The 62,550-nt window shown below is 38.0% G+C and overlaps 2 protein-coding genes across 2 annotated transcripts; one reads left to right on the forward strand and one right to left on the reverse strand.

Moving 5' to 3' along the window:
- Positions 1–9,140: 9,140 nt before the first annotated feature.
- Positions 9,141–44,381, forward strand: LOC145767132 (transcription factor Dp-1-like). The gene is made up of 12 exons (XM_082578894.1): positions 9,141–9,255; positions 23,652–23,712; positions 29,771–29,925; positions 30,702–30,898; positions 31,200–31,256; positions 33,476–33,644; positions 39,851–39,994; positions 40,409–40,477; positions 41,563–41,711; positions 42,983–43,149; positions 43,292–43,399; positions 43,908–44,381. The coding sequence occupies exons 1-12, from the start codon at positions 9,253–9,255 to the stop codon at positions 44,180–44,182; spliced, it is 1,554 nt and encodes a 517-aa protein (XP_082435020.1). The 5' UTR covers positions 9,141–9,252; the 3' UTR covers positions 44,183–44,381.
- Positions 44,382–48,517: 4,136 nt separating this feature from the next.
- LOC145767001 (transcription initiation factor TFIID subunit 9-like) lies at positions 48,518–55,455 on the reverse strand. The gene is made up of 5 exons (XM_082578728.1): positions 55,262–55,455; positions 55,034–55,170; positions 53,036–53,173; positions 50,118–50,210; positions 48,518–48,917 (listed from the first exon to the last, which is right to left on the reverse strand). The coding sequence occupies exons 1-5, from the start codon at positions 55,398–55,400 to the stop codon at positions 48,855–48,857; spliced, it is 570 nt and encodes a 189-aa protein (XP_082434854.1). The 5' UTR covers positions 55,401–55,455; the 3' UTR covers positions 48,518–48,854.
- Positions 55,456–62,550: the final 7,095 nt, after the last annotated feature.

Raw genomic sequence — 62,550 nt, forward strand, 5'->3', positions numbered from 1 at the left:
GATGAGCCCAGCCTCATGGGCGAAACACGTGTCTATCGCTGTCTATTCGATGCTACAATCGGCTGCCAAAATAACTTAAACGTTTAATTGGAGGTCTTTATGGCTAGCGTGGAAGCTACACCGTTCTGGTTAGCGAAGCGTTACTGCTGCTCGCTGTGCTAGTGAGTAATCAGCCTTGTGCTGATAGCCGGGAAGAACGCCTTTCTTCACATAACCCACCCCAGGCACCTGCTGGTTTTGTTGGCTCTTTCTTTCCACAAAGATAAGAGTTAAACTGACTGGTAAAGCGGCGGTCGATTACTCAAGTGGCAAGAATACGGTGCGATACTGATGAGCCCAGCCTCATGGGCGAAACACGTGTCTATCGCTGTCTATTCGATGCTACAATCGGCTGCCAAAATATCTCTATGTTTTCTTGTTGTTAATTCCTGGCTGAGATGTTTGAATGTTTGGTATTGGCAAAACTCGCTCTTTTATTGCAGTTTTGTTTAAAATTAGGCAAGTTTTTTTTAGACTGAAAGCATCATTCCCAATATCGTGACGTCACACGTGTGCCAAAGTGGGGTTGTAACCCCCCCCCCCCCCTTGGCTACGCCACTGGCCATTGATATCCCAGACGTCTTCATGATATCCCAGTATGATTTTAGTTTAGACTTTATTCATTTCTCTCTCACTAATCACTATAGGGGAGGCCGGGGTACAGTGAATCACGGTACACAGTGAATCACCCGATCAAACGTAAAAAGTATATATTAAATTTTCTCTGTAATCACTGTTGCGTGACCACAGTAAAGCTTTCGTTTCACGTGCAAAACCACAGGCGGAGCATAGTTCAGCATTTTGTCCAAGATAGAATTTGTCAATTTCGTTAGTAAAAAGTAAAAAAATGATGTTGAAGAGTTTTGATCATATCTTTGTGCATGGTCAAACTTATGCAAGAGTGTTTATATAGAAAAGTACAGTTATAAGTGGGCATAAATAGGAATAAAACTTAAAACTAAACTCGTTTGAGAAAAGCATGTTTTTCTCATTTTTGTTTTGAGGATAGGCATAGTACACAGTGAATCATGCCTCAGTGAATCAATGGCGGATTTGATTCACTGTGTACCGGACTTTAGCATACTGTGATATGTGTATAAAAAGTTTTTTTTATTTTAGATACGTTTGTAACTAAATATGCCTAGAGCTAGAAATAAGCCAAGAAAAGTTGGTGCTACTCCTCCGGAGTTGATGAAAGAAGCTGTAGAACAGATCATCAAAAATAAAACTTCAATGCCGGGGAGGCAAGCTTGCAATCGGGGGGATGGCTCCCCCTTCCCCACCCCATGACTATGCCTCTGTGTAGCTGATGGATCTGTTCCTTTTGCCTATTTACAAGAAGAAATTTATGTCTCACTTTTAAAAAGTAACTGATTGTAACCGTGATTCACTGTGGACCGGCACCGGTCCACAGTGAATCAATTTTTTGTTTACATTTAAAATGCAAAATTTCAAAAACTAAAAGTGCAACAGATCTTGCATTAGAGTCATGTATAGTTTAGATCATGCGGAATCGTGTGACAAAATTTGATGTTTCTATGTTGATTTGAATGTGAATACATGCAAAAATAAACATTTGTGATTCACTGTGCCCCGGTCTCCCCTACCGGTAATAGGCTTACAGAACACTATGCTACATTGGCATACCTGGAGTGGGGTAGGTGGATTGGGCCATGTATTTCGTATTGGCTTAGTCTATAAAACAACATTGTTATAGTAATTGCTTTGACAGAGCAATGCAAAACATATTAAATGCCTTAATCTACGTCGTTAACTACTAAAACATTTTTAAGGGGGGGGGGGGGGCATGGCCCAATGCCCCCCCCTGCGTACGTCACTGGTGACAACTACTAACATTAAGCCACTGTTAATACGATATGTGTCCAACAAACGACGATTAAAAGTCTCCATCTAATCTGGTCAGTGTTGCCATTTCAAAATTGAAAAAGTTTTCTGTGTTGGTCATAATAAAAAAGTTAACTTCCGTGTACTTTATGTTAACGTCAGTGGCGTAGCTAGGGAATGTGCCGCCCGGGGCGGATTCAGATTTTGCCGCCCCCTTCAAGTAAAAGCATGTGAAAATGAAATTTTTTTAATTGACTTAAAGTGTAATAATTGTATGTTTTGAACCAGTAGCGTAGCCAGTAATTTTGAAAAAAGGGTTTTAAGGGCCGGCGGGCGAAGCCCGACAACGTCCTCGCCAAAGACGACACCCAGCGGCGGGGGGTCTGGGGGGCCTCCCCCAGAAAATTTTGAAAAATTACTTTGGATTTGGTGCATTCTGAGAGCATTTTCAACAAAAATGTGGGTATAAATCCCCTGGTATAAATATTCCTGTAAAATGGTGCTGTCCAGTGGCATAGCAAAAGGATAAGATCATGTTTTCTTGGGAATTTTTTGGTAACTTAATAAAGCTAAGTCTCTATGTTTTCTTGTTGCTAATTCCTGGCTGAGATGTTTGAATGTTTGGTATTGGCAAAACTCGCTCTTTTAATGGAGTTTCGTTTAAAATTAGGCAAACTTTGTTTTAGAGACATAGAGACTGAAAGCATCATTCTCAATATCGTGACGTCACATGCGTGCCAAAGGGGGGTTGTAACCCCCAGACCTCTCCTCCCCCTTGGCTACGCCACTGTTTTGAACGTTGCCATTCTGTTTGCTTTTATTTTCCGTGTACTTTTGCATTATCAACAAAAAAAACAAAACGTCCTGTCTGAAAGTGCCGCCCCCCAGACGTGCCGCCCGGGGCGGTCCGCCCCCCCGCCCCCCCTAGCTACGCCACTGGTTAACGTGTAATAAAAATGATTTAACTTTGTTCACAATTTCCATGTGTGAATTTTAAAGAAATGTTTGCTTTCTTTGACGCAATTTTAGATGTTTCAAAAGTCTAGAATGGTGGTGTTAAAAAATCTGGACTCTAGCCGACTTTGGTCATGTAAAGTGGTTTATTGCAGCAAATCAGCCAGACCAAGACTTGTTTAGGGTCTGATGCAGTTCAAAGTTTGTTTTTATTTATTTATTAGCCTATAAATAAAAAGTATAAAACTATTTGCAAATTTTGTGATTTTTTTGGTAGCCTACTACTGTAATTAACCTCGGCCTTGGGTGTGACGTTGCGTTTCTACGCAAACTACGTCAACAATTGATAGGCCTAATAGCAACAGTCACTAACTTATTACAATTCTTAGGCCAGCGATCGAGTAGTTAAAAGTAAAAGTTAGCAATACCAACTATATAGCCTACCTTTACCCAGGTTGCTTATAGTAATTATTTTTTGCAACATCGTTGATCAAAAAGTCATTTTTTTTTTTCAAGTAGGCTACACATAAAGTGATCTTGAAAGTAATCTTGATCTTCAAGATCACGATCTTGATCTTAATCTTCAAGATCACATAGTTTGGTGATCTTGATCTTGATCTTCAAGATCACCAATATTGGTGATCTTGCCCATCTCGGCTAATAACAAATAAAAAATTTTAACATTAACATTGGTAACACAAGCATTCAACAAAAAGATCAAATAAAATACCTTGGCGATTACATAGATAACAAATTAACATGGAAGTATCACATAGACAAAATTTGCGGAAAAGTAGCAAAAGGTTCATGGGCGTTGCTAAAACTCAGAAATTATGTCAATTCAATTCAATTTATTTTTCTTTGTCAGAATACAAAAGAAATGATATTGTGAAAAAGAAATACAGTAACAAAACCAACAAAAGGAAAAGGTGGCAAAACCATAATGGTTTAAGACGTGCATAAAAGGATCTAATATTGCGGTATATGCATCGATAAATATAGTTAAGCACGGCCACCAAACCTGATACATTAAAACAAGTAGATGAATAAGTTAAGTTAAGAATCAGTCGCCTCCTCGTTCCTAAAACAACTGGAGCGTCAATTCTTAAAGCAATGAGAACACGACTGAACCCAACAACATCACAAAAACAAACTAATACACACACACATATTGTAATTACATAAGGGACTATCAAAACAAGGACTATTTACAGGTTTTATACAGAAATAAAGTGTTCGCAGCAACGAAATTAAGTAGCTTATAGAATGCAGAACAAATACACAATATGGCAGCTCATTATTAAGATAAAATAGTTAAAAAAGCTTTGTTTTTTAAATTAATTTCCAGCACATGTAAGAGCATAAGAAGTATGATGATATAGCAGCGTGTTTTTCGTATTGCCAATAAGAGTTGAATCATCTTTTATAGCGTCAGTGAAGGATGGAGTGTTTTGGTATCGCTAATGAGAGGTGGAGATTCTTTGGTAGTGCCGATGAAGGATGTAGTGTCTGAGCTGTTTCAAGCATCTTTTCCAAACCAATCTAAACAATAATCTTACGAAAAGTCAAGCGATCCTCTGAACAAACATAATAGCTTATAATAATCAGGGGGTAGTTAGATGCAAGCTTGTAGTAACTTAGTGATATATTCTTATCTGGCAATATAAAATTATGCAATACAGTATAGTAGCTTATTCATGGAAGAGTAAAGATAGTAATCATCATCTTTAACTATTCGGGTGTAATATATGATAAGATATAGCCTACGTATATTAAGATATGTTAATGTATAATATAGTAATATATGTAGGATAAATTTACAAAAGTGGCATTTGGAAAGGCATGCTATGCCAGGATTTGGTGTAACAATCAATAATACAGTCAGAAAATTAAAGAGTTACAGCATAGGTTGTTAGAGGTTGATTTTCAGAACGCAAGTGCTTTTTCAGGTTACTGCAAAATATTGAAAAGGTTTCAATTTCAGTGACGGTTTTCGGGAGATTGTTCCACACTTTAACTCCACTAAACTGGATGGAATGTTGAGTCAGTCTTTTGGAGAAGTAGGGGAGGAAAAAGTTATTGTTGCTTCTGGTTGATATTGAGTGCAAGTTGTTATTAAGTTGAAATAGAGAATTAAAGCATTGGGGTAAGTGATTGTGTTTGAGTTTGAACATAAATTTTGCAGTTTCTATTGTGTATAGTTCGTCAATTGTGAAAAAATTATGGGATTGAGAGTGATTTGATTCATGTTTTGCAATCATTTTTATAAATTTGTTGCAAATCTTTTGAAGTTTATTTAAAACAGTTACATGACCATGCTTCCATACACTTATGCAATACCGGAGATTGCTTTCGATTAAGGAATGGTAAAGGCAAATCAGATTGTTGGTGTTTAAGTAGGACTTAACCTTGCAGATCACTCCAAAGTTTTTGCGAAGTTTTTGCAGTAAGGATAGCATATGGGGTTTCCATGACAAGTCTTCACTCAGCAGAATGCCCAGAAAACTGATAGTGTTGACACGTTCAATGGGTTGATTGCATATAGACAGTGTGTAAGAGAGGTTTGAAAGTTTATTGGTATTATTGAATAACATATATTTTGTTTTTTTTACATTTAGTGATAGCTTATTTGCTGCTAACCAGTTTGTTACTCCTGTCATTTCCTCATTCGCCATTTCAAAAAGTTTGTCATAATTTTTACTGCAAAAGAATAAATTGGTATCGTCAGCAAACATTATAGATTCAGAGTGTACTAAACATCTCGAAAAATCATTAACATAGATTAAAAATAATAGTGGTCCAAGGATCGATCCTTGTGGTACTCCGTAACATATTTCTCGTTTAGCAGACATTGAGTGAGATACTTCTACAACTTGAAATCTGTTTTGTAAGTAACTTCTGAACCAGTCATGGGCTATACCCCTAATACCAAAATAGTAAAGTTTGTTTAGCAGAATGTGGTGATCGATAGTACTTTAGATAGATAGATAGATAGATAGCTAGATTAGATAGATACACAGACACTTTAAAAGATGTGTATCACGCTTTGATTTACTGTCATTTGCAATATTGTATATCAAGTTGGGGAAAGGCCTGTGACCAGGCCCGGTGCTAGGAACCGCGGGGCCCAATTAGAAATGTGATGACGGGGCCCCTACTCTTCATAGCAAAATTTATGGGTGTTTATATATCATAAAATACATACCGGTACATACAAACTACAAAGATAGACATTTATTACTTGCTATAAAACAAATTAAAGGTAATGTGGATGTTTATTTACGATATGTTGTTTTACTTTTAATAGCAAAAAAGAAAAATTAGGCAATTAACCTTTAGTTTTTCAGAAAAAAACTTTTCTTGCCTTTTTATTAGCAAAGTCATTCAAAATAACTTCAAAGTCAATGGCTTTAGCAATCTCGCATTCTATAGAAAGCATTGACAAACTGTTAAGTCTTTCTTGCGCGATTGTAGATCTCAAGTACGTTTTAATTAGTTTCAGCTTTGAAAAGCTTCTTTCCCCTGATGCAACAGTTATTGGCATCGTCAAATAAATCCTCAATGCAATGAAAACATTAGGAAATGTTGTAAATCTATTGTTTTCTATCAAGTGTTCAAAGAGGGCATACGGCTTAATTCTGGGTTGAAGGAAAGTTTTTAGAGCTTCAAGTTCTTCAGCTAGCATATACCCATCAATATCTTTGTTTTTTTCTGTAACAATCTTTTCTTCAGCGTCCTGTCTTCTTGTGGTAATTGTTAAAGCGGCTTCAAGGTTTGATGTGTGCTCCCTTATTTCCTCCTTTCGCATATCTTGAATACAGAAAGATACAGAAAGACCCCCGCTAGCGCGGGTCCCCTTCAAGGTGCGGGGCCCAATTTGATCTAATCGGTCAAATCGGCCTAAAACCGGCCCTGCCTGTGACAATGTACATACATAACACTGAAATGAAAAAACATATGTACAAAGTTCATATGAATCAGTATCCGTCTACGTATTGTAATTTATTTACAAATGCTTCATCCATTCATCAGCATAACACAAGATATCAAACAAGCAACAACTTTTTATAAATAGATCAAACACAGAATTTGGCAAAAAGTCCATGCAGGTATTGGGACCAATGGTCTGGTCAGAGGTTCCAAGTAGGCTAAAAAACTTATCATTTCATTGTTTCAAAAAAGAGATCAAACGTTAATTTTACAAAACTACAGTGCATCGTAAGTGATATGTTATGGAAACCAACTTGCCAGTTTCATTATTATGCAATACAATGTTCAGTCGGAAACTTGATTAATCTCTGCTTGCTTCTTGGAATTTTGTGTTTAGGCCTAAGGTATCTTAAATATGTGCGAATGTTGAAGCGCGGGAACGTTTTAACGTTTTATTTTATTTTTCTCTTGTAAGCTTATTTCAAATGGCAAAATCGTCATTTTCGTAGGGTGGCAATTAACTAGTAGACCGTATGGTCGTCTCGTTGTCTCCCTGTCGGTAAGAGAACTTGTGTAACTTTGCATTGTGTATATTAATTACATATTTCAAACATGTACCTATGTTCCGGTTACTGACAAATAAAACATTGATTGATTGATTGACATCAACCAACTTAGGAAACCTGAATAAAGAAAACATATAAAAATTTATTTTTGAATGGCAACTCTATTTTTGTGTGTGATCCAGTGTTGTTCAGGATCCGGATTTTTGGAGTCTGATCCTGCCGGATTTGAAGAAATTTTTCGGATCCGGATTGGATTGGATTCAATTTTTCCCAAGCTGGATCCGGAGCCGGATTATCCGAATCCGAATCTGTTTAACTTTGTTTAGTTACGTTTTAATAAATTGAATGACATAAATTCCATGTAGTTGCTGTTCTTCGTTTCAGGGAAGCTAGCCTCCGTAGATCTGGCAGCACTAGTCTGATACCAATGTAACTGTACTCGCAGAGTCGCAGTCTGTCGCAGTCAGCAGAAGCAAACCAGCAACTAAGCAAAGGCAGGCATGCCATGCTAAGAGGTTGATGAAAGTAGCCTACCTCGGTACTAGAAAGTGCTGGCCGGTGCCCAGCAGAAGTTAAAAAGTTTGCCATATTAGATCTGTTGCTGTGCAGTATACTATTATGCTTTTAACTTGACGTTTTAGATTATATTCACATTATCAACTGTTGATGCTTTACTTGTACTCAACTCTGTGTTTAGGTCTGAGGAAGAATAGTTTTCTGAACGACTTACATTTCTGTATGGTTCATGGAAGTTAGCATGTGATTAGTGACAATTTATTATACAATTTATATTCAAAAACAGTATGCTTTTGATAAGTGTGTGCAATTGTGCATGCTTACACTGCTATTTTCTTTGTTTTGTTATTGTGGTTTATTATTGTGTTTCAGATTGATTACTGGTAGGCTGAGTGCTACTTTAATATCAGTATAAATTCATTATGCTGCAATTGAGACAAGGATGGTACGGTAGGGTAAGAAAAAAATGTTAGTGTAACATATGTCTGCTATAGGGTCTGCTACTATTCGGTGAGTCCGATTCGGTGAGTCCGATTTGGGGAGTTTGATTCGGTGAGTTCCTAATCTCTAACCCCTAACCCCAAACCTCTAACCCTAAAACGGCAATGATAATTAGGTTATGGTACCCAATAATTAAAAAAAAAAATTAAAAAAATCCCCCATTAAGGGATCGGACTCACCGAAACAGGCCATTCCGTCTGCTATAAGTATAATGCTAGTTTTCGGATATTCGGATCTGGATTGGATATTGCTTTTCCTATTACTTTTTGGATCAGGATTGGATTCGGATATTTCTAAAAAATTTCGGATTGGATTGGATTATCAAATTTCAATATCCGCACAACACTGGTGTGATCAAAAATATGAAATGTCTTGGCCTGTGCTTAAACTGCTAATTGTGATTGCCACCTGGTGCTTTGTCATTCATTTGCAAGATGTAATGTGAAGGTTTTCTTTTTCATTTTTTTGCTAAAACTTTGGGATATAGGTGGTTGTGTGAGATGAGACCCCTCAGCAACTACTTGTACAAAGTAAACATAATTTTTAAAGGTCACATTTCGAAATCAAGACCTACAAACGGTATTTTTTAAATTTATGATTGTCAATGACTATTTTCAGGTGTTAACTTACTTAATTAGTGCATATGGCTGTTCAAACAAATGCCCAATCTCAGGGTGCTGCTGTGTCAAATACTGTGTTGCCAAACAATGCTTTTGTTCCATCTGTGCAAGAGGTTCCTGCAAATAGCGTACTTCAAACGATGCTACCACCTTCAAATGTCTCCACTAATTCTCGACCTCAACTACAGCAAGTGCGACTTGTAAAAGCTGTCAGCAGCAGCACTGCCAACACTCTTCCACGTCAGCATCAAATTGTACGAATTATTAAACAGAGCAATGATATGGTATGTTTCACATTTTTAACTATTTAATTAGATTATGGTCTTACATGTCAGATCATAGATCATTAGCTATTAGATCGTCGACGTCATGGCACATGACTACGGAACTCAACTGTGTTTTCAAATCTAGTGCAAACTACTACTATCCATAGCGAACCTACAGCATCAGGCTAAAACGATTTATTTGTATCTACATTTGTGAAGATTATTATTGGATTTGCATTCAGGTTTGTTAGGGAAAGAATGACTTAGCGACTTTGTATAGTCGGACTACCATAAGCTACTGATTTACTGGTGTAACGGTCTAGAAGTTACTGCGGTCCAGAAGTTATCGTAACTTTCAGACTGCATAGATGCAGTCAAAAGTTATTGCCAGACCAACAGTGACTAACTGAATGTTGCCAGATTTGATGGTTGCAGCAGCTTCATCAAAAATAAAATGAAAGTTAAAACAAAACGTTGTGACAAAATCAGTGTTATGTTCGAATGAGAAATTGTTTGAAACAAGGCATTGCTTACAATGTTTGAATCATGGCAGTCTTCATACAGGCCTCAATGATAGCCTAGATCGTGCAAGTTTCAATTTGATTAAAGGCAAACTTGTTTGTGTTTAATGACAGGCTAAATTGTAAAAGCAAGCTGCTTGTCTAAGTTGTGGTTGATAAACACAGTCTAACTAAGCTTATATTTTACATAATTGTCTACTACTACTTACGTAGGTATGTAATTGGTAGAGCTCGACCGATATCACTTTTTCAGGCCGATACCGATAATTATGAAATTTTTAGGCCGATACCGATATATTTCAACCGATATATAGCCTATCAACTACGAAAAATTTGTTACCAACAAAGTTATTAAGCAACAAACCAGTCCAAGAAAGTTTATGCATTGGTTTCAATGGAAAAATCATTCTTAACGCTAATCACAAAAAAACACCAAACAAAAAAGAAACAACCAAATGCTATACTGTTTTGTGTTCAATTCAATAATCAAAGTTCAACAGTTTCAAATTGTAATTAAAAAAACATAGTTTCTCAGGATTCATGCCAAGAAAAGAACATCTTTTGTAATCGTAAATCAGTCCAACACGACAGGAGTTTCTGCTAGGATTCGCACAAAGACTGGTGTCACTACCACACCACTAGCCCGATAAACAGAAGCACAACCAAGCAGCACCAATTAAATAGGCAGCTAGAAGAGCGCCCTTCCACGTGCACAAAACAGGACATTCAAAAGCATACCCACGTGCGGGTCTGCTACTATTTGGTGATTCCGATTCGGTGAGTTCCTAACCTCTAACCCCTAACCCTAAAACGGCAATGATAATTAGGCTACGGTACCCGATAATTTAAATAAAAAAAATTGAAAAAATCACTGAATAGGGATCGGACTTACCGAAACGGGCCATACCGCCCACGTGCTGCGTGCAAAAATGGATTGTGTGCAGCCGCTTGCACTTGCACGTAATTAAAACGAGAAAGTTCAAATGCTTGTTTGAGCAACTTGTGTTTCTTCTAGAGCAGCGGTTCCCAACCTGTGGGTCGCGACCCCAACTGGGGTCGCCTGACAATTTGCCTGGGGTCACCTGAGGCCTTCTAAAAAGTTTAGAATTTCATTAGTTTAGAAATTTAGAAAGTTAACTCTTAACAATGGGCAGCTCACAACAGAGTGCATCGCGATTTTATTAGAGTCTAGTAAAAATCGCGATTTTACCATGGTTTGTCTAGTAAACCAGAACACTTTGGGCAAAATAATGCAGGTTGTCCAGAGGCAAACTTTTAAAACGTGTTTTTGATCTTTGTGATGAATTAAAAACATTTTCTAATCAAAAATCTAAACCACAGTTTGAAGCACTTTTCGGCGACTTCACAAAATTGCTTACTTGGTTGACTTCTTTGCAATCTTAAATGAGTTAAATTAAATTTGTCTCTCCAAGGACCAAATGCAACATGCCTAGATTTGTCAGAAAAGATCCGAGTATTCCAGTTCAAACTTCAACTTTAGCAAAAAAATTGAATGAAAATAGAATTTACATGTTGCCGAACTTATCTGCTTTCTTTGAGGAAAATGATATTGAATAGGAAACAATGACTAGAACAATACTTTCTGTCAAAGAACACTTCAAAATTCTTGAGGAAGAAATTTCAAGGTATTTTCCTAATTTATCTGACACACCATTTGCCCTTGCTAGAAGCCCATTCACCATCAGAATTGAAGATGTTCCTGAGAATGCACAAGAGGAGTTCATTGAACTCATTACAGTCATATCCCGTTCTGTCTGAGATCACATTGCGCCTGATTCTTCCTTTTCCAACAACATACCTAAGTGAAACAGGCTTTTCAAGCTTGTTGGTTATCAAATCTAAATACAGGAGCAGACTTGATGCAGAAAATGATCTGCGTTGTGCTCTTGCAAAGACTGCTCCAAGGATTTCAGATCTGGCTAAAAAGAAGCAAGCACAGCCTTCTCACTGAACAAATTGTTTTGTTGATTTGTTGTGTTGTTTATTTAGAAGTCAAATTTAATACACGTATAGCCTAGTAGCCTACTAGTTAGCTCCAAAAGTGCAGTGAAGGAGGATCAACCCAACTAATTTTATCCTTGGGGTCACCGCAACTTGGCAAATGTTATAAAAGAGTCACGGCACCAAAAAGGTTGGGAACCGCTGTTCTAGAGGCACGTATGACTGGTTTTGAGTGTATCGACAAGGTATGAAAACATACTGTAACTCATTTAAATTTTAAAAAAGTTCATTAAAAAAATGTGTCTGCAAAGTCTTTAAACTTCTTCATAGCCAATGACTTTATCAGCCATAGTTTTGCAGTTTACTTTGAAGCCTAGTTATAAAATATGCAAAAAGTTTCAATTTTTATAATATTCTTCCCATTTGCAGGTTTTCTCAAATCAATTTTGAAACATCATGCTTCCTTGCAATAGCAGTAACTTCTGGACTGCTACTGCGGAGTAGCAGTCCAGAAGCAACTGGCACACCAAAAGTGACAAGGGCTGCCAGACGTGTCGGCAAAGGATACAATTTAGTGAAAATTTTGGAACTAAGTTAAATTAACTTGTTACTCTCACATTAATGCATTTTTCAGTTAAAATTAATCAATGCTTAAAATTGTCATTGTGACTTTTTAAGAGCTTACAGATTTAGTTATTTAAAAAGAAGAATATTTGGCAACCATGGTCAGTGGTCACTCCTGAACAGCTCTGATGTGCATTTTTGGCAAACTTACTAACTTCAAATTTAAAAGGACTTAATTCAAATTTGAAATGGCTCGTTTCGTCAGTGCTTTTTACTGTACACCGGAATAGATATTTATTTTGCCTTGGTGATAAAAATAACAGTGAAAGCAGACATGGGCAAACTACAACTAACACTAAGCCAAATCCTGCTAGCTAGGTTTTAATTTGGCCCAGTTGTAATAAATTAATGATCAAACCAATTTATTTTTTGTTATAATTCTTGTGTATAATTCGGTTTCTCTCTAAGGCAAATAAATCACTACCCTATCAATCTGTCATTGCAAGTTTAATTTATAGTTTCTTTGCATGTAAGCAGTATTGAATAGTTGTTTGTGGATTTTCAAAGACATATGACCTGTCACCTGTTCAAGTTGATCAGACTTCAAGCCTAAAAGTGTTGTGCTTATGTGATATTACAGCTTTAGTGTTACATGCTAAGTAATGGTCTTATTATCGCATCGCTAGATAGCTACTGTAGTTAGATTAATACAAGAAACAAGATAATGCATTACAAACAAAAGGTGACGGTGCGTGCAGAGTGCTCAGAGCAGACACTTAAATATTATTCACTGAAGTCAGATCAGCTGTCGTAAGGCTTATGTAACATTAGAAAATTTCGACACAATTCTCAATGAACATGTGCAGGTGTGCACATCTCAGATGTTCTAATATTGAATCTGATCTCGCACCAAATTTTTATGCTTTGGCAGAAAGGTCATTTAAGAGCGTCATTAGTGCTGGAGTTAAGTTTAATTTTAATGCAGGTTTCTTGCTTTTTAATTACAGTTTTCAAATATAATGTCAACCTTCAAAAAATTGTTACATGAATCTTCTCTGCAATTCTGATGCTCAGCTGTCAAATCATCATATTTCAATATTCCCATTCACAATTTACTTGTTGACAATTCTCTGCAACAGCGTTATCTGTTAACTAATAACTAGGTTATTGTGATTATTACATGTATTGTTTGTTTCTTGCATATTTGGTAGTAAGTAATAAGTATGTACATAGGCGTCGAAATAGGGTGGGCCGGGTGGGCGGCGTCCACCCGGCCGTGAAAGGAGGGTGGGCAAAATATGTTTTGCCCACCCTGTTTTCATGACACTTATGAAGTGTTCGTTACAAGTATTTCCGTTTTTGTTAAACGCTGAATTATCTAACCAACTGCAGCGCAACTTCTTGTTTTACGCTATGTCTCTCGCTGCGTTAAAAAAAGCTGGCAATTCCTGGTGAGAGAAAGCCATGTTTGATCTTTTCTCTGAATGGTCTCACTTTCGTTACGTCACCATCAAACTTCAGTTCCGGGTCGTGAAATTTTTTTTGCCACAAACTTTTTGTCTCATTTGCATATTTCTGTAAGTGTAGCCATTACTGGTTACCGCGCGGCGCGCGTAACTGTTTTTACCGATTTTCGCCCTCCAGGTCCAAATCTAAACATTGAACTTGAAAAAATACGTAGCCTGGAGACACACCTAGTCTAGTCAAGTTTAAAAAAGTTGAGAAAAGAAATTGATTCTGGTCACTAGTCTAAAAGTAAGATTTTCCGAATTGTCTAAGAATTAATCCTAACCCATTAACCATAACCTTACTTTTTTTGAAAAGCTTTTGTGCACCGCAAAAATTAATGTAGGCCTAAGGAAAAAAAAAAGACTTTGATGGGCATTGAACCGATGTCCTCACGATTATAAGGCAAAGGACGAAACCACTGAACCAAATGCGCCAACGAAAAATTTCCAAATGCGCCAACGAAAAATGTTTGCATTCACACGGTATAAATACAAACTCTATGCGAAGTAGAAGGCACTTTAACATGCAGATATCCAATCCATGGACTTCTGTCCAATCCAACTACGAACCAATGAGATGCTACGTTATCTGTCCAATTGTGACCATTCCAGCATTCAGCCAGAGAATTCATTATTACTTTGAACTTTGTTTGGTAATTACAGAAGAAAAAAGAGCTATAGCAGAGGTGGGAATCAAACCCACTTCAATGTAATGACTACCACCGCCCTAACCCAATGTGCCAAGTAAACCGATGGCAAAGCATTGATTTAATGTAGCTAGAATTTGCGTTTTTCCTTTATTCTTCCTAAACACAACCTTGATGACGTCATGAACAGCGTAGCTTGTGATTGGTTCGTGGTTTATTAGAAATTTGCTTGTTAAAGTGGCTACCATGCGAAGTAGCAAAAAGTTCAAAAAATTTCGCTTCCGGGTCGGCGTAAGGGAGTATGAATATGACATCATAATGAACATGACATTAAAATAATCGATACGGTACAAACTAAAGACGTTCTGATACAATCGCTTTTTACAAATCTTTCCTCACAAAGTTGTTGCTGGGTATAAATTTAGGCACCGCGTGATGTTGTCATTTTATTATTGAAAAGTTAAACACGAAGCAAAGTCAAACATCTATTCATGCATTCTTAAAACCAGCTTCCAAAAGGCGTCGAGATGATAACGCTGAAGAAGCCACGTCCAGCATGAATGAACGTAGAAATGACATTGATGAAGAAAGCAGTGCTTTAAGGATGGACAGTGGTGAAATCAATGTCTCAGGCAATGCACCGGTGTCCGGTAGTTGTAGAAGACAGCATGAGCCATGGAATATCTACCTGGCACTCCGTTTGACGTTAGCATGCTGCCGGATCAGCTTCCGTCAGCACAGTCACCTGTCCGAACATTTTGCGGCAAATCCGAAAGCGCCACTTTAAAGATAACAGGTCACGAGTCACGCGCTTTTTAGGTCGCAAAGGAAAACATAAAAGAAGTTTGTTTAGTTTAGCAGCGCTCATAAGATCGCAAGGCACAAGAAAGCAAACATCAAACCTATTAAAGCTTACGACGCTAAACGCAGTTTTTGTGAGAAAGACTAACCATTGCGAATTTGCGAACATACACATTAGGGTGGATAAAAAAAAACGAATTTTTGAGTTCAGCTTAGTGCATCTGCCAAAAGATGCAGTTTGGGCTATCTTTTACATTGGTACTTGAAAAAACATTTTTTGACCCCGTTTGACCCCTATCCAAGAGCTCTCTAGTGACCGCCGAGGCAGAATTTGTTAAATTGGCTATAATTTTTTTTCTAGTGGGTGCAGGTTTGTGGTTTTAGTGTCTATCCCCACTAAATCAAGTCTTAGGAAGTCATTTCTGCAGTCTAAAATCATCTATGGGCTAGCAAAATGCCTTTATTCAGCAAAAATGCTTAAAAAAGTTGGAAATTTATTGTTTTTTTTTTAAAAAGGGCAAAGAAAAACAAATTCATAATGCTTCTAAAGGTATTGCTGTTAATACACTGAAGCAAACATATAAAAGCAAACAATTACCGTATGAAGTTAATTGTAAAAATGCTGCCTTTAATTTGTGCATCCAATTATCCATGGCATTACAGTAATGGACACAAAATGCATGACAACGGGTTCAGGCGAAATCAGTACCGTATGTTAGTGTTTTGTTGAGGAGCTTATATCAAATCCTGCAAACATATCTTTCTTAAAAGGAATGATGACAGACAGGACAGCCGCAATAGCCGGATTTCAGGGTTGATCTCTAAGTGGTCAAAACTGGGTTTTGACCATTAAGCGGTCAAAACTAGGTTTAAACCGGTCAAAACTGGTCAAAACCCTGTAATGAGTTGCTTGATCGTGTTCGCCAGAAAATCACTGAAAATGTGAGGGAGATGGTAGAAGGTGAGGGAGGAGGGAGAAGGTAAGGGAGAAGGAAAAGATGAAATTGACTGGTGAATGTTAATTCCAATTGTTCAATTGAGGTGTTCTAACTTACATAAAGTAGATAGGCATAGGTAGGCTTCAAAGAACGAATCATAAACTATCCTGTCTTTAATTTTTAAAGCATCTTAGAATATGCATTCGCATTGTTTTATTTTAACTGGATAAAATTTGATGGCAAATGTTTTTCATAAAAAAAATTGTTGGAATAAATTCTTGTACTTCAGTTGGCTGTGCAAATTGTTCATCGTTCTACCAAGCATTTTTTGGTTCATCAGAAACTTGTTTTTAGAATTTGAATTTTCTCAATAATTAAAATAACCAACTGATTCATCATCATCATAATCCATCGTCGGTTTGTTCCCCACTAGTGGGGGTGGCCGATTGTTTCCGCGCAGCAATTGTCTTAATCCCTTTTCTCCATTTCACCCTGTCCCTTGCATCTTCCTCCTTCAGTCCGACTTTTTTAAACTCATCCTTCACTTGTTGTTTCCACGTTCTTCTTGGACGACCGCGTTTCCTCTTCCCATCCACCTTTAGATCTAGTGTCTTTCTAAGAAAACTTCCTTCCTCCCTCCTTATCACATGTCCATACCATCTTACTCCATTTGCCCTTGCCAGTTGGTCTATGGTCTCTCTCATCTCTAGCATATCCAACAATTCTTCAGTCCTTTTTTCCCTTCTCGTTTTCACCCCACACATTGCTCTCACCATTGACCTTTCCGTTCTTCTCAGGATTGCCCGTTCACTCTCTCTCAATACCCATGTCTCGCTACCATATAGCATTGCAGGCCGCACACAGCTCCGATATACTTTTCCTTTCATCCTTAGTGAAAATTTTCTGCCATGCAACATTTCCCCACATTCCCTGAACTTTGCCCAGCCCAATCTTGCCCTTGTTGTCACCGCTGCTTCACATCCACCACTTCCATTTATCCGATCACCCAGATAACAGAAGTCTGTCACTGTTTCGATGCCATGGAAGAACTCATCATCATTAGGGTGGAGTGAATTTCACTTAATGCTTTGGATTTTGATTTAAGGTGTTGTAATGTTGTCTTTGGGCCTAAAAAATAACCCCAAACATAATTTTGGTTCTCCTACCCCTAAATTGACCCTCCTACCTGAGGTCAAAGGTCACACGAGGTCAAAATTGCTCTATCTCCACTTCTACTGGTGCTAGAAATCTGTTTAATGGCTTAAAAGATTCAGAAGACCCATATTTCTATCTGTTCTAAGAGAACTTTTTCTTCTATTGGTAGTAGAATTTTGACTAAACAGCAAAAATATAGTTTTTGTGGTATTTTTGCATAATTATAGCCTACAACATTATAGTTAACGAACTTCAACAGCCAAAATAGTAAATTTCAGCAATTGGTTGGATTGTTATTTGAGAATAAGTGTTTTGAACATCGAAATATTCTTATCTGCAGCATTGATGAGGAACTGAAACTACAGTAAGTATGAAATTAATGTTTTGATGCATGATGACATTTCAATGGTTGAAAGGCCTGCATGAAAATTATTGAGAGAGAGATACATTTTTTGTCAAGTCACACTACGTACAATAATAATTATTACACAAACAATCAAAATTTAAATTGAGCATGAACTAACCAACAACAACGGGAAGGCTGCGAAACGACCACCGACAGGTCTTCAAGTCAAGCAGCACCTAATGAAAATGTCATTACTTGAAAATGAAAATCCAGTTGCACTATTAAACACTCAAAAAATGTCACAAAATATTTTGCCTCCCTCATATTTAGGTCCCGGCTATGCCCTTGGTAACTATAACGAAAAAACAAGTGCCTTTGATGCAATCGTATTCAGCAGTAAAATTGCTTTTTGGTGTTGAAAGAGGGCATCAACTTCCTGGATTTGATCTTTTGCCAGATCACACCATCCCTTCTTTCGAACCCAGCCACATGCATGGAAGCTTCTGTTACGAGCTTCACATGACGCTTTATACTTACAGCTTGATCAAGTTCAAGCTTGTTTGTTTTAAAATTTTGTATTGCATCATCATTCATGACTTTGGTTGCGGGAGGTTCCTGTGACATGAATTTCATCAAAATATACTGTGTTGTGGTAGAACTCGGCATTGATATTGATCCCCAGTATGATAAATTTTCGAACAGTTACTGTCCTCTCTGCAATAGATTTCACCTTTGCACTTTCATCATCTGGAGTCATTTCAACATTTTTGCTTCTGCGTAGCGATAGCACAATATTGACAGCTTGCGATCGAATTGTATCATCATCGTCAGCCATCATCAAAAGAAGAATATTTTCGGGGTGAGCTGAGAAGCTATTACGTATCAAAGTTTTTGATGCAAACTCTCTTGCTTGCTTCTAGGGAAATTGGTTGATTCGTTTGAGCGTGCGAAAATAGTTGACAGCTACTTTATTAATTTTAGAGTTAAGCTTGACATCAAACCAACTTGGGAAGTAGACTTTTAAACAAATTCTACCAGAATTCTAAAATTTTGGCTTGGCTTTGTTTGGGAAGTGTGGTATCTCAAAATTCGACATGCAAGTGTCAACCATCTTGCATGTGACAAGCCACCTACTTCAAACTGTGCTAAGTCATTCTCAAGTTTTCCAGATATGACAGCCAAACAAATTTGGTATGCATAAAATTGATCGGAATTCAAACTTTCTTACTTTTTTTGGCGTTTGAGGATATTCAATAGAAGATAATGGCTTAAACGTAACCCCATGCCAATCAGACACTAAACCAATTAACTCTTTGCCAATTGGACCAGAAAACGAGTCGGAGTTTAAAGAGACTCCATCCAAGTGCAGAAATACCGGAGAGGTAGCTCGTTGGTATGCAGGACACAGATGACCTATTGCGAAGGTCTTTGCAGCAACTCTTCTAATGTGGCAATGCTGCCATGGTGTTTACCTGTCATAATTGCGGTTCCATCTTAGTCTATAATTGACAAATTGTTCTGCAGGTCGGTGTTTTCCAGTGCTTTGTGGATAGCTTTGTGATTCTCAAATAACAATCCAACCAATTGCTGAAATTTACTATTTTGGCTGTTGAAGTTCGTTAACTATAATGTTGTATATAAGCAAAAATACCACAAAAACTATATTTTTGCTGTTTAGTCAAATTCTACTACCAATAGAAGAAAAAGTTCTCTTAGAACAGATAGAAATATGGGTCTTCTGAATCTTTTAAGCCATTAAACATATTTCTAGCACCAGTAGAAGTGGAGATAGAACAATTTTGACCTCACGTGACCTTTGACCTCAGGTAGGAGGGTCAATTTAGGGGTAGGAGAACCAAAATTATGTTCGGGGTTGTTTTTTAGGGCTAAAGACAACATTACAACACCTTAAATCAAAATCCGAAGCATTAAGTGAAATTCACTCCACCCTAATCATCATGGCCTTCCACTTCATTCCTTCCTTTACTGCATTTCCCACAAACAAAACACTTCGCCAATCTTGTTGCGGCTCTCTTGACATTAGCACATCTTGCATGTACCCACTTTCCACATTCCTTGCATTGCATTGAATTTCTCATCACTCTCTCGCCACATATTCCACAGGGATCTACTTTGCTCTCAACAACTGTTCCTTCTGCTCCACTCACCATCACTTTTGTTTTTTCAAGATTCACCTTCATACCCTTGGTTTCAAATGCTTCTTTCCATTTCTCAAACTTTCTCTCCATTCCCTCCATACTATTACTTGTCAAGACCAGGTCGTCTGCATACAAAATTTCACTCAATAAGCCCTCCCTCACTCCTTCAGTTACAACGTCAACCACAATAGCAAATATCAGAGGTGACAAAACTGATCCCTGGTGTACACCAACCTTCACAGAAAACTCGTTTGAATAATTTGATCCAACTTTCACTTTTTTTCTTGCATCCTCATACATAGACATCACAGCTCTCACTAATACCTCCGGTATACCTCTTTTCCTCATTGCCCATTCCATCACTTTCCTTGGTACTCTGTCAAATGCCTTTTCTAAGTCGACGAAACACATATATAGTTTTCTCTGCTTCTCTCGGTATTCCTCCTGATTGAAATATCAAAAACAAACAGAGAAGTTGAATATTTTTTGTTCCAAATCCAACATTTAGGTTATGTTGATCAAAACAAAATATAGTTGAACATCATTACTAATAACATGGAGGGTAATACTTTTAATTCAATTGAAAAGCAACTTGATTCATACACTAAAAGGGTTTTAACCAGTTTTGACCAGCAATAGGTGGTCAAAACTGCCCGGTTTAAACCAGGTTTTAACTGGGCGGTTTAAACCGCCCCGGTTTAAATCGATCAACCCTGCCGGATTTGACTCTATTTCATTCGCACGAGTCAGAAGGAAAGAAAGTAGGATTCTTAGTGCAGAAAAACGACAAAAACACTCTAAAAAGAAACGCAAAAACTGCTTCCACTGTAGCTCTTAAAGATAAGGAACTTCTCTGGTCAGCTTGTTTACATCACATCGGTGAAATTGTTGTGTCACATATCTTTGAAGATTTAAAGCTAGAGGTTTCAAAATAACCAGAAATGAGCATCTTCATGAGACTCCGCAAGAACTGGGATCCTATTCCACAGTGGCCAACTGCTAAGCACACTGGATATCAACAGCTTTCCAATAACAACACACGATCTCATTCAGAACCTTAAAGATGACGTTGCTGAACTTGCACAAAGCAAATACAAGTTCATTTGAGGCGACTATAAATAACTTATGAACTTGTGCATTGCTTATATCAGTCCTGGTCTACAAAATGTGAAATTCTACCGTTCTGGGGCCACACACAAGGCCAGATGGATGGCCAAATTGATTCATTCCTATCAATTGGTGCTACTGGAAAATCAAAAAGCTAAGTTACCTAAGGGAACTATCACATCAGTTTCACAAGTGGCTAAACTGAAAGATCTCACGATTTTTATTTCACTCATCTACTGTATATATTGGCTTTGGTGTAGTGTTGCTGTAGATGCTCCTTGGAACTGTTTGACTATGTACAAGAACATTCTCAGATATGGAGCAGAGCATAAGTTGATATCAGATGCTGCTGAACGTAGCTTCAAACGTCAATTTTGGTATCTCTCTGCTGAGATGGTACCACTGGCACTGTTCAGCTCTGAAGTTCAGGAAGAGGAAAACATCAGATGGCTGATGAACTTATACATGTAAAACCTACAGATCCTGTTTTTACACCAGCAGATCGGTTTGGCACTGGCTAGCTACGGACCACGTTTTCCATCAGAAATCAATCTGGAATCAAAACTGACAGATTTTATCACAAAGGACTCTCGGTTCTTTTTCTCTGTTTTAGAGATAAATGATGATTTACTTCCTTTATCAGTAGAAAAATGGTCTGAATCAGAGTCATACCAGAAAGCTGTTTACAATGTGGCTGAACATGGAGTTAAACTGAGCACCGATTATCTACATAGTGCCAGAAACGAGGAACACTATCAAAACACTTTACAAATAGTGGAAGCTAGCAGAAAAGACACACCTAATTTGAGAAAGAGAAAAAACTAACATCCTCTTGCACAGATTAGACTAGTCGATCACATTGCCTTCTGTGACAAAATGTGTTAGGGCTACTGTATACATACAGATTCAATACCAGGCTTTCATGTAGCAAACTTACTGGCCTATTGGTAACTTTCTATGTGTATTTGATCTATTTCCAGTGCGAAATTAGAATTTTAGACCACTTCCGCTCACTGGAGTTGTATTTTTAGCTATTCCAACGCGTAAAAAGTGTGAATTCACAAACAACTCGTATAGACAAGCATATTCTTTTAATTCCCTGTACGATAAATAGTTGAACAGGCAAAAGTTTTATTCATATTATTTTGGTGAAACATACAAATTCTGCTGAGAAGCGTGAAAATACCGGTAATTCAATATTTACTTAATGGCAATCCTGAAAATTTAAATGGGATGGTGGCCCACATAAACGTGCCCCAATTCTACTGATTTTCGGACCAGCAAAGATTCTTGGCTAGTGGAACAACCTCACAAATCTACAAGTCAATAGTACAAAAAAAAGTAAAAAACAAGAGGGTTGTGTGCACACTACCCAGGATGTGTTCAATGGAATGCTTACTCAGAAGCCAAATGCAAGTTTTGCCTCTATTAAACATCATATAAACTCAATGAAGTTAAGTGTGATCAGATATTTACGAACATTGAAATACACAATATCTAAAGCTGTAATAAATGCAATAGTTAAGTTTACACTATCAAATAAATATATATGCAACATGCAGCTGCACTAACGTATGCTTCTGTAGTCTATTGGACCTCATATCACCTCAACCACCTCATTGGACTAGAGGCCAGTTTGCACACAAATGGTCACATCCTAGTGTGGTTTACCTAGGTTACACTTTTTTTAGTATTTTATTCATAAAACTGCCCGAAATATCTAAAAATGCCATTTCTTTCCCATAAAATGCCCTTTTTAGAGCAAAAATGTCATTGTGCAATTTTGGCTGCCCATGCATCATTTTAGACTGCAGAAGTGACTTCCTAAGACTTGATTTAGTGGGGTTAGACACCAAAATCATTAGCCTACACCCACTAGAAAAAGTATTATGGCCAATTTAAGGAATTTTGGCTCGGCGGCCACTAGAGCGCTCTTGAACAATATTTGTCATTTTTACATTGATTCAGTCGTTAAATCAGGGTAAAAATGACGAATTTTGTTGTCTGGGTAGTTCTTCTTTTTTAACAACGATTCAATGTCCAACAACATTGAATCGACATAAAAGCGACAATATTGCCAGCCGATCACACATGGATATATTCCATACAATAGCAAATCTTTCCACAAAATACAACAGTGGTGATTATGACGTGCTGACCTAATTCTGCGTCACTCTTCAATACTACATATTTTCGACAGTTAGGCTAATTCACGATCATTCTATTGCGAAATTAAATAACTGGCTAGAAAAAACCGGCGGCCGAATTGGCTGACTGAGGAGGTAGCACCGGCGGTCATTCAAGCACTGCTTAGCGGCCATGGCCGCCGGCTGCTTTAAGGCTTGGCTTCACGATACTCACATTGCCCACCAGTTATGAAGTCAAAAAGTTTGCCCATTGCTGAATTAAAGCAAGGAGACATACAAATAATATTTTGAAAATTTAATGCAATGTGAAACTGAAACATGAATTCAAAAACTTAGATTACTACTTGTCTAAATTACGTGATATTTCCATACATACCATACTTTCAAAATAAAAAAAATCTTACGCATACTGACAATTCTTTCAACTTAACTGTTCAACATTTGTACAGGTGTATCCCTAAGGTGTATCTTCGCAAGTGATATTGCTTTGTGTGTTCATCGTTTTTTGTTTTATATCTTTCATATTATGGACACTTTGTAATATATTTTCATATTGCAGAATACTGTTCCCAATGCCAATGTTATAAATGTGAGACCACCATCTTCAAGTCCCATGAAAGGTGATACAAAAGAAAATTTTTCGATTTAAATCAAAATTGTGACACTTGAATGAATATTAAGTTTTAATGTTTTGTCTCTGTTGGAGTTAAGTGTTGTCGTGTTGTGTTGTTAAGTGTTGTCGTGTCTGTTGGAGTTAAGTGTTGTCGTAGTCAAGGAATAACTTGATTATAATAATGTTAGCTTGAATTCTAGATTAGGCATTGAGCTGGGCACTTAAATTCACACTATTAGGAATTTTTCTTGGTTATCTTTACAACCATATGCATTAGGGTGTTTCATTTGCTCCCTTTATTTGAATTTTGATCTGTCCCTAAGTTAATTCTGTTCCATTTGGGAAAAAAATAACCTGGAAATAATTTTTAATTTCATGGCCCCCCGTTTATCCCCCCCCCACCGCGACTCTGAAATTTCTGCCTACTCCAATCGCCATAACTCAAAAACCACTTTAGATAGACATGGGTTGTTGGGTATCAAAGTTATTGGCATACCCCACTTTAATTCAAAAATGCTGCCAAAATAACAGTCTGAGCAAAAAAAAATTTTTTTTTTCATTTTTGCACAACATAAGAAAAGCAGTTAGCATGAATATTGAATAGCCAAACATACGATGTGAACAACCAAACATAAGTGGCAACTGACACAACACCAAAATTAATCACATGACACAATATTATCAAAAACCATCTATAAAGTAATAGGACATCACAATAAGTAATAGCACAGCAGGGGCTCACACAACCTCCATTAAGCAGGCAGCAACCTGGTGTGTTGTGCTTAGCGCATTGGTCTTCGCACCAAAGAGTGTTTACATTAATTTCAGCTACTGAAACCACTGTGCTGCTGTTTTCTTGTGCAAGAAAGGTCAAAATGATTGCCTCCATCCAGTAATGGGTAGCTAAAAAAAACTTTCTGATGTATTCAGCAGCATGTATCAAGATTCAAGATAGTCTGCAGCGTCCCTTGTGGTCTGCCTGTAGACACCATTTATTATAGGGGAAGTCACTCCACTGTCTTAAATTTTTAATGATCTAAAATTTGAAATTACCAAGTCTCCTGATGATACGCTGTACTGCTCAGCATAGTTTCCAGAGGGGTGATTAATTAGAGTTCATTGAACTCTGTCGTATTTTCCTGGAAAATTCACTGCAAAATCCAATAACCCAGGAGCTTTGCATAAAGCCGGATGGACGTCACAGCTGATGTACTCCATTAAGATATATCTTCTGGGAAAGTACATTGGAGAACTTCCACTTGGCACTGTTACTACCACTCAACAAACCTCAAAGATAAGAGGCTTTGTCAACTTCGTCACTCATGTCATGTGTATTCTCAGTGGTGGTTGACATGTTCATCACCCACTGATGCTCCATGGAATGATTTAAAGTTTTACAAGATGCTGTTCACTTACAGCAACATCAATAACTGTATTGCTCTGAAGGCATTAAAGAGACACCTTTGGTACTTGACAGAGGAAATGATTTCTGATCGAATGCTACAATGCATTGATACACACTCAGCCATCCCAAATGGATCTGGGTTTGAAAACCAAAATTTCCACAACACTTTGGGCCATCAACAAGGCTTGGTGATTTAGTTGGACAAGATTCATGCTATTTTATCAACTTGTTGAACCTGGACAATAAATTTTTGCACCTGCCTGTTAATGAATGGCATGATAACAGCATCTTAACAGAAAACCTGGTAAATGTCCTAGGAATCAATGTAATTAATGACTGTGCTGAAAGGTATATAAAATTAAGCTCAGACTTCTTGAGATCTTCTCGCAGTGAAGACCAATACCAAGACACCCTGCAAGTGGCAGAAAATCACAGAAAGTGTCAACCATTCCTTCGCAAAAGAAGCACCCACTGTTGATGATGCCCAACTGCCTCTTTGACGATTATATGCATGCATCATCAATCCTGATAATGTGTCAACCAACTGGCTTGGATACTATTCGTACTTGCAGTTTTTGAAAAAATGTAATATTTGCATTTTGCAGGATTATAGATAACTTAAGCCCGTATTCTAAGATCCAACTTGAGTTCAAGCTGAAACTCAAGTTTGACTTGGTCCATGTTGGTATTACCATAGCCCAAGTTCAACTTGTGTTCCAGCTTGAACTCAAGTTGGATCTTAGAATACGGGCCTTAGTATCCTATCCATGTCCTACTTAATGAGCGTTAGCTGTTGCTGTGTTACTATTCATGATTCATGTCCCACTTGTGTTGTCGTCATTGAATTTTTATCCTCCAGGACGGAAAAACATCATTGAAGCACAGCACATAGTAGGCAATTTTTGCAGAACTCGCTTTGGAGTTGCCTGTAACACAGTGGTTTCAGTAGCTGAAATTAATGTAAACACTCTTTGGTGCGAAGACCAATGCGCTAAGCACAACACACCAGGTTGCTGCCTGCTTAATGGAGGTTGTGTGAGCCCCTGCTGTGCTATTACTTATTGTGATGTCCTATTACTTCATAGATGATTTTTGATAATATTGTGTCATGTGATTAATTTTGGTGTTGTGTCAGTTGCCACTTATGTTTGGTTGTTCACATCGTATGTTTGGCTATTCAATATTCATGCTAACTGCTTTTCTTAAGTTGTGCAAAAATGAAAAAAAAAATTTTTTTGCTCAGATTGTTATTTTGGCAGCATTTTTGAATTAAAGTGGGGTATGCCAATAACTTTGATACCCAACAACCCATGTCTATCTAAAGTGGTTTTTGAGTTATGGCGATTGGAGTAGGCAGAAATTTCGGAGTCGCGGTGGGGGGGGGGGGGGGTAAACGGGGGGCCATGAAATTAAAAATTATTTCCAGGTTATTTTTTTCCCAAATGGAACAGAATTAACTTAGGGACAGATCAAAATTCAAATAAAGGGAGCAAATGAAACACCCTAATATGCATATAACACTGTCACTGTGTTAATCATTTTAATAGCTGCCAGCTTGTCACGAATGAATTGACTTTTTTGAGTAGCCACAAAAATTACCAAAATGTTTTATGGTACAACATTTTTTTTGTATAGGGTCATTCCACATCAAATCACCCAAAAAAAATGAAATTTTTAACACCACCATCTCCAATTTTCCTCAAATTTGGTTTGTGTGTGAGTTCTGGGTAAAAAAGCATGAATTTCAAATTTTATCAAAATCCAGCCAGTGGTTTTGGAGATATGGGCCTGTGAAATTTCGTATTTTGGGGGAAAATTGGGGTACCCGGCTTATTTCAAAATGCCATTTCTCAGCAACTACTGGGTGTATTTTAATGAAATTGGTGTCATTTTGCAGGAAATTGGTCAAGGATTTCATTTCTGTGGTTAATTTTTAAAAATAAGCATGTTTGGGGGTAATGACCTTTTGACCTTTGCTTTGACCTTGATTTTGACCTTGTGGATCACGTGATACAAAAAACTTGTCTACATGAAAAATATTCTTTGGCACTATCTCTATAACATATGAAAAAATGGGAGAGGTAATATTTCTATTTTAGCCATAATTTTCACTCAAAGTTTGCATGTCTCATGATTTTTCAACAAATTTTCTTAAAATCACCTTCAAAAATAGTATATATGGTATGTACAAATGGAACGATATGCACATTGCATCATCAGAAAGAATGGGTCCAAAATGATGATGAGGGGTGTTTTTTTTTTTTTGTAAAATAAGCTTATAACATTGGGAAATGATGGCAAATGGGGGAAGGGGTAAAATATCTCAAATTCTGATGATGTAATACATAAACGCTCCCAATTAATACTGCATAAAAATGAGTTAAATGACACAGTTTAGTCAAGACACAACAGACAAAATGTTAGGTTCTGAAAGTTTTCCATAGACAGCAATCACTGAGCTGACCAGTTTTTACACAACCTGTGAAGTTTAATTGTATCGTTTTTGGAAATAGTGTAACGACATCTGCCAGATGCAATCATGGAAGGAGTTTCAATGATACAAAAAATGTTATTAATATCGATCCAGCATTTATCAGCAGAGGTAGGCCAGTAGAAGATTCTGGCTGGACCATGAGGATGCATAAAGTTTACATGATAGTCTCCAAACTCATCAGAAATGTCTTTCACCAAACCTATCCACGGTTCATAATCATATATACAGCAGTCAGCACACATATGTCTGTTTTGCGATGTTGATAAATTCATTCAATGCTTCAAGTGCAAGGTCTTCATCTCACTGACACTATTTCAGGCAGATTTTTTTGAGCACTGAGTTTGTACGCGAATAATTTTGTTTCAGAAATCGGAACAAATCTATGGAATTTTAGTGTTTCTTTTATTGTCTTTGCCAACGAGAATCTTTTTTTCAATTTTTCTTTGCAAGCTTCAAAATCCGGTCAGGCTTGACATTGAAAAATTGAATTCCTTGTATGTTGGGCCCTACTAGACCTACTAATTAAGCGATTAGTTTTTGTCAACTATTGCTATTGTTACATTCATGAAACGTCAAACAACGTTGATTTGCCGTTAAAGTAGCAAAAGTGTCCAGCCGCGCCGTTTGTCTCCACTCTGCTACTGGTAGCCCAGTGCTTTAAATCAAGTAAATTGCGCAAACCTGTGAGGAAGTTCATTTGCGGCAAAAGTCTGACCGCAATTTCCACTGCTTTTACATCGTTTTAACATCGCCAGATGTTAAATCGGTGTAAAAACTGTAGCATTGTTCTTCAAAGGAGTAATTTTCTCCCAAACAACGTTATCAATTAACTCTGCTGCCAAAATGCTCTAAATTTGTCGTCTCAATCATCACAGTTGCGTTTGTTACGTCACTGATATTAAACTCGCAAGTTTCGTCCCGCAACCCGCACATACCAATCACAAAAAATATGCGGAACTGAATTACCAGGACCAGACGTTGTTGCGTACCAATTATATTTATTACTTGTTTCCAAATCGTGTTAGAGGAGACATAGACTTAAATGTAAAACTAGGCTAGCCCAACAACCTAGCAAAATCGCCCTTTTGTAAAACGCACAAAATAACCTTAATGACGTGACAGTATGTGTTCGCCCGCCCAGCTATTTTGAAAACTCGGCGCCTATGGATAACGATATACCTTATCAGACTGACCATGCTATAACAGTATGGCGAAATCAATTTCTCATATTAAAAATGAAGCTGGTACACTGTTGTTGCAAGAACAGCAAGAATTATTCTACAATATAAGGTTTAAGCTAACCGGATTTTATGAAAATTTCACAGATATTGTCCTCTTTGAATGAAAACTATCGCTAAACTAAAAATATTACCTCTCCCATTTTTTCATATGTTATAGAGATGGTATCAAGGAATATTTTTCATGTAGACAAGTTTTTTGTATCACGTGATCCACAAGGTCAAAATCAAGGTCAAAGCAAAGGTCAAAAGGTCATTACCCCCAAACATGCTTATTTTTGAAAATTAACCACAGAAATGAAATCCTTGACCAATTTCCTGCAAAATGACACCAATTTCATTAAAATACACGCAGTGGTTGCTGAGAAATGGCATTTTGAAATAAGCCGGGTACCCCAATTTTCCCCCAAAATACGAAATTTCACAGGCCCATATCTCCAAAACCACTGGCCGCATTTTGATAAAATTTAAAATTTGTGCGTTTTTGCCCAAAACCTAACCACAAACCAAATTTGATGTAAATCGGTGATGGTGGTGTTAACAGCACTGGGTGAATTGAGCTGGAATGACCCTATAACTGTTGATGAGTCAATGAACTATAAATCCAGTACTTTCAAATTTTTAATAGATTGTTTGCCAACTAGCATTAAACTGCAAATAGACCTTGTTATTTTTGTATCAGGTGTTTGCATGTAATGGTTCCTAACAGGAAAGTTAAAATATAGGGATCTGTGAATGCTTTGTATTCAGGAAAAAGTACATAAATTCGTACACTGTAGGCTATTTAAGAAGAACGTTTTGAAAATTTAAATCAGGGTTACTCTTAAGCATGTGCAGACTTTATTATTTTTGGAAAGGGCTCTTGACTAGTTTTGAGCTTGAGGGCATATTCATTGTGAGTTTGTCTTACCTGAAACAACATTAATAGGTGGCGTGGCAACATTTTTCAATCTTCCTGTCAGTGGATCAACGAAGGTCTTACCACATGGCACCAAGTTGAAAGTAGGAGATACTATCACGATACCAAAGCTTAACCTAGAACAAGATAAAGAAACGACTGATTTGTCTGCTGGCCAGACTTTGGTACGATTTTCATTGCAGTACTATACTGTAAAAGATCTTCCTAAATTAATTGCATTAGCAGAAGTGTTCAACATATGACTTCTTTATGAATGATATGATAGAAGTGTTTGCTTTTTTGTTTGATAAGTAATACCTAATATAATAAACCATTTTAGACTACGCAATCATGAACTTGCTCAGTAAAGCAGAACTGAAGGCTCTCTAGTCTCTATAAAATGCTATTGCTGTAGTATTATATACTAATTACTATATACTGTACATTTACCAAAATAGTGTCCTAGATCCTGGGATTTAAGCTACTTTTATGCTGATTCCTGAATTATTTGTATCTTGCAAAACGAAGTAACACCCAAAGTTTAACAGGGTAGTTCTGAATATTATGGTGTTACTTGGTGTTAACCGTTTGAACATCAACATGAAGCAAATTATTCATTTTATGATAAGTGTGCAAAAAAGTTAGGAAAAAACAGTTTAAGAGAAATATAAAACTGTAGAATCAAGCAAATTATCCCCTGCATTTTCTAGCAGTGGCTTCTTTGTTTTGAGAAAGCATTGACACCCTGGGATAGTGAAAGAATGGACCTTCGCCCCTCGCTTGAAACAGAGAAAAGGCAAATCCAAAGAAACATGTTTTTAAACATCAACCTATCGGCATATCAATATGTATAACACTGATGTTTCACCTCGTCATTATGATAAAGTTGTATGCTGTAAATATTTTTACACTTTAAATCAAGATTTGAAGTGGGTAATGAGCTGTCAGTTGGTTGTTTCAGGTTGCTTCAACCCCCACTAAGCTTTTTCGTGTTGATGGTTCTGCAAGTCAGAGCCCGGCGTTTTTAAATCGGGTTACTGCACCCAACAACCTGTCTTCTACTCCCCAAATAGCGACAGTTATTCAAGCCAATACCTCCTTTGCTCAAGTAGCATCACCGGACAGATTATCCACAATTTCCCCTTCGTGGGCTCAAAGGTAAGGGTATTGTTGTGTAATACGGCTCTGAGCTATCAACTTCATACCGGATATACAGTATATACTTTTTATCATTTTCTTACTATTGTTTTAGTTAATTGCTGAAGATTCAATTGGTTTCAAGGATTTTGCTTGATGTTGATTGTTGACACAACTCTTTTTTTCTTTCTTGAAAATTGACACAGTTTAGGATTGTAGCTTGATTTGATCAAGTGTACGCAATGGCTAAGCCTACTCCATGAAGTCTTAAAATAAAGGTTTTGCAATGTGAACCTGATGGCAGCTCTTTTGTATTATCCAGTCCCCTTCGTTACAAGAGACCTTCTGTTTTCAATGATACAACGCAAGGCTCTGAAACGTAAGTACGGTTGACGAGCATATTCGCGTGATTTAAAGTTAAACAAGTATTGTTGGTGCATTTATTTTGTATAGTCTTGTTACTTCTCTAGTGCAGTGATTTTTAACCTTTTGTCTTGTTGGCTTCTACCACCTTGAAATCGTCAACCAGTTCACCTGCTCCTAGAATGGCCGAACAGTAAGTCATCTATGATTCGGAATGCTTGTTGAAGCCCGGTAAACAAGCATAGCTTCTTAAGTGGTTTTATGACTAACCTTGAATGATTCAGCAAACAGCATTTCCGCACCCCTGGAAACAGGCCTCGCACCCCTCAGTGATGCGTACAGCCGTGCACCCCTGGTTAAGAACTCCTGTCTCAGTGGATAATTTTTCGTTCGTTAAACTTCCTGACACATCAAAATATTGCAAGGAAACTTGCATCAAGTTTTGGGTTTCGGCGAAGAGACACGTTCCGATAATGCGGTTGGAATCTACAAGTTGGACCACTGCAGAAAAGACAAATGTGCTCTGCCGACAAGGCCGGACACCAATGTTACTTGAGTGTTTTTCAAAACATCTCGTGTCTTTCATACTCAAACAGCTGTCACCCAGCAAGCAAATCAGCTATTTTTCATCGACTGATGTTGAATCAATGTAAAATGGGCTAATTTGCTGGCTGGGTAATAACAATTTGCAACTTATCTCTACGATCCACAGAAGACAAACGAAACAACGTGTAATTTAGTTAAGTGCCACTTTAAAGTTTTGTTTTAAGCCTTTTCAGAAGGCCAACTCATTGGCACAACAGCAAATCTTGTTGTACCCGGAGCCCTTCTCAATTGATTAAACGTTTTGTTGATTGTTTATTTTTACCTATCTGGCTACAGGGCTACTCAATGCAAAATTAAAAAAGGTCAGCGATTAAAAATGCGGTTTTTCCACTTGAATGTTAAAGCACCAACTTGAACTACGGTTGCGTCATGTAACTGAAGAGAACGCATATTGAAAGCCAATGTCGAATGCAGTCTACGTGGCACCATGCTTTATGTCATAGCTAGCACCTATAATTCCAAAGCAGTTGTAGCCTACAGATTGAACAAAAAAGTAGGCTTTGATAATTTTTAGGCATTTTGGTAATTGCATTTCAACAGTTTGTGTTATCAAAAAAATACCGATTTCATTAAAATGCATAATATTTTTTAACAATCGTCTCTCAACTAGCGACTCTAATTCAAAGGTTTTGTTGTGAATCGATATACTATGTTGTTGACGTGTGTTGTTAATAACATGAAAGACAATTTTTCAAAATAGCGTAGTATTTCAGGTAAAATCAAACCGATTTTTTTTAGGAATTGCTTTTTAAAAGCATAAATTTCATTACGACACTTACTCTGTCACTGCAGTTGCTTCCAAGTCTATTTAGAGTAGTATACTTCGCAATGTATAATTATATACTTCACAATATATCTACATTGTGAAGTAAGCAACGATCATGCTGCTAAAAGCGAAACTCAGTCTTAGTATGGTCTATTTCGAGAAGCAGTAAGTTAAGGTTTCACTGAAACTAAATTACCATCTTCCTGTGGTGTGTTCGGCCTGGCCAATTTCCTTTGTTTTAGTCAGAATTGTTCGGCATGAAGCTCCCAACCTAACGCATTGGTCAGCTTAACTTAGTTGTTATGTTTATGCTTGGGTTCTTGCATTTTTTTTTTAATCTTGCCATCTGTTTGTGCTGAAGGAAGCACAGTCACGGTCTATTGCCCGGTCTCCGCAGTCCGTAAACTGCGTCTTCAAGGCAAATCATATTATGGTTGAAAAATAAATATGTAAAGTTTTGACGCGGATGAAACGTCAAAACTCAAAAGTTGATGTACAAAACTATATTTCGAAATATATACGGTACTACAGCGCTGTCGAAGGCAGAGAATTTATTTGGTTCGCTGTGTGAGCTCTGATTCGACGTTTGAAAAGGCACTGGTTTGATACCAATCAAGAGCATACAACTGTGTCTTTGGCAAGGTACTTAGTGGCGTGCCTAGAGGTGGACACGAAGATTGGGTTTCCTGGATTTTTAAGCTAAATCTTCAACTACCGGCCATAAGCCTGAATACGACAAAAATTTTTGAACGCTTACCTTTAAAGTATTTTTTTTTTTATTGTCTCTGCATGATCTTGGATCAACAGAAAAGACGAAATAAACAGTTCCTTTTTCAGAGTATTTGTTCTCATTTTAATTTCAGTAAACGGCGCCGAACTCCCACTACCGAGAAGGGCAGCAAAGGCTTGCGGCATTTCGCGATGTTGGTATGCGAGAAAGTGAAGCAGAAAGTGACAACAACCTACAACGAAGTCGCCGATGAGTTGGTGACAGAATACAGCGACTCCCAGCGTCACCTCTCAGAACAACAGGTGACAAGCAGTCTGGCACCATTACGTTTTTTGTATTTAAAGTTTTATTTGTTATAATGCTGAAGTTTAAAGCTACAGGTTTTAGTGATGATGACTTATACTTTAATCAGCCTGTTAGTATGTCTTTAGCCTGGTGTTGTTTTTATACCACCCCAGGCTGAAGCTTTTACCTGCACGACTCAGCATTGCGGTTATCTAAAGATTGTAAAAGCTGCTTCAACTTGAAGCGGTGTGACTCAGGATTATTCAAACCTGAGCCCAAATTTAATATTTCTCAATTTTACCTTAAACCCAAAGTCGCAAGCTATAACGATAATTTGAAGTGACTGTGAGTGTGAGAGAAGATTTTCTTTTGGTAGTTTGCAAATGAAGCGTTTTTTTTTACTTTTAACGGACCGAGAAATCAGACCACCCTATTGTATGTTCTGGGTTGTTGTGACCTCTGATTATTATCGTTTGACCCTTCCACTCAACAATTTGCAATGAGTCACATGAGTGAGGTGCGCTGTCCAGTCAAATCCCAGCCTGCAGACGTTGAATAAATGTAAAAAAGGACGTATTTTCTGCCCGTAATTAGGCTTTTTTATGACTGAACTGTTTGAAGTTGTAAACAGACAGCCACGATGTCATTGATAAATCTGCAGTGCTTGAGAAGAAAGATTTTAAATTTCGCTTCAAAATGAGTGATACAACGCCCGAGTCGTTGCCAAGAGAGTGTGACGTCAGGCGAACTTTATATTGCCGCATTTTCTTTGTAATCCAGCTTCAGAAGCTTCAAAATAATGGTCAATGTGTGGGTGGGAACCTGCACATTCTTTCGCCGAGCGTGAACCACGTGATGAAATTATTTCTCGTTTGGTGTCATTTCGACATTTTGTAAACTTCGATTTATGTGACGTTCAACCACCAGACCAGCACTTGCATTTTTCGTAGTTTTGCATATTTTCTTGTGTTTTCAGACATAGTTCCATCGATTGAGGATAGATCCAAGTGATGTTGCTTACAACTTCACTAACATTACTTCAAAAACAATTTGTTTGTCTCCACTTGTTTCCCAATGACTTACCAGACAGCACAATCATGTTTACATTGATTCAACGTCTGCTGACGTTGAGTTGACGTTGATCAACTCCAATCTTCAACCTCCTGAGCTCTATTCAGGCAATGCCTTAACTACCATAAGCAGAAATGTTATCCGCTGTAGACAGTTATTTGCAATGCATGAGGTCTTCTGCAAGCTGCATGTAGGAATGTTGGATGCATTCAATAGCCTGCAAACAAAACGGACTGTTTTATTGAAATAAAAAGGTTTGCTGAATTAGTAAATTAGTCCTTTTTTTTACATCTACGTCTACATACCTGAACGGGTACCGTTCCGTTGCATCATCAAAGGTAAACGCTGAGGGTTAGTTACAGCAAATACGATGCATAATAAACACAGGAAATTATCATAGTCTAGTTTTGTGAATGACTTTGCATGGGCTGTCTGACAGTTCAATTTGCAGCGCAGACCACCGTTCTCTTTAAATAAGAATTACTCGGAAATCAATACCGGCTCCAACATTGCTTGACGAAGTGTATGTTTTAGCCACATTTTCTCACAGGTTCCACTCTCACACTGACGTCAGTAAGTAAATTTTTGCATCTATTTCACATACCATGACGTTGCAGTAACTGATATATCAGTTGTCTTAAGCAGGTGTTTACTTGCTTGGCGATTTTCCGTGACAATCTTCAAATACTTGGCGTTGTTTAAAATGAAAATATTTAGAAAATTCCCTCAAGAGATAAAGAGTCTCTTTTGAAGAAAGTTCTCTGGCGAATTGGCCACACCATGGTTCTGTTTGTATGTTATCCCAGCTACTTTTGAAGGCTGGGAAATGAAATAAAGAAGCAAACTGACACAAGCCAATTCAAGCCTAAGTCACACGATCTGTCCTTTTTGCATTAATTCAATCTGAGCAGACGTATTTCACCAACTGTTAAGCGCTACAGCATGCACAGAGGCTTCAACTGAATGTCAAGTGTCTACTGTCTAATTGGGTGTGCAGGATCACCATTACAACGGCACATCATTCATTCTGTCAATACTAACTCAAAACCTCCAACACACGTCTTGCAGAAGTCATTTTCAACTTCAAGCAACATAACAAATTAGTATTCTAGCGTTTATTGCACGTCTTGTTATCAAAAAGCACAATTTTATCGCACACATCTTTATCCCCAGGGCAACGGTATAATTTTGTGCCCGCTAACCACCTGTCTTTGCTTGTATGACGTCATTTTTCTTTGATCCAGGCTTTGCAAACGAAAACTTCTACGCACCGCAGCCCAGCGGTTAGTGGCTGCGGTTATGCAATGACCAGCGTTGTCATGTTGGTCGTCATATTTGGTTTTCTTCATGTGATGTCAAGTATCTAGCCAACAAATGCAAATCGGTCCTTCTTACATTGATTCATCGTCTGTAGGTATTGAAGCAATGTGAAACAAGCTTTGCTTACTGGGAGGTGTCTGTTGTTTGCTTATCGTTACTGTTTTGACAATTTCTAAAACAACCCGATGGTCCATTCAAGTATGGAAGCCAAGGCAAGCAAGAAATGTTTACCATCATAAGAACTCGCAAAGAAATCGAGTTTGAAACCATTGTAGCTATGTGTTTTCATTCACATAAATTGCTTCGAGATACACTAATGCTGCGTCGAAGTTATCGGGATTCTTTGAATTCATTACTGTTTCATCAATTCATCACGCAATAGCAACAGATAATGTGGTGAATCAGCTTCTATCTTGGAGGGCTGTAGTCATTGCTTTCGACAGTATGGTTTAAAGCTGTGCAACTTCTAAGCGACATTTTCTCTGTATTGCGACCGGATGTCATGTGTGGTATTTGTTGCTTCGTATGGCAATGTTGGCTGCAGGGCCAAGATATTCATAGTTTCTGGACCATCACATGTGTATGCAGCAGCTACACATTACACAATAATCTTTTGCATCTGGAAGCAACAAGAAACTGGAAATGAATAAGTCACTGTGAAATCGACGGTTGCTATTTGCTCGGCCAGTTAAATACTCTTCAACTAGCGGCAAAGGTGTGTTACTGTTCAATTGGTGAAAACTAAGCCAACAGTTTAGTTACACGTTGTCGTTGACGGAAGCAATGAACCAGTAAATACAGAGGGTTGTGTTGTCAGCTCGTCTGGGCAGGTGTATAAGTATATGTCAATAAAAATAGCGAGTTCTTACCAGAATTTACTGGATTACCCTGTATGTTCATTGTTTAAGCAACTTCCGGTGTATATCTAAATGTCGTGGAAGATCATGATAAAAGATGTTACTTGACATCAAAACCATAACTGTAGGTTAGTTTCGGGGGAGGAGGGCATAGTCAAAGGCGGAAAAGCATTTCTTTTGTTTATCTTACCATCATGGAGTTGTCTTCATTGTAATTTTGCCACTTGCTTGACATTTATGCGTTGCAAGCACCTTTTCATTTATTCATTTGCATGTATTTTTGACCTACCTGGTAAATAGCTAATTACGTGATTTAGTCTTAAACAGTAAAACACGCTGTGGCTCTTGGGTATGCATTGAGTGGTGTCTCTTAGATTCCTGAAGGCTGACAACTTGGGGCTCGGAACTATTTTCCCGCCTTTTCCATTCCATTCTATTGTAGTTGGCAACAGCGAGCAAATTATACAAGAAAACTCTACGAATGAATGAGTGTCTATTCAATTGGCTGTTTGGTCATTTTACGTCGCTTTATGATATTGTGACATCAAATCGATTTAGGATCGACTAAAAGTTTTATATTGTGTGGACTTAAGAACTTCTTTTTCTCTTTGAGCCAGCAACTTTTGTTACTGAATGCCTCCGGGTATTGTGTAGATGACATGTTGCCTTTAATAAAGCTTTGAACTGTTTTTTCTGCTTTTTTTAGGCTAACAATGAATTCACAACCGCAATGCAACATACTGCAGATAACACGATTGAAAAATTTGAAACATTCATATTAGAGATTGTCATTATCGATTTCGTATGAACTTCTCATGCGTTATTTTAGCAGATTTCGAAGAGGTTTTGAATGGACATTAGGCCAATAGAAAAAAAAACACTGCAGGAGTTTCGCAATTTGCTGCTCAAGTAGTAGAATAGATCTTCTTGCACCGAAGCTTTCCCACTGCTCTTCGAAACAAATTATATTTGTAATTTTCGTGTTTCTTTGTGTTCGATTTCTTTCAAAATTTAAGCAATCGTGTAATCACACGAGAATCGCCTAAGCCGGAAGAAAGAGATTTATTTTTAGGGACATACAGGCATAGTCTATACCTGGTTGATGTGACATGAAGTCGCATTGAATTGATTTCATATGTTTACAAATTTTAGGCTAGTTTTGCCTCATTGCTCAGCAGCTAGCCAAAATAGACTTTGGCTTGCATTTTCAATTGATTCATTCACTCATTTGGTTTTTGTAGCATACATTGTAGATACCTAGATTGATCTTGTTTTGATATGAATGTTGAAATTTCTGCAGAGAACGTAATTTGTTTTGACGGGGATGCTTCATCTTAGTCGTCATCTGATAAGATCCCCTATGTCCTAATCCTCACAATAATAAAGCTCTTAAGTCGTTTGAGCAAGAAGATATGTTCCCGACGGGGAGAAAAACACAGATATTCCCCAGAAAATTGTTGCCCTGTTCTAATAATACTTCAGATTTTTTTATATTATTTACTTGCCATCATTAAATTCCGCTTTCGTGCAGTTTAGTTTTCAGCTCCTAAAGTTAATTGTCTTCACTCTATTACACTTCGCTAATTAATTCATGCCGGTTCGACATGCTTGCAAATTGTGATGGGTAGACTGCGTTGTGTTGTTGTACATCCTACTTTGCTATTGTTGCAAGGATTACTTTTGCCTTGTTGTCACGAGCTTTTGTAAACTTCATAAATATTTGATGTTTTGAGAAATAAAATTTTGTTCTTATCTTTTGCAAGATGATTTGTTAAATTGCTGTGACGTATTCATGTGGAATATAATTCTGAAGATATATTAACGTTGTAGTAACAGCACCTACATTCTTTATTATCATCATCATCCAAATGTGGTTTTGTCCCCACTGGTGGGGGTGGGGGTAGCCAATTCTTTCTTTGCAGCCTTTACTCCTATTCTCTATCTTGTTCTGTCCATCGCATTTTCTTCATACAATATTGTTCATATTCATGGTTCTCCTGAATTCGACGTGCAGGTGATCAGAACCTGAGTTCTCAGTATTTTTATACGTTCTGTTCTCGCATGTTGCTCATTTAGAGCGACTTATTCTCTTCGTCTCTGCGGTCATCTATTATCATCAATCTCTTTGTCTTATGACTCTGCCATCTTAGATGCTGTGTTGCTTCTTAAAGATAAAGCGTTTATCGTTTTCTCAGCAAAATCCACATTGTTTTGGATACACAGAGTGAGTCTTCTAAACTTTCACCAGTCATGTGACCGTGGCAGTGATTCTGCAGCTAAGATCATTTTCATGTCTTTGACTTTATTGAATTGTGCTTGACCTGAAAAGAAATAGTAGGCTCACATAAAGTGGAGTTCGTTTGCTTTTAAAACTTCCTTGCCTTATTTTAAGTGTTGCGTTGTTTCTACGTTACTTTTTTGAATCATACTCTGCGCTTGGAGATTTTTATGCCATGCAACCAGTTGTTCTTTGAATGAGTGATTTTAAAGTTTCCTCCTACATCCGCGTTTCCTGAACTGTATTATGCCGTGTTGGTGAATAATAGTTGACTGATTAACCGTCAGCCAAAGCACACTTCGTTTGCATTGAAGCGCTCCAATGAAGCGTGAACTCTACTTTTCATAGTGAATGTTCACGTGGAAGTACGGCACCCACACAGAAAATTCGTCATTTTTACATCGATTCAACGTCTGCAGACGTAGAATCAATGTAAAAATGACGGCATTTGCTAACTGGGTCTCGACTTGTGGAAAGTTATGGCCAACACCATGCTATTTATATCGCCTAAATCCAAAACAAAAATTTGCTTATAATTCGTACTCCTCGTGAGTGAGATACTTGTAGCGACTGTATTCTTAGGATATCTTACCTTACCTACAAGTTTGGAAGTTACCCAAAGCGGTGTGACAATTGACTGTTGTACGGCTCCAGTACCTCGTATTGCGTGCTAATCAACAGCGTTGTGTTTTCACAGTGTTATGATCAAAAGAATATACGACGACGTGTCTATGACGCTCTCAACGTTCTCATGGCGATGGACATCATCTATAAAGACAAGAAGGATATCCACTGGGTTGGGCTTCCTACAAATTCAGCCCAAGAGGTTCAGTCTCTTCAGGTAAATAGTGTAAAAAATAGTCGAGTTTGAAGAATGTCTGTTTTGCGTTCATTTTTTGAAAAAAGACCATGAATCAACGTTGCCGAATCATGCTTTAAGCTCGACTTCAATTGTTTGCATGAACCCGGCGTTGTGTGAGGTCGGCTAGCAAAGATGCGGTTTTCATAACCTGCCACTATCATGTTTGAGTTTCTGATCGCGATGCGGCTCGGTGGTTGTTGAAATGCTAATCAAACGCCTTCACAAGCGGCCGATACACTTACATTGCTTGTATACGTGTACACAGTACACACTATCCCATAAAGCGAGTTTCGTGCAAGGAGGTATGACGTCACAGTGTGTGGTGAGCACGCTTAAAATGTTTCACATTGTTCACGCCGCTTCGGTATTCATGTCTTTGTTTTGCGCTTTCAGGCCGAGAAGAAAAAACGAGAACAGAGAATTCAACAGAAAACCCTTCAGCTTCAAGAGTTAATCCTTCAGGTATTGTGTGAAGCCATCTTAAAAAGCATTGTTTTTTGCAATTGTGTGACGTCCTCGGATGTTGCTTCGATGAAAAAAAAACGAAAGTAGCGTGCTCGCCAAACTCATTCAACTTTAGCTATCCACCAGTGTGAAAGCCAGCACAGTCTGGCAAAGCTTGTCGCTTCTGGCTGTTGTACTACTATTGTTAGCTGAGTTTATGAAAAATTTATGAATTTTTATTTGGTGGTGACTCCACAACTTGCTTTTTAACTCACATTCATTTATGGTCTATAAACCAGTCATTTGTCCTGTTTGTATAAGATCGGAATCACTTAAACGAGTTCAGTTGATCTAAGTTACGATAGTTTGGTATAAAGCAAATTCATTTTCTGACATTTGTGATAGTCGAAGTCGCAATCTTTTGCTGGGTGTTGTTGTAAGCATGAAATCTCTTTTGAACCTTTTCATTCATGTTGAAACATTGTTTGCCGGTGCAACGGTCCTAGGAGTTAGGCTACTGCGGTCCAAAAGTTACCGTGCTGCTGCAGCGTGGCAGTCTAGAAGTGACGTCAGACCACAAATGACCAAAGCTGCCTAGCGCTTCCGAAAGCGATGCAAAAACAAAAATTTAACAACTAAGTTTAGTTGAATAGTTGCTTTTAAACTAATGCAAACCTATTCATTTAAGATTAATCAATGCTTTAAATTGTCAATGTAACTTTTTGAGGTGTAGGAATTTCAGTTATTTTCATAAAAAAATGATTAATTATATTTGGCAACCCTGGTAACTCTTGGACAGCGGTCACTCCTGGACCGTTACACCGGCAGTGGCACACTACTAACAATTCATTGACTGCTCTTTTTCATTCTCCGACATAAAAATAATTTTGTTTTACTTTGTAACGGTGTTTTTGTATGTTTCCTGGAGACGTTCTAATTGTTTTTTTATGATCTAACGATCGTCACAGTGTTGCCACTTACGACTGTACTGTTAGTAGCCTATCTTTCCAAGATGTTGTTTTCAGGACTGACATTTGTAATTTTTTTCGAACAGGAATGATCTGGCAACACTTTGTAAACTAATTCAAAGTTTGCCTTTGCAGCAAATCGCGTTTAAAAATCTGGTGCAAAGAAATAAAAGACTGCAACAGACGCAAGGTCCCCCACCCGAGAACTCCTCCATTCAGCTCCCCTTCATCATCGTCAATACGAGCAAAAAGACTGTGATTGACTGCAGCATTTCAAACGACAAGTGAGTAGGGTTGCCAACTCAACATCTTGCGTGCTAGTGCATCATTTTAAGTTCAATCAGCATAAAGTCATTGTATTTAAGACGGTCATGTTTGCACTGATTTATTGAAGTGTATAATTTTAAGTTTATGCGAAAGAATGGCAAGTTTAACTTTCTTAATTTGGAGAAAGATGTAACTTATATCAAAATGGCTTTGTGTTGGCGAGTAAACAACATTACTAAAATTTTACAACTGCTAACACTCCTTTTTAGCCTCTAGTTTCTTAACACACAAAACCGACCAACAACACGCCATGTATCATGTTAAAAAGAAAACCGTAAAAGTGAAGATAAAAGGTTTATTTGCAGCACGACAATTGCCATCTTGCTCTTTGTGTGTTTGTGATTCAACAAAGTAACCTGTCTACCAAAGTTGTATTATAGTTTGCAAGCAGTACAAAACTGCCAAATTTTTTAGTGGTTTGAGCATTACATCATGTTTTTCGATTTCACCGAAGCGCTTTGTCGACGTAAAATAAAGAAATCCAATGTTTTAACACAAAGTATTGTATTCACCATTTCCTGTGGAAATAGACACGAGGCACGAGGCCCAAGCGTTGTATTCATTGGTTGCTCTGTGTTTATTTGTGGGTGTGCTGCCGTAGGTATGTCTAACGGGAAGAGATAAACCAACCTGGTTTTCATGTAACTAGATCCAACCGGTTTAATGCAGATCGTTTGATTATTTTTGCCAACTAATTGATTGCTGTAACTGATCCTTTTCATGTGGTCGCCGTAGACAGATTTTATTTCTAAGGCTCAAATCACTTTAACCTGAGAAGAGTTTTTTTCAAATTGACAAATGTGGTTTCACGTTTAAATACAGCAAAATTACGTATTTTTCATGTTTTTTTGTTCGACATTTGAATAGACAAAAAAGTTACTTAGGTGAAGATATAGACGGAGAAGAACAAGCAATGAGCCTCATTTTACCAATGTTGCATTTTTCTAACCGTTAATTTGACTTTGCAAAAAGCTGAAAAAGAAGCAACAATGCTGTTGACGTTGAGTCAGTGTTAAAATTACGAACCTTGCTTGGTGGGCATAGTTAGTTCCCACCCACCAAATCAGTCGTTTTTTTTACATTGATTTTCGTCTGCAGATTTGCTGACTGGGTTGGCTGTTTTCAGTATTTTCACTAAAAACTAAAATTGGCGCAAGGTAAAGATCTACGAGAAAGCGTTATCAAAATTCCTGACCAAGTTACTTATTAACTTGAATTTGCATTTCAGGTACGAATACATGTTCAATTTCGATAACACCTTTGAGATTCACGATGACATTGAAGTGTTGAAAAGAATGGGCATGGCCTACGGTCTTGAAGCCGGCACTTGCTCGAAAGAAAACTTGAAAACTGCCCAAACTTTGGTTCCCCCCGTTCTGAAGCCCTATTTGGAGCGTGAGTACCGAATGACCTCAAAGCAGTAGTGAAAAATATTTTCATGCTGGCATGATAAAACTGATTTGCACAAGCACGTTTGTCTTTTTTTTTAACAGCATTGATGTAAAACTATCGTTAGCGAATGTAATGCGTGTTACAGAAATGGCTGGCCATTCAAAAACCTCAACCAACGACGATGGCACATCCACATTGAGATACACAATTCAAGACGCACCAAGGATAGTGTCTAATAATGGAAGGTATTATTGTTTTTTTTTTTACGTACAATTAATCGTCTTCTGCATAAAAATTAAAGACCAAGATAGGCAAACGCTTCAAAACCTAAACTGTTCAGTGTTCAATTGTTCATCTCCAATACTAAAATTGAATCGTTCAAGTTTTAGTCTTATTTGAATTCATTAAAATTTAGCCAGTATTTTTTATGTTTGCGTACAACGAAGTATGTGTAACAGTGTTTTGTGTTCCCAGTCCTTCTTTCTAAACCGTTTCTTTAGTGCTGGTTGTTGTAATGGGCTAGCTCTTTCTCGTACCAGTTAATTCGCAAATTTGAAATTTTTTCTTTTTTAGATTTTGCAGTTGCAATCTTTCTGTTTTTATTCTTTGTAGCAAGTTTTGCCATAATGTCCTTCATAGCAAAAAAAATACAAAACGATTGTTTTGCTGACTTTATCCAAACTTTCTGGTGTGGTTCATTTGAGATCTTTTTTCCAGCACCAAGGACACCAACACATTCACCGCTCCTCCAGACAAACAAGGTTACAATCCCGTGAAGGTGGAACCCGATGTCTTGGACCTTGGCTCCTGTTTCTCGATTGGTCAAGTCCTGGATGCTAACGACCAGGAGGTTGCCATGGTGACCGACGGAAGTCAGATCAGCAGCAGCTCGAGCGGGATAACGACCGGATTCACTTCCTCCTCTCGATCCTCCTCTTCTGGACTCCACAGTGCAGTTCTCTCTCTGACTCCGATGAGCAGCAGCGGTGGAAGCGAATCGCGGGGATCCACTCCTATGGGTTTGCAAGATTCGTGAAAAACCCTCATTATTGTTCTTAGCTTCGGCAAGCGAATTTCTTCCTTTTTAGTAGACCATCCTACGACAAAATCTTCAATCAAACGTGACGTCAAGAACCATCACCTTTAGTGTTGATGTGACGTCAGAAGGCCACGAGGTTGTATCTCTGAAGGTTTACATTGTTCTCGAACATTTTGACGATAGATATCGCAAAAATAACGCTAATACCTTCTCCCTTTCATGCTTCGTTGGATTCTTTCAGTTGAAGATCTCACTTTTTTCTTTCATGCGTTGTTTTTGTTCTCAGTTAGACAGATTTCCCGACTAACAAAATCCACCCTTTGACGTTGATTCAATGTCTCAAGGGCAGATTTATCTAGGGGTTGTTTTGTTGGATCTGCAGTGCACATACTTTTGACATTGATTCAACGCTGGGTTTTTTTTCGCTGAGACTTTTCGGTCATTTGTCCGAAATGACTTGAAAAAATTCGGTCATTTTTTATTTATTTCGGTCATTTTTTCTGATGTAAATATTTCCTTTCAAGTAGCTGATACAAACCAAAATTTGCACTTCCTGACTAGCTACAACATTAAGTTTCGCTGAGAAACGTTGTTTTTTTTCGGACATTTTGACTGTATTGTTTTCGGACATTTTGCTAAAAAATCGGTCAATGACCGATGAATGACCGAAAAAAAAAAAGATTCAACGTCCGTAGATGTTGAATCAATGCAAAAAAGACTGATTTGCTGGCTGATACAGTGGTGAATATTCGCTGTTGGTTATTGATATAATTAATCAATCGGATTCCAGCTTACGTTCAACGTTATTTTACGCTGATTTTCAATCTAGAGACCACTCAAATTAACCCCAACCGGCAAATCGTTTTTGCTTACATTGAATCAATGCAAAAAGAAATGATTTGCTGGATGCAACAGTACTCGACTCAGTGAGCAAAATCCTAATCCTTTGTCAACTGGGAAGGCCAAGCCAATCGGTCGTGGATTGAATGTTTTTGGTTGATTTATTGTCGTATTACATCAAATTGATGTGGAAAGTTGACAACGAGACAAATTGAATTATTGAAATTGAAAGTCTTGAAAAATGCGATAGACTGGTAGCAATTGTTCTTTAATAATAATCTACAATTTTTTACAACGTTACTTCAAAACAAAAATCACAACACTTGTGTTCATTTTCTGCACTATTTTTTAGCATTTGAAACTTTTTCAGCCAAAAGTGCATTTTCAGATATTGATTTCCAAAATACCACGAATATATTTTTCTAAGCAGAATGTTGCAATTGAAAGCAATTCACCTATTCACGAATTTTTGAATCACAGCACAATTTGTGTTTTATAAAACACTCCTCGCAAGGGGATCTTACCACTTTTAATATCTGGGTCACTCGAAAATTCTTATAATTTGCTTTTTTTGTCTCAAGGTCTGTTTATTTTCCACACATCGGGCTTGGGCTTAAAGCCATAGCCATAGCCGTAGCAGATGGGGGTGCGGTCGCTCCTCCGCTACAAAAAAAAACGTCATGAATTCGGGAAAATTGCAATACATTGGAGCCTAAATTGCTAAGCTTTTTGAAATATACATGTAGGCTATTTATAAAGACAAAATTTGGGCAAATTTTGTTGCATTCCCAAAATGTTTTATTCTCCTACGGTTATGTTTAACCCTATTCCGCCTGCCTACCACAACTTAACAAAGGGTATACACGACTCAATATTGTACAATTTACGTCAATCGATTTCCAATATGCGGAAAATGTTTTATTGAACAAAGCGTTTTGTGGTCTACCAGAAATGTAAGCGGTCGACCTGAATAATTGCGTTGGAAATGACGGTATTAAAGGGCGGGGAAACCCAAATTAACTTTTTGCGAGTTTTTTGTTTCAGCGTGATGTCATTGTGTACAACATGCGTTTTAGCAAAAAAAATCCAAATTTTGTTGCCCTCGTCTCGCTAAGGCCGCTGTTGTTTGATACCCGTTTGCGAGGTCTCGTTGCGCATCAAGCTGTGATTCTGTTCGCTGTGACGTCACAAGGTACATATAGTTGTGGCCAAAAGTTTAAGACCAGACTTGATTTATGACGATTTTTGCATTACTTCAAAATACTGCATCATATATTGTTTCAGTTGCATCATCTTTATGCATCATCTTATATCTGATGCAGTATTTTGAAGTAATGCAAAAATCGTCATAAATCAAGTCTGGTCTTAAACTTTTGGCCACAACTATATGTACCTTGTGACGTCACAGCGAACAGAATCACAGCTTGATGCGTAACGAGACCTCGCAAACGGGTATCAAACAACAGCGGCCTTAGCGAGACGAGGGCAACAAAATTTGGATTTTTTATTGCTAAAACGCATGTTGTACACAATGACATCACGCTGAAACAAAAAACTCGCAAAGTTAATTTGGGTTTCCCCGCCCTTTAAGCAAAAATGTACCGCATTATGTTTCTTTGTATTAAGCAATTTAAGCATTTAAGTGACATCGCCTACTCACCTCTAATCATGGCGACTAAAATAGGCCGATGTGTGGTGAAACTATGTGTTTGTCGATTCAAATCTTGGAAAATGGCCTGGAAATCACATGCCTGCAACTTTTAAAACAAAGATAATGGTCGAACACTGGTGTCAAGGAATGTTTTGTCATATTCTGTTCCTTAACGAGTGTTTTTGAAGAAGAGTATATTTTTGATAAGTCGTTTCTTTCAATCCACAGAATTATAGGGTTTTCCACAGCTAGATGCAGCAGCTTTGTTGACTTTTTAACGCTTTCTTTGGTGTAGTGAACAACTTATAAACCGTTTTTGAAAAGATGTTTTTTGTTGACTCTCAGGATTATGTCTGACGCAACCAAATTTCATACTATCGTTGATTCATTTGTCGTCTATTGACGTGTTTTTAATGTCAATAGATATATTAGTAGTGTCGTTGGTTGACGTGTTGTTAGTATTCCAGTTTTGCAAAAATTCAGCAAAACCAATCGGTGAGATTAATTGAAAAAATTTTTTATTGAGCTTTTACATCAAAATATTTTACATGGTGATATCTACCATCCAAACAGCAAATCCTTCATTGTTAAAACGTAAAAATGACGGATTTTGCTGTCTGGGCGCCTTGTGTGTGGTTTTCCTGTACTATTGCGTGAGCGTTTCATTCTGATGATGCGTACAGGAGGTTTTGTATCCCTGACTCTAATCTTTGCGTTGTTTGTTCATTTGTTTTTGTGCGTTTTTGGTCACTGAGTTCAAATTGAAATGTGTTTCAAACCTTTTCAGAGAAGTGCAATTTTTAAACCTGTCTATTTGTGAATCCGAGGGAAAGTTGGACAGTGTTGAATTTTCTCGATCCATGTGTGAATTCTAAATCCAACAAAAAGTGTGCTAGCAAAACTTGTCATTTTTCAACATCGCGAGACGTTGAAATAATTTAAAAACTTTTGTCAGCCAGTGCCGTGCGTTGGAGAGGCCCATATGGTTCTTTCCTGTCTTTTGTCGAAAAGTGTCTTATTTCAAGTCTGTGTTAAAGTTACCGGTTTCTTACATTGACCTGACCTGCAGCGATGATAAGTCAACATTGTCATTCTGATTGTTCTATCAGGTATTTACTTTTTATCCGAGTATTGCGAGGCACAATTTTGTGTCGGACATTTGCGATAAATCTTACGTAATGTGCCATTCTTGAAGCATGCTCATTGAACAAGTCAGGTTTTCGTTAATAGCATTATTTGACGTTGATGTGATGACGACAAGTTTTCTGTGTTGGATTTCTGATACAGCTTTGAAGTACATGGAACTGATTTTTGTTATGATGCACCTTTACAATGTTACTTCCAAGGATTCAAATCAACGAACGGGTTTTTTCATCGTTCTTTTTCTGGGGAAATGCTACAATCTTTCAATTTTCAGTGGTCGCTCTCCGTGGAAGTCAAACCGCAGGACTATCGTATAATTGTGTTCACAACCTTTTTAACGTCTTTGGCAAAAAAAAAATCATGAGGTTTAGTTTATATTCACGGTGCAAACAATTTCTTTGAAAACTTGGCACTGATGGGCAACCACCCAGACAGCAAAATCCTTCATTTTTACATTGATTTGACATTTGCAGACGTTGAATCAATGTAAAAGCGACGGATTTTTCTCTCTGGGATACTCTCAAGTTCCAAGCAACCAAAACAACAGAATCACGTCAACTGAAGAGAATCCCACTTTTATGCGCGATATGTTTCCTCGAAATACTGCCTGTTGTTTTGACTTTAATTGTTAATAAATAGAATATTGTGTTTTGTAAATGTTTATCATGTTTTCTACCCTTCAAACCGATGTCTGCAGATAGTTGTATCCTCACAAGAATTTATTACGATAACATATTGAAAAAGTTTGTGACGACAAGCTGAAAAATGTGACAAATTGGGCCGTCTCTTTAAGTAGTCATGATATTGTGTATGAATGAAGTCACCGTTAAGAACCTTCTCCGGCGTGTAACAAACGATTCGCTTATCGCTCGGATTCTCGTAAGATCGTTTTGGCGTGAAACTACTGGATACCGTCGCCGCGCAATATCGTGCACATCATTGAAAAATCGAGAGAGTTAGTGGGTTCCTGAACCCAACTTGCTTTCCAATGCCATCACAGTTTCCTGTAGGCTGAACAGATCGGTACGGTGGTGGTTATGCGTCGTAATCTTCCTCTTCGTGCCATTTTCTCTTCGTCGGCCCAGACGGCATGATAATCTGCAATGCAAATTAGCTTCGTTCAAGCAAACATCAGCTTTTCTTCCCGTGGTGGCAAGAACTTTAAAAGTTATGCACCGAAAAACAGCGGTAGTGTTGAGCTTGATGATATGAATTAGTGGTGCGATACTGATCAGTCTAGCCTCATGAGCAGGGCCACCATACCATTCTTATTTGATCATACTTTTAATAATACAGTGATGCAAACAATAGTTTTTTTTCCATTGTGCTGAAATGTCTTTGTGATCTTATTAATGATAATATCGGTGATTGACTTGAAGTAACCTCATTGGTTGATGTAAATTTATGATATAGGCTGCCACGGAAGGAGCACTAACAGTCTTTTTGAAAGCATAATTAAATCTCTGCAGCAAGTAAAAATTAGCTAAGACTGCAGCTGCTGTGAGAGAGAGAGAGAAACCTTTTATTTTGTCTGTTGCGAGAAAAGTATACGGTACAAAATATAGACAATGCAAATAAAATAGCACCATAACTAGAATCTACAACAGACAGGAAGCAGCGAAAGACTATATTAGTCATCGAGTTTAAACGGAAAAATGTTTTTTGTCACCCTTATTTTTTAATGCAAATCGATGGTAGCCCTGCTCATGAGCATGAACACTTATGTCTCGTTGTCAATTCTTGCACACTCAGCTGCTGAGAAACATTTCGTTGAGCGGATGGTCTGCATCGTTATGGCTAGCGAAACGCAACGCTCACCGTGCTAGTTAAGTACTCTTGTGCCGACAGCCAGGAAGAACTATCCTACATGGTAGCTACTAGCTAGGATGGATTCACTTTATCAAGTAAACCACAAGAGCACTTGAGGCGGAGGTCTTCCGCAGGACGAGGCTGTAGCTGGACGAACTAATCCAATATCGATGCAAAGTAACTATACCCGATACTCTCGGCAGCACACGCTTGATTAAGGATGTGAAACAGGGATAATACAGGACCCCAAGATTTTTTACACGTACGAGCGGGGACGTAAAAGTTATAGCGAGTTATCCTCGTTTCAATCTAGTTCTAGAAATTGTCAAAACAAATTTGACATAAAGCATTGCGTCGTATGTAGTACGGTAAACTTATCACAAAATCTCAACCTGGTCTATTTAATAATGGTTTTCGTTACATCTTGCCCATCAATATTCAAAACAATAAATATAGAAAAAAAACAAAACAATAATGTTATAGGCCTACTTGTGGATTGATAAATTGTTGCTTTTGTGGCGTTTGGTTTCCTGCAGGAGCAAAAGATGACGATTTGCTTCCCGCGGCCGATTTTCTTGACGCCTGAAAATGCACGACAAAATTCACTGCCCAGTCGATAGCAGCATCAATATAAGCATATGTAAATGAACAATAAAGCATACGTAGCATAGGCGCTGAGTTTTCAAAATAGCTGGTCGGGCGAACACATACTGTCACGTCATAAAGGTTATTTTGTGCGTTTTTCAAAAGGGTGATTTTGCTAGGTTGTTGGGCTAGCCTAGTTTTACATTTAAGTCTATGCCACCTATAACACGATTTGGAAACAAGTAATAAATATAATTGGTACGCAACAACGTCTGGTCCTGGTTTTTTGTGATTGGTATGTGCGGGTTGCGGGACGAAAACTGCAATACTGTACTAGTTCCATAATTACATTACTATTGTTGATACAACACGATAACACACACACAATACATCGGTGGGTTCATACGATAAGTCGCTCCTAGCGGGCGCACAGATAAGAAACAAGATGCTGTAATGCAACGCAGAAGCGATTTTACGGCAATTCAGCTCCCGAGAAGCCCATAGTGGGGAAAAGAACGAAAGGTATAAAACACTTTTTTACAAACGGCGCTCCATAGCATAGTTAAACAAAAAATGTGTTTTTCCGAACAGTGCTTTCGGAGATAAACTGCGCAATTATTATGTCTTTGTCAAGTACATCAACTTCTTCTTTGTGAGCGGTCATGATGCAGGCATGGTTGGTTAAGACGTTTCTGCGTCATGGTCGTTCGCAAGTAGGTTTTCACTCTTCGCAGTGTGCTAAAAGATCGCTCCGCCTCGCATGAAGTGCACGGCAAGGTCAAATACAGCTTGGCAAGTTTAGTGATGTTCGGATAAACTAGCTGCTTTTCTTCTTTGCTTAAATACGAACACAAATCGATTGATAACGTCGTTTGAGAGAAAATTACTCCTTTGAAGAACAATGCTACAGTTTTTACACCGATTTAACATCTGGCGATGTTAAAACGATGTAAAAGCAGTGGAAATTCAAGCCTTAAAACTCGTGTTTTTTTCCGGCAGCCATCGTGGCCTACCCAGAGCTCCTTCTCGGCGGCCAAATCTGCGTGCTTGGAGGCCAAAATACAATAACGATAGCACAAGTAAATAGCGTTAAAGTTGCAACAATGTTAAAATGATCACTTAGCGTTGTTGAAGTCTGGGCGACGTCCTGCAATAGAATCGTTGTACCACGCATTAAATGCTTTATCGGGATTGTAATCCGGTATTGCGGGACCATCTAACGACCCTAAATTGTTTTAACTGCTCGCAGCTCAGTAAATTGTTTCAACTGCATACCGCCTTTCATAAAACCTGACCATTTATTCCTTTATGATGTCACCATTGAGGGTGTGAAGTCACTAACCCACAGCGTTCTCAACTATGAAGACACGTGTTTTACCCAGGGATGTCAACTAACCTAGTTCTCCTTTTTAACAACGATTCAATGTCCGACAACATTGAATCGATATAAAAACGACAATATTGCCAGCTGATGTAAATTAGCACTTCGGATTAACACTTCGTTAAAATAAACAACGGGAATTGCAAACAAGACTTACAGCGCTGGTGATCGCAGCTGGATATATTCAATACAACAGTAGTGACTATGATGCGCTGACCTAATTCTGCGTCACTCTTTGATACTACATATTTTCGACATTTAATCCACGATCATTCTATTGCGAAATTAAATAATTGGCTAGAAGAAACCGGCGGCCAAACTTGGCCGACGGAGAAGGTAGCACAGGCGGTCATTCAAGCACTACTTAGCGGCGATGGCCGCCGGCTGCTTTAAGGCTTGAAATTGCTGTCAGACTTTTGCCGCGAATGAAGTTCCTCACAGGTTTGCGCAGACAAACAACGCGGCTGGACACTTTTTCTCGTTTAACGGCGAATCAACGTTGTTTAACGTTGCATGAATGTAGCAATGGCAATAATTGACGAAAATTAATCTTAATTAGTAGGTCTAGTAGGGCCTATAATATGGCGACAAAACCCTGCGAATAAGGTAAGTAGGCTAGTATCAGAAGATGGCAGATGGTTACAGAAATTTTGGGACTTAAAATTGCATTAATTTTTTTTTAATTCCTGAAATGTCCGGCGGGCGCGGCCCGCCCGCCCGGGACTCGGCGCCGGTGATACGTAGCATACGTAAGCATACGTAAATGAACAATACGAGATATCAAACAACGATGCTTGAACCCTCGGTGTGTATAGTTGAACAATGGTTGTAGAAACAGCTCTCCATGCAAGAATATTGGATAGACATCAAGTAAATTTGAATATTATTCTAGCTCCAAAGCTGGAGCCGGTTCCACTGGTGCAAAACCTGACAGCTCCGGAGCCAACCCTTTTTTTATAGAAGCACCGCAGCTCTACTTCCAGTATAAGTTGAAACCGTCAACGTGATCAGGCCTTCGTCAGCCAAAAGAAGCTTTCTTAACTTAAAGATGAATATCTCTTCAATCAATTACAGTGTCATAAACAGAAATTCACCAAAAATGATATACGGTACGGTATATAGATATACGGTGAGATGGAAAAATGAAGTGACAATTTCGTGATAGGACTTCATATCGAAAATCCGAAAGTCAAAAACAGCAACAGGTTTATTCTTCATAAGAAATTAGTAGGACTGTACAAAATGTACGCTGTTTTTATGAGTAGTTTCCTCAAGCATAACATTCCCTTGATTTATAAATCTCTAAGAGAGTGGTTCCACAACAAAAAAGTGTTCTTCCACTCAAATCTCTATGAAACAGCATAGATATAATCTCAAGTCGATGTATCAAAGAAGTAAAATTTTCAATTTGAAAAACTGTATATACAATACACAAGCTTACTTTCTTGTCTGTCGTTTGCTTTAATCGGTAGTTCACTGACGATAAACAGTAGCGATCGGGAGGCAAACGTGCTCCAGAAAAGTTCTTCAATGAAGGGAGGGCAAGCGTGTTTTTCTGGCGGGCAACATCAACTAAAAACTGAAAGAAATCACTCATTAGTTCCATTTCAAAAGAGATTCCTAGCAAGCGACAACTGTATGATTCCTAGATACGGTACTTTTAACTGGTTACAGAATACAGCTAGTATAGAAACAGAAACAAAACCGCTCTGCAGTTTGGAAATTGTATCGCATAGGATAATATTCAACTGGAAAACCAATAATAATAAATAATAGCACACAAATTGCTCTTTTCATGATAAAAAAAGAGATATAATATAATTCAAACTAAACCGGTTAATTGCACAGTCAATTTTTCAAACTTTTTTATGCTTTTAATCGATATGTGCTCTCTATTTTGCTTCTAAGCTTGATCGCCATCTGGCTGTATCCTGGGGATTTAGAAACTAAAACGATTTATAGATTTATTTAGTATGGCAGGTATGTAATTAACATACTTCCAGAGGTGGGCAGTAGCGCGCTACTTTTGTAGCGGCGCTACTTTTTAGTTGGAGTAGCGGCTGCAGTAGCGGCGCTATTTTTATTCCAAAGTAGCGGGAGAGGCGCTACTTTTTTCAGTCGCACTCCCGCTACCCGCTACTTTTTAATTTAAATTGAAAAAAATGCTTGTTTTTTTGCAATACTGGCGTGGTCAAGCAGCTATATAATTGGCTTGGTTGCGAAGTTTCGGTCTTTTCTAGCTGACGTCAACTTCTTCGGCGAATATCTTCGTGTGATGAAGCCTATCTGCCAGGCTTTAGATATTCTCCAGGGCGAGTCCAAGGCATATTACGGAGTCTTGCTTCCAACCATCACAATTTGCGGGAAGAAGTTGATCAAGATCAGTGATCTTGTGACTTGTGAGGAGTTGAAAGTGAAAGTCCTTGAAGGGGTGAAGAAGCAATTGAGCAAGTGCTTCAACAACATGAAATGTGTTATGGCATCATGTCTTCATCCCTCCTTTGGCTACACGTCGTGGCTACAATTTCTGCACTACGTTTCCACGGATGATGCTGAAGCACGGCGAGAAAAAGTCAAGACAGATGTAATTCGACTTTTGCTGGAGACATCAAGCCAGGTTGATACAGAAAAGAGTGACACCACCACCAGTCATGACTCCAAGGATGTATTTTTTGGAGTGTTTGCGCCATCCCGTGAAACGTCGGTGCAGAAGGAAGCAACAATTGTGGACGCCTTTTTTTCAGACAAGAGCAAGTCCTTGAGCTTTTCGAATACCGAGTTAAAACATCTGTTCATTAAATACAACACCCCCATTCCTTCCAGTGCTGCGGTGGAGAGACTTTTCTCTGTTGGAAAAGATGTGCTTAAGCGAAAGCCGGCAGGACTTAGTGACTCTCATTTTGAAATGCTCGTGTTTTTGAAAGATGCGTAGCCTAACAATAAATTTTCCTTAGAATGTGTTTTCTATAACATTAAAATGACAGCGTAAACGAATGATAACATTCGTTTTCAAGGTCATTTTTGCGTCACTAGGGACTTGAGTGTTTCCTAGTGTCATTTTAGACAAAAGTAGCGGTAGCACGCGCTACTTTGGCCCGAGTAGCGCGCTACTTTTGTAAATTGGTAGCGGTAGCGCGCGCTACTTTGGCCCAAGTAGCGGTAGCGCGCTACTTTAAAAGTAGCGGGTGCCCACCTCTGCATACTTCACATGTATATAGCAAAGTATAAACCATTTGCATGCAATAAATAAAAATGTTGGTTAATTAATGTCGTTTATTTCCTAATACAAAAGCATCACATAAGAAGTATTTGAAGAAAATATATCATCAAAGCAGTAAGTTTGTTTACAATGAAGTATATATATTTGGTGTTGACCAGACATCAACTAGCTTTGAAAATAAATTGGTCAGAATTGGTTAAAATTATCTTAGTAACTTACGTCACGAGGTGGTGGGCCTGTGAATGAATGATCTAACTGCGACTGGACTGCCAGCTTTACATCATCAAGGTTTATATTAGTACGGCCAGCATGACCAGAATAAGTTTTGGCGTCTTCAAGAACATCAGTGATATATCCTGAATAAAATGTCTTTATATTTATAGACATAAAACTAGTTTAGTCTTTTACCAGTGAATTTTTACAAATAGCATGCCAAAAATAACTCACTGTAAGTAAATTCCAACAACTGATTTACTATCTTTGGCTCATAATTTGTCACTCCCATGTCTTTAAGAATTGCAACAATGGTATTAGCATCTTTTGGCATAGCAGATGGCTCTGCAGGTTCATTGCCTTGCTGGCTCATTTTAGCACTAACAAGCAGTCAACCTCTACTTTAAAAACAGTGGCTAATGCACCAACATACTGAAATAAATCAAATATAGTTATTAATCTCTAAACCATTGACAGCCTGTTTCACCTAAAAGGAGGATCATCAGAAGGTTCTGAAAAACATGCAAAAGCAATAAATCGGTAATACCTGAAAAGATATTAAATATTATAATCTTAATTAAATCTGCAAAAAAACCCATCAGAATTACAGTAGCCTAGTCATCTAAAACATCATTAGGCTAGACAAAAATCACTCTTTTCATATATTTTCTTGCCACTAACCTGTAATAGCCTACACTAACAACTTTAGTGAACTTGATTGCCTTAAAAAATTAATGAAAGCTTTGCCTCTGAATAAAATAATGTTGAATACATCTGGAAACTCAAACATTTTACACAATTCAAAGAAAATGAAGGGGTGTACCAGCAAACATCTATAGGATTGGTGAGATGATGATTTGAAACTTAAGTGATTGTTGTGAGACAATGAGACTGAATTTAATTTTTAATTTCGGACACAATCCTTGCAACTTTTGTGTCTTGCGAGTTGCCACAGGAAGGCACTTTAACATGCAGATATCCAATCCATGAACTTCTGTCCAATCCAACCATGAACCAATGAGATGGCTGTCTTTAAATGTAGCAAACCTAGCAAACGTAGCAAACCTAGCCACGGTTGCCAGATATTTTCAAAATTTCCAGCCCAAAAGCAATTTCAAAATAGCCCAATATTGTTGCTTGTACAAACTAGCTCAAAATGAGAAGAATTCGTTCACAAAATCAGTCCAAATTGACGAAACACGATCAATCATCAAAGATCTTATTAACTTTCTAGGTGTTCTACCTGGTTTACAGCATTAATCTATACCAGCGTTTCTCAAAGTGGGCGAAATCGCCCCCCTGGGGGCGATTTTGAGCGCCAGGGGGGCAAAAAAATCAAAGGGGGCAATCGGGGGGTGAAAACATTCGAAGGGGGCGAATTTATCAAACCACCAATAACAGTCCAACGCGCTAACAAATGTCCAACGCGCAAACCATTTAGGCTACTGCAAATAAATGATTCCACCTTGACCGACAATGTATCGCTGCTGCTTGGATATGTGTGTTTTGTTCATAATATGAGAACAAGAAAAAATGATTTTTGCGCTCAGTCTTCTTACAGATATTCGGCCTTCAAGCATCTTTAATGCAGTGAAAAACTTTTACGAAGAGGAGGGGATTTCACTGAAGAATATTCTACAATGCGCAACTGATGGTGCTCTGGCAATGGTTGGAAAGCATCTAGGGTTCATTGTACTGATGAAAAGAGCAATTCCTAGACTTATTGTAATTCATAGTGTAATTCACCGTGAGCATTTGGTTGCCCGTAATCTCAGTCCTGAACTGCATGAATCCCTGAATATTGGGATAAAATGCGTCAACAAGATAAAAGCGCAGGTCAAATGTTTCAGTTTCCCAATTTGAGGGAGAATGTTACTCAGTTTCCCAATTTGAGCGAGAATGTTATTACAGAAGAACAACGGCAAAATACTGCTCACATTTAGACATGCTTCATAAAGACATGAAACTTCGCTTTCCAGATGTCGTGGACCTCCATGTTCCAAACTGAGTGGTACAACTATTTTCTACCGAACCTACAGACATACTGTAGAAGTGGAACTTCAAGAGCAGTTCATTGATATGCAAACAGATGATGAGTCAAGAGTGAAATTCAGAAGTGATCGATAGGTAGTCTACGATTTGTTTTGTGCCAGGTTGCTGGCAAATAAGAGCTTCTCTGGAAAGAAGCTAGAAGAATGTGGATTTTGTCGTTTCCTACTTCATATATGGTTGAAAAGGGGTTTTCGGCTGTGGCATCGATGCTTTCAAAGCAAAGACATGCTTGCTAGTTCATAAACGGGATGATCTTCGACTCTATCTTACAAAGATGTCGCCAAACATTTCAAAACTTTGTAAAAGTCGCCAAGCTCATCCATCCCATTGAACATTATCATGTAGCCTATTCATGTTACTGTCAATTTCGTTGATTAAATTCCTAAAACTAAATTTGTCTATCACTCTATTATCAATGTTTATTTTACTTTACAGAATTAGGGGGGCGAAATTTTATTTTTATACCGAAAAGGGGGCGATGGACTAAAAAAGTTTGAGAAACACTGATCTATACCGTAGTAGGGCAGAAAATCGCTAGCCATAGTGGGGAGACAGTGAACAATCTGAGTATGACCCCTACGGTATATAACTCTACTAGACGCTCTAGTAGACAATAAGACAGAGCACTGGGAGCAGGAACGATTTTTGACTGGGGGGGAGGGCAGGATATAAAAAAAGAGCACTTTTATTGCTGAAATGCCATTTTTTTAAGTTTTAAGATAAGATATAGCGATAATGCTCATCTATCGAGTAATGATAGAAGTGTCCGGTATACAAAGAACAATGGCACGGAAGGGCATCATGCTATGCAATAATGATGTGGACCTAACTTACTGTAATACCGAATTTTGTGTCGTGAATATTATTTCGAGGCAAAAATGAAAGATTATAATTAGGCTGAAAGCGAATAGCAGAAATTGTTATATTGCAAAATGTGCAGTAGCTTACATGACCTTAAAAGGGCACAATTGCTCCCCTGCCCTCCAATCTACAGAAAAATTGAGGGCAGGGAAGCATTTCAATGAAAACTGTTGTGATTTTTTGCTATTTTATGCTTAATATTGCTCCAAAAACAAGCCCAAAAACCAGCAGTAAAAAACAAAAACAGCCCAAAAACCTGCAACTTGCGACTGCTCTATTTTTCCCGCAACTCTTCAACCAAACTAGCCCAATTCCGCGGGAAAACCGCGGACCTGGCAACCTTGAACCTAGCAAACCACAAGGTTGCCAGATGGTATTTTTTTTAATTGTATTTTTTTTTTTATTTCTTGGCGTTTTATTTATCGGGTGCATGTTTTTTAAAACCCTTTTGAATATGTTATTTGTTTAGTGTTGATGTCTTATTTTTATCAGTAAAAAAATATCAAAATCTCTGCTTTGTTGGTTATGGTTAGTTTTGATATAAATACGTTTAAAGCAATGCCTTTGCGATCAACATTTGTGAGATGTTGAAGCTTGAATGGTAATATTAACGCAATATTTGGTAGTCAGACCTATCTCTGGTCAGACATTCGGGAATCAGTACTTAATCCCTTAAACCATGGTTGGGTGAGTTCACTAATCAGTGGTTCTTTAAAAACCGGGCTGCAGACGATAAATAAAACTTAACTTTTGCAAGTGACCGTAGTTCCTGGGCTACGCCGTGTGACACAAAAGAAAGAAGTTCCTAATGACAAGTTTTTGTGTGTGTTTAGAATGTAAGGAATAGCCTATTTTGTAAACGAAACCGGTTTTTCCAAAAGTTTTGGTCATTTGAAGTGTGTTTAAAATGCCTATATGCTTTGGCTCCTTTTTGGGCTGCTTGCAAAAAAAAAATTATTTTGAAACAGGTTTTTGGCTGGATAATTTTGTGGAATCTGGCAACTCTACAAGGTTTGCTTCTTTAAATGTAGCAAACCTAGCAAACCTCGCAAATCTTGAGAAAGGTTTCTACAATTGATGGCCGATGAGGTTTTCAACTGTTCATAGTTTGCATCAAATAGATAGGCCTAGACTACAGACAACCTTATCATTACTTGCTGCTAGTCTTAATTTATCTTCTTTAGGGAGACTATGAAAACCTATTGCGGTAAGCTTTCAAATGCAGAAACCTTCTCAAGCTTTGCGAGGAATTCGGAGTTTGCGACATTTAAAGACGCCCGTTGAGAAAACCTCATAACTATCAATTGACAAATGCACAGACCTTATTAAAAGTCATAGCCTAGATAGTAGCTACCATCACTAGGTAATTGTACAAATGTACAAACCTTGTGAGGTTTGCTAGGTTTGCTACATTTAAAGAAGCAAACCTTGCAAAGTTGCCAGATTCCACAAAATTACCCAGCCAAAAACACGTTTCAAACCAATCCCAAAAACAAACCATTTTTTTGCAAGTAGCCCAAAAAAGAGCCAAAGCATATAGGCATTTTAAACACACTTCAAATGACCAAACCTTGGAAAAACCGGTTTCATTCACAAAATATCCCTTAGGCCTACTTTCTAAACACACACAAAAACTTGTCATTAGGAACTTCTTCGTTTTGTGTCACACGGCGTAGCCCAGGGCTGGAACTACGGTCGTCTGCAAAAGTTAAGTTTTATTTATCGTCTGCAGCCCGGTTTTTAGAAAACCAGTGATTAGTGAACTCACCCAACCATGGTCTAACTAATTAAGGGATGGAGTACTTATTCCCGAATGTCTGACTACCAAATATTGAGTTAATATTAACTTGCAATAGGCTATCTCACAAATGTTGATCGCAAAGGCATTGCTTTAAATGTATTTATATCAAAACTAACCATAACCAACAAAGCAGAGATTCAAGTAACATGTTCAAAAGGGTTTTAAAAAACATGCACCCGATAAATAAAGAGCCAAGAAATTTAAAAGAATACAATAAAAAATGCCATCTGGCAACTTTGTGGTTTGCGAGGTTTGCTACATTTAAAGACGGCCAATGAGATGCTACGTTATCTGTCCAATTGTGACCATTCCAGCATTCAGCCAGAGAATTAATTATTACTTTGAACTTTGTTTGGTAATTACAGAAGAAAAAGGAGCTATAGCAGAGGTGGAAATCAAACCCACCTCAATGTAATGACTACCACCGGCCTAACCCAATGCGCCAAGTCAACCGGCAAAGCGATGATTTAATTTAGCTAGAATTTGCGCTTTGGGAACATTCAAATATTACGTAACGCCTTCGAGGGGGAAGGGGGGGTTTATGCAAAGCGTTACGTTAGCGTCACATCGGGGGGGGAGGAGATTCAAGCAAAACGTTACGTGACGCTTTCGAGTACGGAATGGTAGTTTTTTGTGCTGAATTCGTAGTGAAAAAGCGTTACATGGGGGAGGGGGGGATTGAAAAAAACGTTACGTTGGCGTTACATGGGGGAGGGGGGGGGTCAAAAATTCGGAAAAAAAGCGTTACGTTATAATATTTGAACGTTCCCTTTTCCTTTATTTTTCCCAAACACAACCTTGATAACGTCATGAACAGCGTAGCTTCTGATTGGCTCGTGGTTTATTAGAAATCTGCTTGTTAAAGTGCCTACTCTTGCGACGGTAGGCACTTTAACATGCAGATATCCAATCCAGCACGAACCAATCAGAAGCTACGCTCATAGGCGCCGACTTTTCAAAAAACCTTGGGGGGCGAGAAAGGGGATGACGTCATAACTGTAACGCTATTTTACTCAATTAAAATAGTCTTTGATTAAGCTTAGTGTCTTGTTTATATTGACAAATAGGTCACAAACCGAATTCATTAGAACCGCTGCTTGAAACGATTAGTTCTACGCATGCAGACGCAGTACGCCTAGTCATAAACATTTTGATGTTGTTAGCTCGTAATTGGAACAGTTGGAAAACAAGACGATTCGTTTCCGTTTCGTGCGAGTGAGTAACAACGATCAAGACAGTGAAGTTATCGAAATAAAATAAATCTCAAGCAGAGTGAAAACCCGCTATCAGTTATATTAAACTCGTTTCGCTAATTACTTACTTTCAAAGCGTTGACAACGGCGAAGTGTTTTCACTTCTGTTTTTTATCGAAAGTCTTTGTAGTCTTTTATTGAATACAGTAGGCTATATACTCGAGTAAAGGTCGAGATGTTCGCAAGTGATTTTCACTTCAAAAAGGCAAGTTCAATTAACACGTGGACATGCTGTTGTCTCCAGCTCGGCAGTTTTCAAAATGAACGCACTAAAAATCATTGTCGACGTAGATTACGGAGTGTGAAATCGCGTCGGCCTAAGTAAAAGTTTTGAATACGTTTATTTGCAGTGATTCAAACTTAATTTTCAAATTCAATGATTTCTTGTCAATTCTAAACTTTATGCACTTGTTGAGCAATATGCAAAGCTCACGAGACAAAACAGAATAAGCTGTTTTAAGAGATCATTTTTTTATTTTTGCGTGTAGGATATAATCGTTCTTATTATTACGTAACATTCCATGATCGTTAAAGTCGATGTCAAACCTGAGCGGCCGCATAAAACAATGATGCCAGGTTAGCTAGGTGATAATAGCGGTAAGAGACGTCGTTAATGCAGGCAATATCTGCGACCAAGACCATTAAACACCTTTTCTTTTATCGGTTTTCGATTTAATTCTCACACATTGCGAAGAAAACAATGCGTTCTGTTGAATCATAATTGTCTCACAGCGGGAAGACCTCGTTGAAAATAGCGCGTCTAATTTAGCTGGTTTACTGTCCAGCAGCGTAAGTTACTTTGCCAGCTACTTTGAAATTTCCATACCCTATGAGAAAGCCATGCGATCAGCTGCTGTTTTGCGGGCAAGAGCAACGTAGGCTTTTCTTGCTTTCGGCATTCTTTAAGTCCGTTTACATTATCTAAATCTCTTTCGCGAACTTTTTATATTTAAAACACCACTTGGAATCACCCTTTTTGTTGCCCCTCAACCATAAATTTACGGGGGGCGCCGCCCCCCCCCGGAAGTCGGCGCGTATGGCTACGCTTTTCATGACGTTATCAAGATTGCGTTTGGGACATGGCGATCTATACTACTGGACATCCCAACGTGGCAACAGGCAAATAATGTGGGGGCCTATACGAAAGTTCAATTTACCAACTGAGATAAGTGTTACAACATATAATTAGCAATTTTCGTTGGTCAAGTAATGTTTTTTAGCCTAAAAATTGATACTGTGTACCTAAATCCATTATTCTATAAATACAGTGCCAAAACGTAATTAAGATGTAATATTATTAAATAAGTGGCAAGAAAGCAGGACAATAGCTACATGTTAAGAATACCATGAGAATCAAGATATCAACAGAATCAAGATACACGAAATCAAAAGTGACCCAATTGCACATAATATGTGGCCCACAATAACCAAATAATGTAATGCGAAATGCACTTGATTGACAGCAATTTCATATTTTATTTATGACAGCTTTAAAATTTTCAGAGCTGGTTCCTTTGTGGAACGAGGTGTAAAATTTTTGCAGAAGTTATTAAAAA

Source organism: Aplidium turbinatum, chromosome 3 (genome assembly GCF_918807975.1).
Source record: "Aplidium turbinatum chromosome 3, kaAplTurb1.1, whole genome shotgun sequence".
Classification (NCBI taxonomy): domain Eukaryota; kingdom Metazoa; phylum Chordata; class Ascidiacea; order Aplousobranchia; family Polyclinidae; genus Aplidium; species Aplidium turbinatum.

Bases quoted from the DNA above. Each gene is read 5' to 3' on its own strand.
- LOC145767132 (XM_082578894.1), top strand. The intron at 31,257-33,475 runs GTAAGTACGGTT...TTTTAATTTCAG, and splicing joins ACAACGCAAGGCTCTGAAAC to TAAACGGCGCCGAACTCCCA. The intron at 43,400-43,907 runs GTTTTTTTTTTT...CAGACAAACAAG, and splicing joins TAATAATGGAAGGTATTATT to GTTACAATCCCGTGAAGGTG.
- LOC145767001 (XM_082578728.1), bottom strand. From the start codon at position 55,400: ATGAGCCAGCAAGGCAATGAACCTGCAGAGCCATCTGCTATGCCAAAA. The intron at 55,171-55,261 runs GTGAGTTATTTT...CATTTTATTCAG, and splicing joins GTTGTTGGAATTTACTTACA to GATATATCACTGATGTTCTT. The intron at 48,918-50,117 runs GTAGGCCTATAA...TTTGCATTGCAG, and splicing joins AACAATTTATCAATCCACAA to ATTATCATGCCGTCTGGGCC.